The sequence below is a fragment of the Zosterops lateralis genome (assembly GCF_965231275.1).
Source record: "Zosterops lateralis genome assembly, chromosome: 3".
Lineage (NCBI taxonomy): Eukaryota > Metazoa > Chordata > Aves > Passeriformes > Zosteropidae > Zosterops > Zosterops lateralis.
This window is the reverse complement of record NC_139764.1, coordinates 75,907,975-75,980,063: the sequence shown is the minus strand read 5'-3', so window position 1 is coordinate 75,980,063 and position 72,089 is coordinate 75,907,975.

Below are 72,089 nucleotides of genomic sequence, written 5' to 3'. Positions count from 1 at the left end.
CAGAAAATTAAAAATCCATATTATTGTTTTCTTAAACAATCTTTTGATGTCCAGTATTGTTGTTATTTTATTTAAACATACTATACAATACCAGGGAAATTTTGCAAGTTTTGACATCATTAGCACCAAAGTTGATTTTAGGAGAGAATAATCTAAAACTAAAGGTAAGAATCCTTTTTATAAGCCTGCTTCATTAAATACAGTTCCTTCATTAATAATATTTCTGCTTTTCCAGGTAACCCATGATAGTTTTTCTTTTTTTTTTTTTCTAGGATTCAAAAACTGGGTCACTATGACATCAGGAAAGTGTATCATTTCTAGTGATCAAAACATTTGAATCTTTTCCTCACTGTAGGTTCAGAGATCCATGAAATTCACTTTATTTTCTTTCATTTGATGATGAATCTTTAAGCAGAAAAAAAAAGGCAGTGAGAGGAGAAGGAAGAGAGGTATTAAAAATATACTGATATAACCACATCTACAGTTCAAAGCATCTAGAAGACAGATGCAGTTCTTATAATTTTCCTCTCTATTAATAAGAGTACAAAATATCCAGTTAGCTATTTTAATTGGTTTTTCTGCATGGAGAGAACTGAGAGTTTGAATTTTTTATTCAATTCCTTATTAACTTAGAAGCAAATTTGGTCCATGGACAACTTGCAGAAAGAAAATTACACTTCTAGAGGCTCTGTAGTGAAGCTCTGTAGTAAAGATCTGAAGTGTATCATAAGTCAGCACTTGCTCATTCAAAATCAGAAACTCTGAGGCAGGTATACTCAAAAATACTATCCCTACAACCATTTTGTCTGATTTACCTCCTGATTTATGAATTAAATATCTTCAGCCTTAAGGAAATTTTTTTGTATGTACACAATCTGTATGTATAGTGTATAAGACAAACAGTTAAGTACACTAGACCTATTCAACCAGTAAAAGAGAAGTGTAAGGGTTCTGATGGTTCTGGTCTTTAAAATCAAAATTGCATCAGATAATGGAGGTAAGCAACAATCATTCATTGCCTGATTGGAGTGAATATATAGTATGAATGGAAGGGGAACAAAATGAAATAAAAAGTAGTCTGATTTAAAATAAATAGAAAAGAAAGAAAGCATCTCCACAAGACATGAATATTAGTAAGCTTACATTAGTACAAAAATCTTAGACAAATGTATAGAACAGAAAAAGGCATTGCTATTTGTAAGAGACTGAGGACTTTATCTCTCAAATTCAGTGAGACTCTGCATGCAGAGGCCTAAACAATTCTCAAGATCAAGTATAGACTGTGATTTCAGTCTAAGCCTTTCAATGAAACCAATTTAGATGAAAAAAAGATTTTTGAACTTTCATGAAAAGCCCACAAAGTGGTTTTATTCAGGTAAAAATTGTCTCCTTAAAATATTACCAAACATTTGCCCTAAACACTTCATGACAGCAATTCATTATAGAGGTGGTAAATTGAAATTGTCTGAGATAAATGTCACAAAATACTCTTTATCAATGTCATTATTTTTTCTTACCCCAAAAACTCGTAACCGCATCCAACTATTGGAAATCATCTCTGAGACATAATAGTGCTTCATCTGTGCCCAGGAAATGGTAGTGTTAGTTGGTCAAGGCCAAAACTCTGCTGAGGACGGCTCTTTACTATTCAGAAATAGAGAGAATAGCATTGTTAAATATGTGTTTCAGTGGCTATGATTCTCTCTTTTTTACAAGAGATGCAGCCAGGGAACAAAGGCATGTGGAAATATTGAAAGCCAAGGAAATGTTGGATATCTAGTGATCTTACACAAAAATTGTGGCCATAAAGAGTTCTTCTTTGAACATGGACTAACAAGCAGAATCTGCACGATGTGCTGCTGACTTTTGGAGATGACATTTGGAAGAGTCAAAACATCTGAAGTTTTGTGTTTTACTAAACAGCTGCATTAAAGGAAAACACTATTAAGAGTATTACTATTAATATTTTTATTAGTTCTAGGTTTTTACGAGCATCAGTTTTAAAAAGAAAGGAAAAAGTAAGAATTTTTTCAAGTCCATAATATAGTTTAATGAGAAATTTAACTTAATTTTTTAATTTAAAAAAAAAAATCTACTTTTTAAACAATCAGTTCTTGAAATGGGAGTGCTGCTCTGATTTTCCAGTTCTGGTTAATTTCAGAAAAACCCAAATGTATAACCTTTTTTGAAGATGTGACCATGGCTCAAGCTGGGCATATATCTCAGTAGCAATTTTTCAGTATACTGAGGAGATATTTTACTTAGTAGGATGGCTGCAGAGAAGTGATCTGAATTTTCCACTAAATAAACAGAGATGCTTTCATTTTCTTTCAGATGGTAAAATGTTAATTCACAGAATGACATCTGTGTTATAGATATTGTCCAGGTCCTTCAGGAAGTATAACCTGATGGAATTTCATGGTTAATAAATTAGGTAGCAGTAGCTTGAAGCCAGGAAGGAAATATAGACTCCCATCAAATTTCTGCTAACAAGCAAAACATCCATTGAATTAATCTGGAGTTATTTACATACTCCCAAAGAAATTGGCAAGAAATATTAAGAAGTGAAATTACCTTTCCCACATGTTAATGAGTATAAAGAAAAATCATGACTTTTTCTTGCATTATGCCTCAAGGTGAGAAACATGAGTCCTTAAGTTATCCCATCTTTAGTAGAAGAAACATGTCCTATAAATATCATAGTTCCTATGTTACATGATTTAATTTCATATTTGGGGTAAGAAATTGTGATTTTGTTGCACTTTGAAATACTTTAGCTAAGAAGTATATACCTGTTCCTAATTCAGTGAATATTGTTTAGTGTGGTGGGATGAAGAGTCTTCTTAATGATTACATTAGGAGTAAAAGGTGTGTTCAGTCCAGCAAACATGATAATAACTAGAAAATTAAGGCTGTCACTGAAATTCACTTTCATTTTGACTCACCCAGGTGTGACAACATCACTAGTAAAAGAAGGGAAATTCCACTCCACCAGTAGATTCTTTACTCCTTGATCTGCTATTAGTTCTCTTGGGGCTCTTTTGACAATTTCATTTTGATTTGGGGAACAGAAAACATATCCTCCAATGTTTCTCCAGCAGTTGCTGTTTATCTTCCCAACTGCAAGCCTTTAGAGAACAGGGGAAAGACAGAGTTTCTGTTTCATAAAAATTTCAAAGTATAAAATTGGAATGAAAAGTCAAAATAGCTTTTATTCATCCAATTCATCCAAAATAGAGAAAAATGTTCAGCTCAAATGAGTGAATACAATTTTATTTCAAAGATTCAGAACACTTCACAGGTATTTTGACTACTTTAAATTATGCATACTGAGTTAACATTCAAAATTAAAAAATATTTTGAAGACAAAAAGCACTTATATATATAAATATATAAATTATACATAAATATAAATATATTATATATAAATTTATATATATATTGACATCAGACATATGCATAAAATGCATAAAATGCATAAAATGCATAAGATGGGTTTTTTGAATAATTTATTTAATCAATGAAATCCTCAAAAATACCTCTTTTAGAAAACAAGTGTGAACTACACTTTTTAAAAAATCCTTTTTAATGTTTGAAGAAAGATTTGCAAATTTAGTTGTAATATCACCTTCAATTTTCTATTGAATTTTAATCATAATGAACTACACTCAGTATTCCTGTACTTACTCATACTTTCTTCTCTCCCACTCTTTGAGTATAGCTTCTGAAAGGCAGAAAATAAGGGGACTGAGAGTAATTACAGGAGAAACTGTGAAAGATGATGTTACAATAAAATGGAAGAGCATGGATGCAAACAAGAGATCTTTGTCTCTCTGTATGTCTTTCCCTACAGTCCCCATCAGTCATTAATACTCAGGAAGGAGTTTAATTAACTGTTCGGAGACCTTCAGTTAAAGAAGCAGAAAGAGAGGGCACTTCAAACTTTTATTACAAAAATGACTGCTAGTTAATTTCACCAATCTTCATTTGATCTGTATGTAAAAGAGTTGTGTTTGATTAAAGAAAAATGGTAGAAGTGGAACAAAGGTGTAACTCTTGGAAGAAAGCAAAAGTGAATCATTTTAAAGACTAGCTTAACTGAAGTATTAACTTTCGTTCAACAGAAGCATTCTGGAGGTATTAATAACTACAGCATTTCTATGACACCTCATTTTTTCTGTGATTTTCCATCTCAGATAGAAAAACTATATATTTAGTTCCAGTAATATATCCAGTAGGGAGGTGACCTAGCAATGTGGGATTTTAGACATTGCAATGTAGGTGAATGAAACAGTTAAGCACTGGAAACCTAGCTGAATAGTGCTGAGAAGCAATTTTGATAAATTTAGAGAGGTATGCCAAAACTAATAAATATTAATAACAGGTAGCTAAAGAGGTATAGTGCATCTATGGACATGCATACACATTTCCTCATCAATCATCATTTTTGTGGAGGCGGCTATTAACAGCCCTAAAACTGAGTTGTACCTTTGACTGTCTTGCACTAATAAAACATTACCTAGGCTTGACTTGAAGGCTGTGAAGTCAAATAATGGTTTATAACAGGCCTCTCTAAACAAGATGGTACCAGAAGCCTTGAAACTGCAAGTACAGGATGAAAACAGATGTTCCAGAGCTATAAACTCTATTTAGAAATGGTCAATTATTATTTACTAAAGGAATACAGCCTTGGGAACAGAATAGAACTACCTTTTCTAAATAGCAGAGAGAGCAATTAAAATTATCTAGCATGTGTAAAATGTAGATGTAACATAGCATGCTGAGAAAAACATGAAAAAAAATCGTGAGCAAAGGAAGCTGGCTGTTTAAAATTGTACTGAATAATCTCAACAACACCTTGTAACAAGGTGAAAAAAACCACACTAGAAAAATTAGTTTAAAAATAGGTTGGGATGCTTATGACTTTCCAAACAATCCACTGAAAATATGAAGCATAACCTCAGAAAAACTGATAGATATTACAATGCTTGTGTGTGTCAGCTTTAACTATTGCTTAATTTGGGATATTCTGTAACTGAAGATTTTGGACTGTAAGTGCTAGTATAATTCTAAACAGATTTATATTCACTCTTTGATTAGCTCACAAAGACTTAAGTTAGACTTTCATTAACTTCTTGTTTTCAAATACGAGGTGTGCTTCCCCAGCTCACAAACATACACCAGGTCTTTCATAATGTTCCTCACTGTTGCATATGATTAGAATTTGAATGTGAGAATAATCTAGGGGGATGAAAAAGTAATATCATATTGTTCAATATTTGATCTTATTTTTTTCTTTGCATGGTCTCAAAAACACTAAATAAAAGTCTAGTTTTTATACTTCATGTCAAGAATCTGTTTCATGCTTTAAGAATTGGAATTTATTTAAGATATTACAGAGACAAATGTTTTCAGTCAGTAATGTTCAGGGTGTTTAACTGTACATCTTTTCCTTCAGCCACAGATTTTGGCTTACTCTCCTCATTCTTTACATGAATAGTTGTCAGAATTTATATTAAAACCCTGCAAGAAATAACCAAAAACAGGATACATGGAAAAAAGTTGGATGAAATTTCACATGATCTTTATAAAGACTGGCAGTACCGATAGCTGCCTTTGAGAAATTACTGTATTTAGACACCAAGTTAAGGTGTTAGGACTAATCTGAATATCATTAAATAAATTTTTTTCAGTTGGTGAGTTGTTACAACAAAGTTAAATTTAACAGAAGTTAAGCTTTTTTGAGTCAAAAAGTCCATTTGCTTTGAAAAACTAGATTATATTGCAACAGAACTGTGTACTGAGCTGCCTATGATTTAAGCCTCAGTTCTTTATAATTATTCTCAAACATTGAAAATGTTATTTTAAAATTTTTAAGAAAATTAGGTTTGAGAATATGGTTAGATAGAAAACAGGCTTTTTATTGCTCTTCTCAATTATTGGTACAAATATTATGTAAAAAATATAAAATAGGAAAGATAATTAAAAAATGAAAGAGTAAGATCCAGATTTTAAAGCTAAACATGGATGGCAACAGAAGCAGTTCTTCAAAAAGAAATGTTCATTATCTTTTATCTTTAACTGGATATAGTATAGAAGAAATATGGCTTTTAAACAAAGAGATCTGAAGAGATTTCCCCCCCTCACACACACCTTATTTTGATCCAATGCCTCCATCAGGATTTTTCATATAGTCCACCAAAAATTATTAAAACCTCATTCATGAGTTAAAAAACTAAGCCTTACTTTTCCTTTCTGAATAATGAAATATACATTGAATGCAACTTCTTTCTTATACTTATTTTTCATTAAAAATCTTTTTAATGTATAAAACTGCCTTTTTTTTTCCTCCCTAGAAAATACCAAACTTTGTTGGATGAAAAAAAAAAATCAATGGAACTTACAAAATTCTATTTCAGTTATTAAACTTGATATCATGGGAATTAAACAAGGTTTGATACTTTCCTAAATAATAGTTTTTATTAGAACTGCCATCAATTTTAGCTGCCTTTGGAATTTTTAACTACAGATCTTCATGGCAAGAGGCAAGAATCAGAATATTCAAAGATTCATTCATACACTAATAAGATCATGCTATGTAACTTCCTCCCATTTTCATTCTGTTTTCTCAAAAAGTGAGGATCCAGATGCACAACATAGTTAAATGTAATAATACTGTGCTTGATTGTAATGACATCTGGAAAAATCCTTGTATTTGAAAATAATTTTTGCCTGCATTGTGCAAACTTTCTCGGGAACTGGGACCTTAACTGAGATATGCACAGTGTGATGTTTGAGTAGCACATTAAAAACCACAGATGATGAAACTATAGCATTCTATGACAGATAGATTTTCTGCCTCAGTCAACACTGAATATTTACAAATGATGGAAAATAAAACACACAAAGGAGAAGTTAAAATTAATCTCTAATATTTTACAACATTTCTCTCCAATATTTCATGCTGTTGAAGACACAATTACTATGAGCAGTAGGATAGGTCTCTACCATTGTTAGTTTTCATGCATAATAAATAAGCTTTCAATATATAATTAATGTAAACAATGAAACTGAAAACAAGACACTTTCCCCCAGCCAAAAGGTTATTTAAAAATGCTATATTATATAACATCTCTGTATCTGAATTCTGTATCTGAAACTCATGTGACTTTTTAGTTTACTTTATTATAAACACAGCCTTTTCTCATAAATTTCCATCTACAACTCAGAACATCCTTGGTCTTATTAAGATCTTAACACAAATGTTGTTTATTTGGGGCTTGACTGTCTGCCAGCAGAGCACTAAATTTAGATAGGTTTTTTTGTTTTGTTTATTAACTGATAAGCAAGATTGTTTACTATGTTAATCAGTGCATCCTTACTCCTGCCTTGAAGGCTATTTATACTGAGGCTGAATATTTCAGCTAATTGGAAGAAGAAGTCATGTTGGATCCATAAATCTTGCATATAAGGTTAATTTTACTGTTGTACTTACTCCTGCTATAACCATATATCAATGGTTTAACTGTGCCTTCTGAATTTGTTTAGTCTTTGCAAAGATTCCTGAGAGCTACAGAGGCATTCTGCAATATATCTTATAAGACTCTACAAAATATAAGTAGCTGAATGAAAATTGTATGATGATGTCAATCATTTAATGTCTACTATCCTTCACAGAAGGCAGCCATGGAGTGTAGTACCCAGGCAATGCTATTTTGAACACTTTGCAGCTAAAGAAAACACAGGGAACCTCAGAACACTGAATGTAGAAGAAAAATATTACTATTATTAAAACACTACCAAGTTTCCTTTAAAGAAAATAAAAGGGCTGGTAGTTTCAAGACACTTGTTTAGTTTTTTCATGATCAAACAATTTTCTCTAAACACTAATACTGACAGATGCTGATTTTCTATCTCCATTTTTGTTGAGATAGACTAAGAAAATGGGACTTCCATAGCCAAGGAAAACAGTGAAAAAGCTTTCTGGAAACACTTTAAAAAAAGAACCCAAACAAACATTGGCAACTGCATGTTTAGAAATATGGCATTAATGATTCAGCATATGTAGTAAGAGATTAAAAATGAATATTGATTCTGCTAAGCACCTACCCACATGTGTAAAAATAGGCTGTCTCCCTTGGAATATTCTTTAATGGTATCTTACATTACATATTAGACTTAGCAAAACAAAAGGTAGTATGAATAAATCATGTTTTCAAAGGTTACAAGTACACAGAAATGTGGAAAAAGAACACATCATTGAGAAAACCACTTGCTATTTTATAGGATCCTGTAGGTATTATGTAATAGCAAGAATCTAATAAGAGGTATAGATAAATATGTGCACAACCTGAAACAAAGCAAAATCTGTAAAAGAAAAAGATTCAGCAACTTCGTTCTTACTGAACTGTGACTCCTGACCTCAGAAGAGCATGGAAAGCAGGCAACTAAGTAAAAAATTAAAAAAATTAATTTCTGTTAATATGACAGTTTTTGGAAATTATAACTTCAAGATACTTTAATATAACTTCAAGATTTGGTGTTGGAAAATTTTTTAATACAAGTTATCATGAACTGTCTTAAGAAAGGACCTAAACAAAGGACAAGGTTTTTAACTGGAAAGAAGCTTTTTTTAATTAAAAAAAATTAGTTTAAAAGATTTAGTTAAACCAAAAGAGCAAAATTATAATTCATAAATTTAAACCTACTTTTAAAAAATCCATTATTGAGCAATACACTATGGAAACACAAAAAAATAATAAAATATATTAAGCCTATAAAATGTCAATTATTTGAACAGAAAAGCAACTTTTATACAAGAAAATAGTATTAAAAATTAATTGTGAGATTGAAGGCTTAAAAGTCAGCAAACACTTGCAACATTTGGGTAGGTCTAACAGTTATGAGTTACTCAACGATTTTTTCTCCTTATGACTAGAGAAATCAGCCTGTAGGTAGCCAGCAGTAGAGCAATAGTGCTGTTCTCAGAGTATACTTTGAATTTTTGTCAATACTGTTTTTCTCCAGGTCTTTCTTTTAATTTCTTAGCAGTGTTTTGGCATGGTACTGAGTTGCAGAGTTTGCCTTCTGCTTTTCCTTTCTCTTCTCCAGTTTGTCCTTTGGCTCCCCTGTTGTTCTCTTGGCCATGATTTCAGTCCCCTGGTCTCTCTGATCCACTTTCTGAGCCTCTTCATATCTTTTCTACATTGTTGGCTCTCTCTCTTTTTCTTTTTATACATTTTTTAATCTCTCCCATTTATAATGTTGCACAGTTCCCACATGGCTTTGATTAATGCACTCTTCCCCTGCTTTTGCATAAGTAGGACTAAGCTAAAGAATTCCATGAACTGTTTATAGAAGCAGCTTAAAATGTTTTATCTTCTCCAGGACTCTCTCATTTTTGTTGGGTTTGGTTTAAATATGTTGGTTCAGATTCACAGTGAAAGTGGATGGAAAAGATGGAACAAACTCCATGAACCTGCTCACAGGGAGCCTGTGTCCTATTTAAAACACCAGAGGGATTTACTACAAGAAAATAGAATATAGTGGTTTATTTCTCTCCTTCTATGCAATCTCCTTTCCTAATGCTATGGATGGAATCTGCTTTAGTCTGTGGTCTGGCCACTTGCAGGCTTCTACCATCTGAAGACTATGGTATCCTGACGTTAATAACTTCCCTGCCAAGGCAGGGGATGTGCTTTCCTTCTCACTGTGCTACTTAGCTTTTGGCTGTTAGAAACTTTTATCACCTCAGCCAAGGAGGAGCATTTTTCTTTAACATGATTTTGCAACTATTTCTGCCTCCAGGACCATTTTTGCTTTTATGACTCAATCTCCTAGTGCAGATTAGGTAAAATCAGCATTAACCTTCTAGGTAATTTTTTTCTTTCCATGGAGGAAAGAGGCAAGAGAGCTATAAGGAAGTTGTCTGAGTGTGTGCTCTTCTTTCTGAAAGCAGCAATGTTATGTTACTTACCTGTAGTAAATTTATTTATTTTCCAGGATCATAGTTAGAAAAGCGGGATCAGACCATGACATCTGCTCAGGACTGAATTTTCAGGCCTTTGTGAGAAGTGGAGAAGAGTCATGGGGGGGAAGAGATCATAGGCAATAACTCACAAATTCATCCTACCCAATTTGAGGCACCTAACTGAAATACTTGGGAGTGTAGTCAACCTTGTAAAGTCAAAAGAGAGAGCTACTTGAAGGAGCGACCTAGATACTCTCAGAGGAAAGTTCAGCCCTTAGACTGAAAAGCCTTCTGGAGGTCTGTATCTCTCCCTTTGATCAAGGAAAGTGGAAGTGCTACGAATCTACCCTAAGGGTCTTCATCATTTTAAGGTTAAGTGGAATGAATACAGTTCAAAAAGCATATTCTAAAATAATCTGGGGTATGTGAACTAGGGAATAGGTGCCTAATAGGAGGTTACAATGAACAAAGTGCTTAACTCCTAACATGAAATATTTCTGTCAGGGCCCTGGGGCCACCCGAAGCCTTGCCTACCCCTGCCCACCCCTCTGGGCCTCCCTCTTTGTCCAGGAACTCATTTCACACTCCTTGGCCATCAGCCCCTGCCCCAGCATTATCATTTGACCCAGCTCTGCCTCCCAACATCCCTGCCTTGCCTGTCTGGGGGTCCATCCCCCAAATCTATGTCTTGGGCCAGCCTCATCTATCCCAACCCCAGGAACACGTCTTGTACCTAGGGCTGGGGTTGCCCCAGTTCCCTCCGGATTTCCTGATCCTGACTGGAGTGGTGGGATGTGCCTGCTTGTCTGGACCCCACCCTGATGGACCTGCAGCAACCCTGCCACTCTCCCTGCAGGTTTACTGCTCCTGCTGAGTCCTGGTATTTTTTCTTTTCCACATGTTTTTTTCCACTTTTCTTTGCTCCATTTCTCCTTTAGGTGCATCTCTGCTTTCAGAGAATATTTTTGTCTTATATCTCTTAAAGCAGGATCTTTGGGAGCATTTAGGTGCCTAATGAAGCAGATTTGGACTAATGGTATTTTTCACACTGTGTAGGCACTTCAATTCTATTGAAAAATCAGCACAAGAACATTCTTTCCTCTTCACTTTCATCTGTATTATCATTTGTATCCCTATTACTCTAACTCTGGGCAGAAGGGTGGATAGCAAATTTGAGGCACGATTCCAGGTATCAGTGGGAATCTCAAGGAGATGGGAAACAGTCTAGAGCAATGTATAACCAAGTGGAAAGAGGATAACAGATCAAGTTAATATCTAATGATCTAATTAATTGCTCTACAGAGCTCCCATTACTCAGGAGAACCAGGCAAGCAGGCACCATCACACCTGTGGTGGTTGTGCAGTCGCCTGGCCCACATGTAGTGGATTTCCTTCTTGCATGCTCATGAGCCATTCAGTCAGAAACTTGATAAATCCCCATTTAAATAAAAAAGACCAACAATTCACCATTGAAAGCAGTATGCTTACTTCCAGAAACATTAAAAGAAGGAGTCCGGTTCAGTGTTTGGTGGAGAAGGAAAAGCGTGAATGCCTTACACATGAGAAAATGCTTGCACATATTGCACAATATGCAAGTGTGGGATGGGAATCTAGGGTTTTTAACTACAAGAAGAGAGCATTAGAAATCTTTCAAGGTTTGCCATTTGTTTCTAGTATTGAGAGATGATTCAAAATTCAAGCTATGTTGCGGACTAAATCTTCCCAAATCATTTTAAGGTGTATGGGACACAATTCAAAAATTTGTCCAAGGTCTTTTGAAATCTGGCTGCTGCCCAGGCTTTTGAGGTGTTTTACAGACAGTGATGTATATTGTCAGACTCTTTATATGGCTGTCTGGAGGTGATTGCTGTGCTGAGAATAGATAAGGTAATTGGCACCATGCGGAGGTAAGATTAGGAAAGGCAGACTTATAATTCCCTGGGTGATGTTCTGAGGGCAATAATTCTGAAAGAATTTAAAAAAATTAAAATTCAATGTCAAATAAACACAAGCTCTTTATCATTTGGGGTTGGGAGCTGGGAGGAAAAGTCAAGTAAAAACCTCCAAGGGAGCAAACATGTCACAGAGATATTGCAAATGTAGTGACAGGTGCTCCACACAGCAGAAGTAAAAGGCATCATTTTCTAACCACCAAATGACTGCTTCTTCAGAGAAGACAGTAACACAGCTCCTTTATAAGCAAGATTTCCTCTGACAATAATTATTCCTCACAAGGCTTTCAGAGCCCTTTATAATTTCTTCATTTCAGTCTAACAACAGTTCCAAATCAATTGCCGAATAGCCAGAATTAACCAGTATTTTAACCGAGATATGAATATGGACATTCTTTATAAAATGAAAAAAATTGTGATTGGCTGTGAAGATCAGCCATTCTTATGGTGTCAGTTGTCCTACTCTTGACTGGGCTGAGGCCTGGAGTCTGTTTCCTGGAATGAGCTTCAATCTGCAGACTTAATGCATGCAGTCAGTTTCTGATTAAGAACAATAGGGGAGGACTGGAGCACTCCAGACCATGGGAAAACTTACATAATGCTGCTGCTTGTAAACTAGAGATAGCTCTTGAAAAACAGGTTGAGATGGCACTTATATTCATTAATAATGAATGCCTTCCAGGAAAGCCATTATGTATGAAAGCGTGTCACTGGCTTAGGCCCAAAATTAGAGTGGCTGTGTGCATTTAGGTCTCTGCCTGTACTAAAAAACCTGATAGTCATGAACTTGCTTTGGGAATCCTGTTTTGGTATCAAGGCATTGCTGACATAATTTTCATAGGATTTATAATAGATACAGCTTATCCATGCACAGCAGAACTCATTGTCTGAAGATGTTAGGAAAATTGAGTTAACAGGCAAACAGTTAGTTAAAGATGGAAAAGATGGAACTTAAATCTATTAAGTAGACAGGAATTATGGTCTTGCTATGGGATAAAATATATGTTACAAATTCTACCAAATGATTTTATTTCATCTATAGATCTTAGTTGTCAGGGAGAGGACAAACTCTGTTGTTTTTTTTTTTTCTTTCTGACATTTTAAGTAATGCATATACACTTGACTTTAACAGCAGAATTATACCTATGTGATTTTACAGTCTCCTCATACTCCTCATACATCTGTAACCTTGCCACTCTATTGTAATGGTGAGTTATTCTTAACCTAGGAAGTTCTTTCTTAGTGACCCTACCAATCTGAGGAAACTAGGGATGTACTAAATAAAAGAAGGTATACCTCATGAAGTACTTGTATGGAGACATTTGCCACCTTGAAACTCTTTTGTCATGTTGGAGTTTTTAAGCTGGTTTTGAGAGTGATAAATTTGCAGATGAGAACATTGTCTTTATTTAAAAGCATTTTGGTTTAAGTAATGTGGTCATCTGTTAGTACCAATCAAAAAAATTATCCAGTTTATCCTCATGTTGAGTGTCTACTCCATCTGTGGAAAAAAGGCAGTACGTAGAAACACAGAAGGTTCCGGATTGGAAAGGGTGTTAAAAATCACCTGGTTCCAACCCCCCTGTCAGGTATGTTCCAGTAAACCAGCTTTCTCAGAATCCCATCCAGTCCAGCCTTGAACGCTTCCAGCACTACATGCCCTTGAAGGTATCTATCCTTCTACAGCTTTCTTGTAGGCCCCCTTTAGACATTGGAAGGATGCTAGAATGTCTCTCTGGTGCCTTGTCTTCTCAGGCTGCACAACCAGAACTCTCTCAGCCTGTCTACTCTCAGAGTGCTCCAGCCCTCTGATCCATCCTCATAAGCCTCCTCTGGACTCATGCCAACAGCTCCATCTCATTATGCTGAGGATTCCAGAGCTGGATCCAATACTTTAGGTGGGGTCTCATGAAACAGAGTAGAGGGGGAGAATCACCTCCCTCAACCTCCTGGTGACATCCTAAAGGTGATTTAGAAAGTTATAGATCATTACCAAAATTTATTTGACAAGACATGGTGCACAAAGGGATGAGACAGGCCACATGTCCCTCTTCAGAGCAAGACTTAGTCTATAAATCAGATATCTCATTTCTTGGGATCTGGACCTTGAATTTTTTTAGTAGAATCACAAGAAATTTTGAGCCATTCTTCTTAAACCACAGGTACTTAATTATTCTTAAACTGAGATTATTTCTTCTGATGACCAAATAGGGTTATATAAAAAAATAATTTAATCAACACTGTATTTTGTGAGACTGTTCCCATAAATATAATAGTTTACTAGATCAAGACCTTTACCAGATTTAAAAAATAAAATGGCTTTCCTCTATTTGAGTTAAAAATTACCAAACATTTAAATTCTATCCAAAGAGAAGAACTTTATACTCAAACTGAGGAAGATTTCTGGAAAAAAAAGATGAAAGCCCTTAAGAGATAAGTTGCATTAACTTTTAGAAATTATCTGAATATGAATTTTAAGGATAACATATTTAGATCTGAGCTCCTAAATTAAACTGAAACCTCACATTAGAAGGTCAAATACTTTTTGCTTCTCTTCCCTTCAATCCAATACTCAGTGATTAGCAATGAGAAAGCAAGTTCTTCTCTCTAAAAATACCATAAATATTAAAGCTTAAGTAATCATTGAAAAATAAACTTTTACATGACAGGAAATAATGAACATATGCTAAACCTAGTAGCTAACAAATGTGTGTTTAAACAAGAATTTATTCTCTGTGATACAAACATGGCTATATAAGACTTATCCTAACAGAAAGGAGTTTAATGTCTTTTTTCTTTTAATAACTGAGCTGTTAACATGGAGAGATTCCAGAAAATGCCTCTTTAATTAAAATAGAATGATGAAATTAGACTGCTGTTTAATTCCATTGTCTTACAAGTCAAAACACCGAAGCCATCTCTAAAACTTGAATCAACTATACCTTTGACAACAGAGAAATGGAGAAGAAAGGGAAGGAGCTTCTGAACATGTTTTCTTCTGAAAGACAAGGATAGAATTATTTGATGTGGATAATTAAAACAAATGATGTTCACATCCCAATGTTTACTGTACTTGTGCTTGATATTACAAACCTCACAGGCAGCCTAAAGCAGTAACTTAAATTAATGAAGGAAAATGAGATGAAAGACTGCATGTAATGTTGAAGGTTGAAGAAATTATTAGAAATGTTATCACTGTAGGAATTTTTTAGTTTAAAAAGATAACTACATCAGAGGAACTTAAAACCAATATGCTTCTGAAACAAAGAGAGTCCTTAAATTGTTTTCTATACATCAGCTGAGATTATGTAAGAAAAGAAAACATCAATAAGGAGCAAAAACCAATGAAAGGATCCAGTTGGGCCACAAAGCAACAAGTAAAGAAAACTGTGGATAGATCATGTTCATCTATCTGAAAGCCAAAATTTTTCAGTTTTCAAATCTATGTGTGGATTTTTGGTTTATAAGTTTATCTTAAAAACTGGGAATTTTCTCATAAAGGAAAACCCCTACCTTTTTAAACTCAGTAATAGTGGTAATATTTAATTGCAGAAAATATTATTTGTCAATTATTTGAGTTGTTATATTCAATAATATAACTTCAAACTCCCTAGCTTGATGAAAGAATAAAAGAGGGGAAATAATTTCTTAGTTACATCAGCCTTTGAATTTGATAATACTAATCCAAATTATTTCAAAATTTTATAATATTTTTAAAAATTATTTACTGAAACATAGGAAATTGACACTTACAAAATGAGGAATGAACACTAATTTAAAAATGGGGAAACTAGACCATGTGACAGTGTTCTTAAGACAGTCGAGAAATTTTTACTAGAGAAAAGAACAAAGTTAATTTTCTTCATTCTATGATACTATTTTAAAAACTTTTAAGTCTAAATGCTTTAGGTAAAAAAATCTTTAACAAAAATTAATTTGTAGAAGGAAAATTAACAGAATTTAAACCCCACAAATAATAAAAATATTAATAAATTAATAACTGGATAGAAATGGTAATAAATAAACACTAACTCTAAGGAAAGATTTTTAAAAATATAGGCCATATATGTGTTAGAGGATTTCAGAATTTAGTCCATATTTCAATAAATAAAGAGTTTGTCATTTCAAGGCTAGGTTTTCTGACTGATTTTTTTTACAAATTCAATCCACAGTGTTTTCAATGAGCTGGCACCCAAAACACCTGGATGTATAAGTTCCTGCTAAAATCCATCTTTGAAGCATTAGCTGCAAACCAGAGGGAAAAGATAGAATAACGTGTTTTCATCCATACTCATCAAACTTGTCGTTATGTAGAACTCTTCAACAATAGCATAATGCTTACAGAATCAGCGAAAATTTTGGAGTGGGAAATTTGAATTTACAGGAGTGTCTCACTCAAAGTCTTCTTCTAACTGCTCTTTGACATTATAAAACTCTTTAATTATCAGTGGCAAAAACTTGGATTAAATATTTGACTAAAGCTGCACCATCAATGTTATTTATATAGACACAGAGAGACTCACCGTTTTATAACTATAAAGCACAGTATTTTTGTGGAACAGGTTCAGATACACATTTTTGAGTGTATCTTTAAACCCATGCTTGTAAGATAATGAACAATATAAGTAAAACTCCTAATATCAAACCAGAAACAGGAATACTTGAATTTCTGCCTCTAGGATTTTGTCTGGATACATTTATTACTAGACTATTAAGTGTTCGTTCAAAAAATAAGAAGACCTGGCATATTTACCTCCAACACTGTATTCATAACAGTGAGAATATAGCAGAAAGAACAGTTCTAGCCTCAAGGTGGATGCTTATTTCATTGAGAGTGGTAAGCAGTTTCATTTCCCATCTAAATTTTCTGTGGAGTAAAATTCTTCATACTCTTCAAGTTGTGCTTTGTAAATCTTTCTAAAGGATTATAAATTTTCCTCAATATTGTTCTGCTCGCGTCCATCAATTAGCAATGCAGATCTCACAGAATAGCAGAGTACATAATAAAGGGATCTTGTCACTGAGTCTCAGACACCTTTGTGGTTTTAGTTCTTAAATCTTTAGAGTTTTTATATTATGGTTCAAGGAAATGTAGCAAGCATGGCTAATGCCTAAGTGAATATAGTTGTAGGGTGTAGGTGCTGACTTTCTTCTTGGGGATGCAATGACTGCATCTAGAAAGATAAAGAAATAATTGATGGACATAAACCACCCAGGGTAGTAGTATACAAAGACATTAAAAATGAAAAAAAACCCCACAAACCTATAATTAGTAAGAGGGCTTTCCTAAATACAGTCTTTCCAGAGTCACTTTAAAAAAAAGCAGGTCAAAATATGGAATTAAGTAACAAAAGGAATAATATGGAAAGAGCTAGAAATCAGTCTTGAGATAAAAAAAGAGGAAGAACTATGAACTAACTTTCAGAAAAGCATAAAATGCAATATTGCATAGATTAATGGGATCAAAATGACAAGATAAAACTTCATCTATATTTGCTTGAGGTAATTATAATGTATTCTCTAGAGTGATTCAGTTTTCCTCTCATCATTAAGCATTTTAATGTGTTTGTGTGTCATACTGGTATTTGAGCTTCACAGATTGAAGCTTTCAGCCTTTTATTTCTATAGATAATAAAAAAAGAATATACCTTACTGAAACCTGACCTAGTAACTTTTCTAACAAAGTAATACAGGGTATCTGTCTGGTCATATCAAAAAGGAATTGAACAATATGTAAGAAAAAATTTTCAAAAGGTTAATGTTGGGGTTTTGCTTGTTTGGTGGTTTGGTTTTGGTTTGCATTATGGTTTTGGTTCTTTTTTAAAAAGTAATTATAAAGAAAAGGCAGGCTTCTTGAATTCACTATCACCTTAAAAATCTAACCACTCCCCCATCTTCTAAGTATTAGTTGTGAACCAGAAGAAGCAGATAGAATAATAACATTAACTTAATACTAGTAAATAATCTCTGCAATTCAGGAAAATGAGTAAATCCCGATATGCATTCATCACTGACTACACTCTCTTTTGCTTTATGCCAATCAGGTTAATTTTTTCTCCCCTTGGGAAGATTATTTAAAATCAATTATTTTTATTGACCATTTCTGATGCTTAGAAAGCCATCTGCTCCTTTTGCTTCATATCTCTAGAGAATTGCTCTTCTTTATGGTACTCCTTGTCCTAGAGTGAAATGGGGATATTAGCCTATAATTCTCAGGACTGAATCTTTGTTAAATTTATGGCAGTGGTTTTCTGCTTGGAAATAGAAGACCGGATCTCTCTCCCATAATATTAATGTCTATTTCTTAAAAGTCCAAAAGCACTAAAAAAGATGAAAACATAAGCATATCTTATATATTTTCAAAGTTTTTATGTATTTCCTAAGTAAAGAGAACAAAATTCCAGTGATGATAAATGATAGAGAAATCTTAATATTCCGTCATCAGTAATTCTCTCACTTGCATTCCAGGCATTTTTTACTTGTCTCTTGCCTAGATGAAAGTCTATATGCACTGTCTTTGCCACTCTCACTGGCCTGCTGGCAATTCTCTTCCTAACATAGCCCAGGATGCTCTTTCATGCAAGGGCACACTGGGGAAGCATGTTCAATTTGTTCACCAGGACATCCAGGTCCTGCTCTGCAAAGCTGTTGTCCAGGCAGACAACCTGTGCAGGACTTTACTTTTCTTTTTGCTGAAATTTACAAGATTCCAGTTGTCTTATTTCTCCAGCCCATAGAGGTCCTTCTGAATGACAGCACAACCTGCTGATGTGTTGGCTCCTAATTTGGAATCATCTGAAACTTCCAAAGTGCACTCTGGGCACATAAACTTGCATTCAACTTTTTAGTCCAATCTGTCACCTTCTTATTTGATTACTATTCATTATCTCCCTCTCTGTTTGTTCCTACTTTAAAGCTCTCTACAACCCATTGATCACCCTGTCGGCAAGTACTATTCCCTTTGATTTGGCCCCTAAGAAATGGCTATTGTCAGTGACTTATCTAAAACATTATCTAAAACTCTGTGTGGTATGTTAGATAGTACAGAGGCAACCTTTCTCTAGAGTTCCTTTTTTCTTAGTAGCCCCACACCTTTAGCTTCCCAGAGGTATCATAATCTTTAAAAATAACATTCCACCTGATTAGGCTGTGGCTCACTTTCCCTTCTCCCATATCACACTTACACTCTCCTACTTGCTGTGGTAGTTCTTCAGCCTTAAATGAGTTCCTTCCTGACATTACCAAAAAAATCTATTTCTCTTTTTTCACTGAACAGGGAAAAGTAATCAGTTGCAATTTTCGATTGCATGCATAGGTAGATTAGATAGATAGATAGATAGATAGATAGATAGATAGATAGACAGACAGACAGACGGCCAATTTACTCTTGGAAAGTCAAATCAGTAAAATTTTTAAAATTAACTCTGAATGTTTTTGGCTTCAGTAGTGATTATTCTTCAATAACTACTAATAACTGAGGATATACTTTTATTATTACTGAGTCTGAACCCTATTAATGAGAAAAGTTTTAATTCACTGTTGATGGGGTTTTTAAAGTTTATTTATTTGTCTTTACATAATTCAGCTTTCTGTTTTTTTCCTCAGATGGGAATTTCTCAAGTATCCAATGTCAATCCCATTGAAGGAATATTCTTTATATTCAGTGGTAAATTGGAATAGAGATAAAAACATGCAGGAGATTGTTCACAGCAATCTGTGCCTCTAAGTTTATCTACTGGATCTTACACCAACAAGAATTTTTTCAGGCTGCCCTTTTATTTTCATCCTGGAGGTCATAAGACTGCAAGGCATTACATTGACGTGCAAGATCTATCCTTCATAAAACTAAGTATCACTGCTACTCACAGAGTGAGTTAGATTTTTCCCACAGTGCAATTTGCCACTGGTAACACTGGAGCCAAGGCTAATAATCTACATTATAATCACTTGTTGAGAAGTTCCTCATAAATGGGAATTATGAAAGAGATTTTTCAGAAACTTTCATATGTTTGCCAGCAAACCTATAGCCTTGTCTGTGTTTGACTTACTTCACATGAAAATATCAAAAGCTATAAATAGACTAGCTCTGCCTTATTCATTCTTTGCTAGAGAGACATAAAGACAGTCTGTTTGACATCAAAGTCAAGGTAGGGAATCTCAGCCTGCTCCAAGTTTAGAGTTGCACCAGCTGTGGTTTTTCTGTACATGCGAACTGTAACATAAACAAAGTGATTTTGCATCCCCATTTTAAATGTAACTTAGTTTCAGCATCATCAACATCCTGAATGCAATTTCTCCTGTCTCTTGTAAACAGGGATTTTTGCAAATGTTCTGACACTGTTCAAGGCGAATTAGGGAATAGGTGTCTAATTCTGAAAAAACAGTTACTGTATTTCCTGTATAAGAAACTGCTATATGAGGAAGTATGAAAGTACTGAGATGTCTCCATAAAAGCAACCACATGTGGGGCTTAACTTCCTGACTAAAAAAAGGAGACATAATTTGGAAATAGAGCACGATAGCCTTTAAAATATAAAAGAGTTAATTTATGACAATGTAAAAATCTGTTCACATCACTTGGAATGAGAAAATGTTTGAGAAGTTTGGGTTAAGGAATAATGATAAACTGAAAATTAAGATGCTAGTCAGTCAAGAGTTGGATAATATATGCATCTAAGAAAGGATTTCTTAGCAGAAACTTTTAAAATAAAAAAACCACAAACACAAATACAAATACAAATGCATAGTCATTTAAATATAATAGTTATACTGACATACATTTTAATAAGTCAGGCAATTTTTTTTTTAAGGAACAGCTATATAGATTACTAGTTGTAAAGGAGTTATCATACTTTGGTAGTGGATGTTTAACTATTGCTCAGAAAATAAAAAAGTGTGTGTTATTGACAGTGTTTTAGTGATAAATCCAGAACATAGCAACATAACTGCAGAAGAGAGGGCCTGCAGCAGCCATTCTGGCCTTAAGAGAGTCTTGAGTAGAAGAGCAACTTGTTACACTTATCTTAACTTTGATAAACACTCTCTGTTATCCTGGGAAAGGTGCATACCAGAGGAATGACTACAGCCATAAACACCAGGTGTGGATGCCTCCTTTTTTTGTCTCCCAGGATGATAGGGATGGCTTGTTTGAGAGGGCACTGATAAGGGCAGAATCGTTTGCTCTAAGGAGTGCTTGGAGGGGTCGGCTGTTTTGTCCTTCCTCCTGCTCCTTCCCAAGACTTTCTTTAAACTTTCCCATAGTAAAATGTATGAGCACTGAAGTGTGTGTAATAAGGATGGATCCTGCTGGAAGAAGCAGTTTGTTTGGTTTTTTCCAAGCTGCTTGCAATAATATTAACTACAGTGGAGAAAATTAAATCTACCCCAGACAAAAAAAAAAAAAGAAAAAAAAAAAGTGTTAGGGATGCTACACAGCTCTTTCTAATTCAAATATATGTCTTTGTATGAAAATCTGATTGTAATATAGTCCATACCAAGCTTTAGGAAAGCAAAAATCTATTTTGCATCAAAATTTATGTTAGAAATACTTGATTGCTCTGAGAGACAGGTTTTGTGACGCCATCTCTAGTTTCTATATTTGACCAAACTTATGAATACACAGTCATTATTTTGTCATATTAAAAGTGTGGTAGCCATTATCTCTAATGTAGAGTTTATGCATTTAAATAAAGTTTTTATATTTCTGTTTTCTAATGTTAAAACCAATGGTAGTTGTAATCAAATGAATATTAAGCATTTTTATTTGCACAATGCAAATATTAGGTACTAACTAGACATTTAGCGTACTGAATACTGTAACAATGATATTTTATTTTTACTGTAGAAACAACAAATATACCGAATAAAAAGCAGGGAGCAGTATTGAATGGAAAACAATGAAGATAGCTTTACATTGACTGACTAAACCTATTTCTGTATTAAAGATAACATTTTGTGTTTGCTACTCTAAAAGTTGAGAGTTATAACTATAGTTTCCAAGCCTGTCATATGATTAATGAGTTCTACCCTCTGCTGTATTAAAGAATGGAATGAAAACTTAATGGCCAAAGAGTGCATATATATCTTCAAAAATAACAAACAAACAAAGTGATAAAAGATGTCTATGTTGTTCACAATTCCCTTGATGCTGATATTTTTAGAAACACAGGCACACATTCACAATCAATAGTACATCCTGTAAGCCATTCAACCAGTTCTCATTCCTAATGGCTCACGTACTTAAGTAAAATTTGGAATACACATAGTCCTTGCATCACTAAGTTAAAATAATTTAGTAAACTAAGGAGAAATAATTTGAAACCCCAAAGAGGATGGTGAAAATAAGAAGCTAAATGAGAATTTGCTCAGAATGGCTCTGTAGTGAAAAGAGCAATAGAAAAATCATATTGCTAACTTGAGATATTTATCTTAGAGGTAAGCTCTCCACAGTCCTTTGTTGTATCTAAACATTTATATATATGTCTATGTGTATACCTATCTATATCTATAGATCTATATATCTAGGTATCACATATACATAAATATGTGAATTAGGCAATTGCAGATTGCTGTGATGAGAATGCGTAGGAAACTTATGCAACCAGCAGGGTACTAACTTGGGGATAAAGATTTCATTAAATCTATCAACATCATGAATCATGGTAATGATAAACTCTTACTATTACAAAACTCCTAGTTTTATGTCTTAAGATGGTTGTGGGTATGCAATATTATGCAAAATTTTATATAGTTGATACAGATGAGAAGTGCCCTTGATAATCTTCAGTTGCTGAGGTTGAGGCTCTTCTGTCAGAACTGTAGTAGGCTGTCATCTTTTTTGGTTTATTTTTCTTGGTTATACACGTTGTTGTTATGATATTGCCTCCCTCCCAAAAGGGTAGGTCTCATTTGATCCTGATCTGTTTTTTTATTTTTTCTGTCTCCTGTGAATTTGGCAGAAGGTCCTGTCAGTTTGCACTCTTTTACTCATATCTTGTTCTTTGCCAGCTTGTGTGTCTCCTAGGTTGAGCTACATCTGTTCATCTTTACCCCTTTAGTGGTCGTGTATCCCACATGTGTATGAAAAATACTTAGAGCTTGTTTTGTTTGGCTGTTTCAGCCCAGATTTGAAAAAATGTTTAGCTACTGCTTTTACTTACATATTTTAATGTACAAGATATCATCTGAGCAAAATATTATTGATAAAATGATCAATACAAAGTGAAACTATTTATATAGTGATTGATACACATGATTTCTTGATGTACAGACATCTGCTTTGGCTACATATTTTACAGAGTGTTAGTGCTGCCTCTGCACCAGATCAACACCTGTTAGAATGGGATAGGCCCACTGAGCTGCTTCCATTGAGCTGAGTCTGACTGACTCATGATTTCACAGCAAATTGAGATTATTAAAGTGATAGAAAAATAATGCAGTGAGAATAAATTTCATTAAAATGGCTTATTTTGTGACCTTGTGAAAGCTGGAGGCCTCATGCTAGAGGCATCATGCTGGGGAAAGGTGCCATTTAAATGGAATTGTGGCCAGACAGGGAAGAATAAGGAAACAGAGGAAGTGTAAGAAATCCACATCAAGGGAAGAACATATCAAAAGAGAAGTTTCCTTCATTCTTCAAATGTGAATCATTCATCTTCCCCATAAAAGTGTTTTTAGCCCACTCTAAGGCTTCTGTTCTGAAGCACCATCTTCTACTGCCTTCCTATGGTCCTTCCTCAGTTGCTGTCAATTATGACTAGAAAGCACCTCATGTAGAATTCTAATTTAGAACTTATGAGTAAATAGTAACTAAAAAAATCAAGCATACCAAGTAACACAGTAAAACCTACTGGAAAGTTGCTTTCTTTCTCTCTCTCTTTTTCTCTCCCCCCTCCTCCCCATCTGTTGCAGTGTACATTTTGGGTTTTCAATAATTCTGTATGGTTTTGTTATTTGTTTATAACGGTTTGTTCTGACACCCCCATCCCCAAACTCCCCAGTGGTCTTTCCCTGGTGATAGACCTTGTCAGTCACCTTATAAAGATCTGGAAGATTCTAGTGAAAATGCCCTGTGATTTGGCAAGGTACTCAGGTACCACCTTTCTTCATTGTTCTGCTAAATTTCCCTGTTCTGGGTCACAGCTCCCCTCCCCTTTGATTGGTTCTGGGTTCTCCCCTACTCAGGGTATGCCAGAGGGCCAGAGCTCACTTTTTCTCCTGGGCAGCTCCCTGGATGGAATAAAGCCTAGTGAAACCCACGTGAAAGTCCACTCTTTTCATCCACGCCATTGATCTGCTCCAGCCTGAGGTTCAAACCCACCAAATCTTCCTTATATGCTGGTCAAAGAGCAAGCTAGCCAGTAAAACAGCTCAGGACACCAACATACCCATCCTTTGTTTCCCTTGGCCAAATCTTTGTGTCTTCATGTCTATGCAGGACTCTAGCTTGATACAAGCCTAAAAAAACCCATGGATCAGACCTTTACAGATGCTGTATGTTCAAAGGGAAAAACATATCTTTTCTTGCGTGAATGACAGTCATTTATGATATTTATGGCCCATGACAAATAACAATAGTCTTGAATGCTGAGTGAAATACAGTGTAGTGCTTGAAGTAAGCAAAAAGGAAGGAAAGGGGCCTAACACCAGCCAGAAAGAAGTAAAATTGTGAATGGAGTAGGAGACAACTCATAGATAAGGAGATTCTTCACATTGGTATCCTGGGTTGGCTGGGATTTTTGTATATTTTTCCACTTTTGCTCTTTGTTCAAACCTTTGCTCAGTGACACAGACTGGTTGCCAAGGGCCATGATGTCAAGGATGGAAAAAGAGCCCAAGCATCCCCCAGTGCTCATGGTAATCTTCACAGTATTTCTGGAAAGCGTAAAGGTAGAACTCACAATCGTGTTTCATTTTCATCCACTTTTTCTGAAAATTTACAATAGAAATAATATTATGACTACATGAGAATTTAATGTTGTATGATTCCAATAATAAATAAAGTTTTGAGCTGATTTGTTATTCTAAACCAAACCAAATTGTTTGTAAAGATCAAAAAAAGATTATAAATAATTTTCAGAGGTATAAATCCAAGTTAAGTAGCCTAAAATCACTTACAGAGCTGGAATTTGAAATAAGAACTCATTGGGACAGGTCAGTGAGCAACTGTGGTGGAACCAGCCTCTACTTTATTATGGTAATCAAGATGATATGATTCTCTTAAGAGTTCTATTTTAATTTGTCCTGCATGGATAAAAAGCAATTTAAATTGAGAAAGAACAAATGTCTTATTCTATATAAATAAAAATGAAGTAGAAAAAAAGAAGGTCAGAGGAATTACTCAAGCAAAGAAATAAAATTTTCGCTAAAGCAGCACTGAGTTTTTAATCCAGAAAATGTTGCTATTCTCATATTGATTTAACATGAAAAAGCATGCATGAATGCTGAAAGGTAAAAGTCACCCCTTTAAGTTTACAAAGAAGTTTAAAAAAGTCACTAATCCTCTGGTCTTAAAATAAACGCACCATTTAATAACAGTTATCATGTCATTTAAATAGCAGTCTCCTGAGCATATCTGAGTTAAAAAAAATGCTCTCCTAAAATATGCCAAACACTAAATTTCATTTTATAAGTTCCAAAGAACAATTAGGTGGACTAAAATTATACTTATATCAAGTGTATATAGAGTTCCAATCTATTGCTTCGTGCCTAAAAAAACCCCACCACCATCATCTATAGGAGAAAGCAAAATGTAAAAGACTGAACAAGAGGGAAGAAGTACTTAGACTTGAAAATGTTATCAGGATTAATGGAAAGGACAGACCACAGAGGATAAGGAATGGGATAGTTAGGAAAAAAAAATAGAGAATATTGGGATGTGAAGGGGAGATTTGTAGGGTGTACTGGAATAAGTCTTTAGTCTTTTACCAAAATTCAGAAAAAGATACACTTCTAAAGGTATCACAGGTGTATAAAAAGCCTAAGGGTTCTCAGCAATAGGCACTTAGAAACTAAAATAAGTCAAAAGACATCATTATTTTATCGTGTTTTTTCTCTGAAATAATCGTTCAAATATAGTAGAAAAAATTAAAGTGTCTCAGAATGTACCTCAGATGTCATAAAGGTAAAAGAATTGCTGTTTTGATGGAAATTATAAAAAACCCCAACAAAACACACAGAGCAAATCAACACCAAAACAACACGTATCTTGTCATTTTGCTTCTGCTTTGTTATCACATTAGTACCAGATAATTTCATGAGAAAAATTAATGAGATTTACCATTCCCTAATAGCTACTCATCAGCCAGTGAATACTTGAGCTCGTTCTTTGTTATGATGATTCACCGGACAGTAAGTACAAATTGAATTATTCATACTGAATACCTGGGACTTGCATGTATTCAGTAATTTCAGAGATCAGAATGTCAAAATATAGAATGTGGTGTTTATTTTTGGTCACAAAAACTAAGTATTTGTTCCAGGTTGTATAATTCAAGAAATATTTCTTTAGAAGTTAATCATAAATCAAGCAAGAAAGTTAGAAAGTGAGCAAACAAAACAGCAATCTGTTTATTGGGGTCTCTTTTGTTCTCGATAAACACATTTTAAGACTGAATTTCAAGATTAATTTTGCTTACAAGCAGGAATAAAAAAAAATCCAGAGCTAAAGTTACTTAAATACTGTAAAGTCAGTATTTAACATGGCTTATTATATAATATAGAAGATCTCACTCAGTCATGAAGATAGTCTGGTACTATCCTTTTTGCCTGTGAGTATCAGGCTACTTCAAGTATTCCAGAGATTTTAGTGCACTTCATATTTCACAGAATCAGGAAGAGGGAACATCAGGACATGAGGGAACAGGAAAGAAATGTTTTTTTATGACAGACTCTTACACCAGGTTCTGCAAATTTGACTTCTTTTGGATTACCATATTTAACTTTCTTATGGGGGAGAAATTCTTTCCCTTTTAAGTTAACACTTATCATAAGCTCTAGCACTAATGTATTTGTTATAGTAGCAGCATATTAAGGTGGCTTATGCTGTGTTTATTTTACAGCATTAAGTTGACATCTATATTTGTTTAACTGGAAAATTAAATGTACTGATATCCTGAAGGAAGAGATAAGGTGTCATTTTTTATTCTGTTATGTGTAGTGGGGGTATAAAATAGTTTGTGTGAGGCTCTTCTCTGCCTTGATCTCTGCTGGAATGGAACATGTTTGAAACCTTCGTATGACCTCCCATCTTTCAGGGAGATAAATCAGTTTCTCCATGTTTCTGAGCTAGTCTAAGATAATCTTTGGATTTACCTCTTTGCAGAGCCAAAGGGCTCACAGAAAAAAATAGCTAATGCCTTTCTTGGCAGTTTTGTCACACATAGCCATATCAATCCAGCAGTGGATGACATGTGGCAAGAAAAGTCAATGAAAATTTTATAATAATGAAGTCAAAAGAAAAAAACCTTGTATGGTTAATTGTCTTCATGCTTTTTAGTATCATTTAAATGATTCAGTTTTTTAAAAATTTCCCTCTAGCAGAGGAAATCATTGAGATAAATGCTCATTGAGTCATCCAAGCCACTTAGAAAGATAGCATCATAGATCCTATTTTTTTTCCAGTTTCATATTTTATACTATGACAATCTATAGAAGCTATGAAGCTCACCAGAAGCAAAAACAATCCAATGTAAGATGTAAGATATTAAATAAAAAGCACTTAATTTAACTAATGTTCAGTGTAACAGGAGTCACATACACAGCCAAGTAATAAAAGTAATACTGTTATTGAAATTGATTCTACTGCAAGAGTTATAAAGTGAGGGATAGTATGAAAATCTCACGGAGGACTTATTTAGATGGATAATGGCCACGATGCTTCACTTGCACTTAAGCAAATTAAGAACAATCTAACCAATAAATACAGCCTCTTAATCATGACCAGTAATATTTTCGGAAATGATTGATTTGGGATATGGTATATTGGAATTTTTCCACTTTGTCTCTTGCTTTGTCATCACATTTCCTTTCCACATGTACACTTACAGCCTTCTGTGTTTGCTATCTTTTCACTAAATATTAATTGATTATAAAAACAGCTAAATTGTAGGATAACTACCACTGTCCTACACATATATATGTCCAACATCATGGCCCACTTCAATCTGCTCTTTATCTCACATATACATTGAAATGAAAGCAAGACCCTTTCTTTGAACTGCTTCACAAGGAAAACTTTAATCTTCCAAATGGCCTGAGGAAACTGAAAAGGTAAGTATATTTAGTGAAATGTAGCCCTTCAAATTAGAAACCAGTGGTCTTAGCCCAGCTAAACAACTCTTGAAGACAAGAAGAGTGGAGCGAAAAAAGGATAGATGAAATCACTACTGTACATTCTTGTACTGCCAGGCCTCCCTTTCTGTCAGTGTTGATGCGTCTTTTTCCATTTTCTCAGTATTAATTCATGTTAATGTTTGATGGCAAGATATTATTCTAGAGTGTTAAAATGCCCTTGAAGCATACTAAATTCTGCTCACTTCTCAAGACTGAAATACAGGAATGTAAGTATATGTGTGTCTCTGTTTTTACATGTAGCACATGTATGTAGAACCCAGTAAATCAGTATGTTACTGGTAGATAAACATATGGATCTGAGTTCCACAGCTGGGTCCTTCTGCCTAATGAAGTTTGGACCATGCAAAGGAGACAAGGCATTACAACTGCATATCATCTTCCCAGCTGAGAAGAAAGAAGACTGAACACAATAGCAAAATAATTCTTCAACTACTTCTTTGATATTCTTTGTTTTGTAAGTCATCCCCATGTCACTGTGAGTCTCTTTTAAGTTTCTAAAATATTCATACAGACTAAACATTACATGGCAACATATTGTGCTAAATTAAATTAGTATCAAACTCTGTACTTGTGTGAGGAAATGAATCATAAAAAAGGTGAAAAATGCACAACTTCAAAGAAGTCTGAGGTTCCTGCTTTTCAAATAATGAGGGCAGTCTGCATGAACAATGTTATCATGTACCAAACAATGCACAACAGAAAATTCAGCAGCTATGATTTATCACCAAAGACCATGAGGAGAAAAGGGAATATGTCATTAAAATTTAGTCACCAAGTCATCTGCAACAGAATCCAAATAGAGAACTATCTCTTTCTACTACAAAATAATGCAGAAACTTGGGGATGTCCTTGAAGCTGAGAGAGGTGAATTTAACTGGGCTCTATGAAATGTTTTTCACCTGTTTTGCAATACAGACTGTGATATGTCCTGTAGTCAAGGATAAAAACATTACTGAAAATGTTCCAATATGTATCTCAATTGTATTTTAAAATGTAACCTTCAAAGAACAAACATTTTATAGCACACTGAATTATTTCTGAATATTCTATTTCTAAATGATTGCTCTTCAGTATATTCTATCTAGTATATTCTATATATTTTTAATATAACATGTTAACATCAGGCATATAAAATTAAAGATAAAATATAGATACATTTTCAAATTTGTACCAATGTGTTCCTTAGATGAATGTTCTTACTTCCTTTTTGGAATCAGGTCAGTACCCAAATCTTAGGACAAAATCTGATATCACTCAGTCTTTATTATGTGGGTTTTTTGTTATGTTTTCAGTGGAACAGACAGAGAAAATCTGTGGCATATGGGCACCCCAGGGTCCATGTTTTTCTGTTACAAAGAACTCAGACAAGGCTGCACTCCCCCTACTTTCCCACCCCAAAATGCATCCATTATATGACAGATGACATTAGGGAAGCATCCTGGAGATGGAGACAAGAACACACCCAGCTGGCTTCATATCCCTTCAAATCATGATCTAGACAGCTCTGCACTGAAACTGACTGTAATGGCCTAGTTTGAAATCCTTCAGATAATGAATGAATTCACAAGGAGACAACACTTAACAAGTTTCTATGCAAGTAAATTTTCACTTTTTGTCTTCAGAATATTTCAGAATATGTATGTGTATGTTTTAGCTGGAGGAAGGCACTGGGACCTATCTGTAAAAAAACTGATGTAGTGGCATAAACTTGGTAGTAGAATTGTGCAGTTGACAACGTCTATAAAAAAGCTACGTAACTGAAAGGAATGTATTTATCCTGACCATTTCTGAAAGTTTGATAGTAATTTTAAGCATTTGCATTAAATTCTAAGTGTTCTTTCACCAAATGTTTATGTAGGATTTTACTCAGTGCAGGAGAAGGACACAGGGAGCCCCTCCTGGGGCAGAAGGTAGAAATAGAAACAGTCAGTACAAATTCAACTAAATTTACTCACTATTACTCAAAATAAGCTTTGTCTATTACTTTCTAACTATTTTCTAAAAACTTGGGTGTGTAAAGAAACCGTATAACTCTTTTAGCTATAGGATATTAAATGTATTTCACTAGGAATATTCAAAAGGAAAAAAATGGAAATAAAATTTCAGAATAAACTCAGTTCAGATGAATGTGAATTGATTAATGTACCTTTATATCGATGCACACAGAAACACAGCACACAACTATGTAGAAGAGAAATCAAAATTTGGAAAAAATTGCCTCTGCATTGAACTACTCTTTATCAGAAACAGGATCTTGGTCTCAGAATATTTTCTGTAAAGCTCAAAGTTTGGCATCATGCAGAAAAGTTAACCAGATGTGACTACAGGCAAAAATCCACTTTTTCTCTCAATAAATATATGATTCAGCCACATGTTGAGTAATGTCTTTAGTTTTAGGTCTGTCCTCTCAAAAATATTGCACCAGCATTAAAAAAAATTGGTAACAAGGAAGTTTGAGCATATGGAGTCACACCCACATGAAGAATACAAATAGCCCAAAACTTGAATGTGGAATGTGGCAACTGAAGAAAGATATAATTGAGCCCTACAAATTTATGAAAGGTGTCAGGATTGTGCACACAGCTATTAACTGCATCTTATGGCACAGGTAGTAGAAAGCTCAGAATACCAAGTCAGTCAGATCCCAACTGAAAACGAGAAGAAGGAGGCAGGTATTCAGAAGCTGGAGCAGACAAGTGCAATTCTGTTACATGAATGGGGACGTTTTCACAGACTCAGGAATAGAAAGGAAGATGAGTCCATGTAAAAGAAATACAGAATCAGGTGTTTCCTTTTAAAAAACATTTTGGGATTGAGAGAGAATTAGGTAGAACATAACTTCCCAAGCATTATTCTTATGTAGGAAAAGAATCAACTGCTGATGCTGACAAAATACTGGGTCAGACAATCTATCAATCTGGGCCTGTATGTTCTAACTTCTCCCTGAAAAAGGACAGTTAAGGTGGAGACAAAAAAAAAAAAAAATATTTTTTTCCTTTTTCGTGTATTTTTTTTTTATTTGTGGCATAAATAACTGTATTTTTCGGTGGCAATCATCAAGAGCAATGTCCTTATAGAGCTTGATTACTGAAAGAGAAAAAATGGGGGAAAAAAAGGAAATGCATGAAAATATTCAGAAAAGAATATATTCAGAGGTTATGAATCTTCAAAGCGCTTCAAGTGAAGAACTGGTGACTATCAGGAAGTTTGGTGCTATGTTGGCTCAACAAATACCAAATTAATACTTGACTGATGTGTCAGACCAGTAAAGGTCTCATTTTAAACCATGGAATGAAATGCTTGAGAGACTGGAATGGCACTGTGCCTGACTTGAGTGACCAGGAGTAGAAGGAACCAACTTATAAAGATTAAAAAATTTCCATCTACATGCCTATCTTGGCTGTAACAAATTTGTGCGCTTATATTGTGCTTCCTTCAGCATTGTGCTAAACTGATTAGCAAACTGCACTGATGTATAAAGATAAAGATGTATAGCAGTGTATGAGCTTTAATATGTTGAAGATTTGAAACTAACACAATCAGTTATGTTTCCTTGAAAAATGTTCATACCTATCACATCACTTTATATGCAAAATATACTATTTAATTAATTAAAATTTGTGGAATCTTTCTCTTTTTCACCTCAAACTTTTAGAGCTTCAGATGAATCTTTTCAATAGGGTTCTAATTTTCAATTTAATCTCAATATTGATTACTTCAGTTATTTATGCCTGAGTGAAATGAAAGAATCATTAACTACTTCTATTAATGAACTGAAAAAGAAAAGCAAACAATGCATTAATTACATTTTCCATTTATACTACATAAAGAGCTGATGGAAAAAATGAGAAATACAAAAACATCTAAAAAACTATGAACTTAATTGTAGACTGGAAATAATTAAAAGATCTTCAGCCTGCAAACCTGCATACAGGCACCTGGGGGGGTTAATAAACCAAATCATAGATATTCGCAAATATAAAGTACTTGGAACACAGTATAACACTGAGTGGGAATTTCTGCCCTAAATTGACGGTATTAGAAATAAAGAAGCTTTTAGCTGCTTATATTATGGAAGAAAATATTAAAACACAGACAGTTTTATTTTCTATAGTATGTAAACCAATCAAATCAGAAACAAAAGGAATGAAAACCTCTTTCCACATAGCTGTATGTGACCATTTGTGCAGAATATTATTCATCCAGTTTTGGGCACTTCATTGTTCCAGATGACATCAGGAGCTCAGGAATTCAAAGAAGGACACTTTGATTTGACATATGAACAGAGAAATTTATGGGGAAAAATTAAAACTTATAATAGGCATTCACTAGCTAAATTGGAACTAAAATATTAGGTATGCAATTCATGCGGCCAATACAGACATTAAAGGTTTTGTGAATTATATGTTGCTTAAATTCTGTTTATTCAATTTTCACATTGCATTTCCTTTTGTTCTCTTGTAGACACCAAGGCAGGAGACTCTCTCTCTTCTCAAGAATTTGCAAAGAAGCAATACTTTAAAATATTTGAAAGAAAATAAAGTGAGAATTTCTGCAATATAAATGAACATGTAATTGCTTGGAAGACAGCTTTAAAACATTCCAAAATAATTCCTTGTAAAATACAAATGCTTGGGTTTATTGGTGAAGAGGAAAAAATTTTTATATTTCTAACTTCATGGGGACTAAAAAAACAAAGAAAAGATACCATATGTAACTACCAATTAATTGCATTGTGGTAGTGGCAAGAAATAAGAAAGCGAAAGGTAGTGTACTAAAGTGACCATTAAAACAAAAATATTCAAAATATCTATCAAAATATTATCAGTATCAATAAAGTCTCATTTTGTAAGTTCTCTAAGCAGATTTTGAATTACAAACCTGTGATCCAATCCTGTAGAAGCTGTGGGAATATATTCACTCACTGCAGTCAAAAGGGTCACATCAAACAATCACTAAACTTGTGGACAGAACTTGTGGCGTTCACACAGATGTGCTCAATATTCTTCTGGAGACTTCTAATGGTCATGTTTTCCTAGTCAATGTATATTTCAGCACTTGTTTGAACATCTAAAATTTAGACTGCAATTAGTTCTTTGTGTTAAACAGACAAGAGGTCTTTGGCTCCTATGTTTTTTGCATCAAGTTTATTTCTAATTCTTTGGCCACGTGCATCTTTGTAACTGTTCTTTTTTCTGCTCATATCTGTATGCTGGCTTTTGTTTTTACCTGGTATGACAACTAAGGAGGTTTAATTTTTACAATTCCTTTTTATTTTATCTGATTTTGTATACTGACATGAGAATCAAACTATCCTTAGTTAAACAAAGTTTTCCAGACTCTATTGTATATATACTTGTGAAAATGGACAAATGTGTTCATTCAGATTCATGTTTCCTGAGTGTTCAAGATATTTTGTTTAAAGAGAGGTTTCATTCTCCTTCTCAGTGTCATGAGGACGTCGTAATATTGTTATTTATTTCCACATCATATTAGCAAAATATATTGGCATAATGTCTGCTTCAAATATATAGACACACACACACGCACATTAGAAGGGAAGAGTAACAGCTTTTCAGCAAGATCAAGAAGATAGAGAATCATGATATGAGAGAATAATGATAATGGTAAGGTCTTACTCAAATCCTAGTATCTGGAACAATATAAAAAAGATTACTGAAAAAGACAGGCCAATAAAAGGAGGGGTTTAACTATTTTGAATTTCCCTTTGCTTACAATTGCCTTTTTTAGATATAAATTTAAGACCTATTGGGTTTCAGTGGAGTATTTATCATCTATGGAAATGTACAGAGATGATAGAAGTTGCACGCATGTTGAATTTGTTCCCTTGGATTTTATCTGATTTTATCTGAACAGTAAATCTGTAAAATGGATTAGCCTTCAATTTTAAGGTAATATTGTAAAGTAAGATAAGATAGCTTGCCATGATAAGGTACTATAAAGGCTTAAGTAGCCGTTTTCAGGATAACTCTGTGGTAAGTGACCAACAGCTACATGCCAGTACCTAATTTGTTACACAGTTTTTCTTCTAACAAGTGGTTTATGGCTTCAGCAAGTATAAACAGTGGTGAATAGAATGGGAGAAGCTTTATACTTTTCAGATGTTTTAGATATCTACGGTGTTCATAATACATTTTGTTCATCTTTCATCACAGATAACTGTGAATGTTCACTTTTTCCATTAGGAATTAGTTTACTTAAGCTGAAATAAAGCAGAGAACTTTCCTGTACTGAAATACCAAGACATGATAAAGCCCCTGAAACATCACCAACTCCTCCGATATTATTAGACATACCAGCAAACTAAGAGGAATTTGGATACTATGAAAATGTCACATCATTTCATTTCGCTTTTATATTCAAAGTTATTTTTGAACTATCAGAATACTAAAAGCCAAAGACTTATTTAACTCATACAAAGCTTATCTTACTTTTTTTGGAGTACTTAAATAAGTGTGTACAATATGGTTTTAGTTTTTTTATAAAATGCCTCCTATACTTCTAGCAGCAGAAACTACACATATATTTTATGGTTTATACTTGAAATGTGTTTTCTTCTATTAAGAATTTTCAGAATCAATGTTCATTTACTAATAATATTTTGTGTCACCTTCTAGTCATGAGCCTCTGTACTAATCGTAGGTCTTAATGTTCCTAATTTTTAATGTGCGCATACAGTAAACATCATCTTGTTCTACAAAACAAATTATTTCTTTATATACATGTTTTATTAATCATTATATAAGCAAAAAATCTGTTAATGAAATTACTTCTTATGGTGCTGAACTTAATTTTCATCATCAATAGTTTCTTACAACCTTATGGTTTCTGTACAGTCCCATGAGAATGATGTTATAGTTTTAATATTATCCAAGAGCCAAAGAAGTTGTTCCTATAAAGGACTTGGATTGTTGAAATGAGTTTAGCAAGAAGTTTGGGTTCCTTGAATGTCATCTCTACATAACCTTGAACATGACAAATGAGGATTTGAAGAGCATTAATAATGTATGGGAAATGCAATCTATTTTCCGGCTCCACAGTCATAATTAGGTTCTGATGGAGCCGTCTGTACCAATTTACTGAGAACCTTTTATTTCAAAAAAACCTCCACTTTTCAGAGTGTTTATCAGTGATAGTGAGAAGGCATCAAGGCCAAGTTTAGAAGTAAAAAAGATTAGGAATTTTGTGTAAGTTACTTGCCCTTATAGCAGTCATTGTCACCAGTAGACAGGTGAGCCTCATCTGCTGCTGACTAAAGCAAGTTACCCTGCAATTTATGCAGAAAGGAACAGGTTCTACAACACATATGAGGCCCCCATGAAAATATATATGTTTTGGTCTACATGACCCAAATAATTAGAAACAGCAAACAGGTAGAAATAGGTTCTGTGTTAATATTTTGCATTTAGTTAGTAGGCCAAAATCCCCTAGTCATGAAGATGTTTTATTATGATGACTGTGCTATTCTCTAGAGTTGTGCCCTTTAATTTTATATTAAAATTACTTAAGCCAATTTTATGCACTTATGAAAATATTTTCTGGAAAGAATAACTACATATTGATTTTTTCCCTCCCTATATTCCTTATGTAATTTTTCGTGGTTAAGAGAAGTATCAATATAACAGTACTGAATCCTAAGAGGGATGGAATCTGCAAAAGTGACAGGACAAAACCTGGAAGTTTGAATGCAACCTCTGCAGTTGTGATTACGTATTATAATCTCTCATAAGAACTCTTTAATGTTTTCTTTAAAAAAATGATTCCTATAAATCATTCCATACACACATGCCATAATTTTAGGTGGAACACAAAAGCATCTAGTAATAATTTTTTTTCCTCATTTGCCGATAACAATATTTTACAGATGATAAAGCAAGCACTAAAAAATGTAGTGCATTGAGCTGCACTCTTGGCTTGTCTAGGAGAAGCTGTGACCCACTGGAATCCTTGCACTGAATAATTGTGTTTTATCTGAGCAGGAATTGGCACCAATCATAATTTTCAACAGAAATATTCCACTACAACATTAAAATATTATTTCAGTACCCCATTATGCTGGGGTCAGTGCTAACACATGATAGGATGTGAACAAAATAGGGCAATCTCTTTAAATGAGATTTAAAAAATATTATTTTAAATTTCTGTTGTCACAAAAAATTATCAATTATTAAAAGACATCTTGGTTATTTTAGTATGGGCAGGTAAATATTGGAGCAGGTTCTTAGTATCTGAGAAAAGTTACAATTATCAAATGCCAAAAATTTAAAAATGCAGACTTTAGAGGCTATGGTAGAAGGAATGTCTGTTAGCAATATATTATTTATAGGAGGTATCTAAGTAGGAAAAAATTTCTTTAAAATTCTGCATTGATTGCAGCTGGTGAGGTGCTTTCAGTGGGAGACTGAAGGGGAAGATGTTATGTGAGGGCAAATTCTCTTCAAAGGCAGAGCAAAAGGAAGTAAAAAGAGTAAGAAAGGGTAGAGGGAATAGCAAGGCCAAGGCCAGAGGAGAAGCAGCAGGTGCTCTGTGGAGGAGAAGGTAATTCCTGGCAGCCCTTGCAAGGACCCACTCAATGGAGCAGATATACATTGCAGGCTGTGGAGGGCACACATTGGAGCACAGGAAAAATGTGATGAAAAAGTGGGAGCAGAGAGAAAGGAACATCTACTGACTGCAACCTCCTCACTTTTTTCCCTCTTACCTGAATCAATAATTAAGTATTTATTTTATTTGTCAGTTTTCCTCAAACCAAGTCTCCTTTGCCCATGGCAGTAATTTGTAAACTATTCTTTTTTCCTTCATCTATTTTTATCTCAACCCATGAACTTTTTTTATTTGTTTTTCCTACTTATTGTCTTTTGTCCTGCCAAAGAGGGAAGAAGAATCAGTGAACAGCTGAGTGGCTGTATTGCTGCTCGCCAAGGATAGCCTAGTGGAAATGTAAGCAAAATATAAATTTGACTCTGGTTCTGTTCATGTCTATATTTCTGCAAAAACAGGTTTAGCCACTAGCCCCTGGAATTTGACCCCATCATTGAGTCATGGTATCAGTATTTGTATTTTCTTTATTACCCCTTCTTCTATCAATGTGCCTGGGAATTAAAATTCTGTCTGTTATTAACATTAGGATGTATCACAGCTTTGCTGCAATTTTGCCATGCACTAAATGATGTCATTTCCTCTCTAGTGATTGCTAATATTAACTTGGAGGCTTAAAAATCATTAGTCATCTACTTTTCCTTTTCTTAGTCATTTGGACCATTTGATTAAAATATTCTAACTTTAAAAAAAAGTTGACTGTTTTTCTGGCTTTAAATTGTTTGGGTTTTTTTACAAATGTCTTCTGTGTGATACAATATCTGAAATATTAGGGTGCACAATTTAACGCTTTTATTTTCAACAGTGTGAAAGATATAATTTTTCTCATTACAATAAAAACTGAGATCTCAGGCAGTTGCTAATGGTTTTAATTAAAGCTTTGAGTACTTCATGATCAAATACTAAATTAATTTTGTATGTTTTTATATCCATAGTTACTTGCTGCTTTTTAAACATCCAACTATGCTTGGATGTATACTGAGAGGCATGAGTATGTAAGTATACACGCGTGCATGCAGACTTTAGATAGTTGTGTGTACACAAAGGAAATTTGGACCTCAACAGACAAAATGTGTATTCCCTTCACAGCTGAAAATCCCCTTTGCAGAAGTTAATGAATTAAAATGGAAACATCTATACCACCCCAAAAAGTACCTCAGTCCCTCCCATGCGGGGTAAAACTTATCAGTTTTACATATCTCCCCTAGATACAAGTTCAGGTCATTTTACAGCAACCATAAACTGATGTTGTACACAAGGATCTGAAAATTTGACAATGGTTTTCAGTGTAAGGATTGAGAGATTACAAAGCATTGCTGGGTGGGGAATAATTGCTAAACACATGTGCAGTAAGTGTTTTGGCCTACCCAATGTATACAATGCTAGAAAGGATGCAGTACTGAACAAAGAATTGTCAGGTAATAACCACAATGAGTCTCTGAGGTCTCAAAGAAATACTGTTATCAGACTCTTTTAATGGAGAAGTTGAATGCTGCTCCAATCCTTCAGGAAGATTTTTTGGTTTTATGTAATTTAGTTAAAATTCACAGGAAAATAAAAATGCATCTGCAGTGCTACCTTGTAAGTCTGATTTTGCAGGAATAGTTGCACAGGTGAAGTCTTCTATTTATCTACTTTGCCACAGATGGGAGTAAAGGGCTACTTCCCAGTTACGAGCATAAAAAAGACTGAATACCTGTGGACATCTGTACTTTTCTGTGCTGGCAGATGGAAGCCAGGTGACATACCTTAGTCCCTTTTAAATGGCCAGAGGCACAAATTTAGGCAACTGAACTGGCCTAAGTGACAGTATTGACGAGAGACTTGGCTCAGCACCTTGCATATGGATAGATGCTCTGTGACCTTTGATAGGCTCTGGGTTTACTGCATGGCCTCCAGCTGCTGCTCCAGGTGGAAACATTCCCATATGATTCCTGTGTCATATTTGTTAAGTGTGGAGGGTGTCTGTGCTAACTGCCCAACTGGCAGCTCAAACAGAATTAAAAACCTATGCACAAGCCCCTCAGCTCAGGTAAAGTGTAATATTAAGACATCCATCTATATTTAGAGCTCTAGATGCATGTTGGAGGTTTAGGTTTCCTAGTCGGTGCTTCAGTGACACTGAAGGTGCAAATCAGCTGGTAAACCACAATATCCAGATGGACTTGAGATGCAGGAAAGGATTGGTCAGATGAATGAATGAATGAATGAATACATCACAAAATAAGAGAAAAATACAAAACAAGAAGTGTTAATCTGCTTAAGAAGAAGAAGAATTAATGGGAAGTGCAGGAGGGAGAATTATTGATAACAGAAGTGTTTTGTTTTCCTTTGTCCTGGCAAAGAACACTGAAGAAAAATCATCATTTTTTTCAAATAGAATAATACATTTTTAATGTGATTATTTTATAGATGACAATTTTATGACCTTTAAAAGAAGCGATTTAACAAAAATATTAGGAAACCAAGCTTTCAATATGTTCTCATAAAAATTGAGTTCAAAATGAGATCATAGATAGTTTTGTATTTCTGGATTTGTATATTATGAAATATTTGAGGGAAAAAAAAACTTATTATAAACTTTTGCAATGTAAGACCATATTAGGAATTGGAAAGGAAGTCTGTTGAAATGCCACAGACAAAAGAAGTAGTGAAAGTATAGTGACAGGTAAATCAAAAAAGTCTTTTAAGATGATAATAAACAGATAAAGAGTTAAAAGAGAAGGAGAAAAAGGAAAAGAAAAAGAAAAAGAAAAGGAAAAGAATGAAAAAGAAAGAAAAAGAAAGAAAAAGAACACTAAGAATGGAAAAAGAAAACAAAAATAAAAATGAAAATGAAAAAGAAAAAGAGGAAAAGGAAAATGAGATAACATTTTATATTTGAAAATATCAATCTTTAAACAGGCACCAGCAGTGGAAACAGGAGAAGCATGGATTTAAAGGTAGCTCATAACCCTTTTTGCTTTAGGAAACTAAAAGGAAAACTGCAGCAGAATTTGGGAATAGTTCCTAGAACTGAAATTCTGAGATGTCTCTTCCCTGCATACTGAGGAATGTGAATGGAAAGTGAGGAGCTTTGGATTGGGTTTCACTACACCCAGCAGACTGAGCAGGAAAAAAATAAATTGAAAATAACGGACAGTGTTTTTCTTCCACATTAAAAAAAAAAAAAAAAAAAAAAAAAAAAATCTGAGACCATAGTGCCTCTGAAAGCTGCACTCACAAACAAGCTTAATTCCTTCGTTTTCAGGTTTCTGTCACCTTGAATCACTACTAAGGTGAACTTAACCCTCTCCTAAGAGGTGATATCAGTTTATGTGCCCAGGAAGGTGAGGATCAGGAGCATTGATTTGGGGAAGGCTATGAAACAGACAGGGGAAGAAAGAGACAGAAAACAAAACTGCAGCAATTGAGGAAACCTTTAGAAGTCTTATTTGGTTGGTTTCTCACATCATACTGGTTTGTTATAGATGACATTTCAGTAAATTTAATTATGAAACCATTTGTCACTACCAGCTGAGGAGGGATAAAAGTCAGTGACCACAAAGGGGATCGCATTAGTCCCCTCTATTATTAAAGCTACCATTTAAATCCCATTGAAATGAATGAAAAAAATCAAGTGATTTAAAAGGAAATGAGACCATGGCATAACTACACCTAATAAATAACCTACTCTGCTGTTTTATAAACTGCTGTGGGTCTTTAAATAACCAGCGAGGAAGATAATGTGGAACATGTTTGCTATTACAAAAGCTAGTTGATCTATTCCATAATTGCTGTTATGTGTTTCACATGCAATCGTAGAATGCTATTTCTGTGTGAACCTTTCATTAATCTCCAGGTAGGCTGCCAAAAGTATGATGGATTTTTTTTTTAGAACCAAGTACTCATGGGATCCAGCCAGCTTACATCTTATACTAATCAGTAATTTTATAATTATTGACAAATCAGCTAAAGTGCAAGCTTCATTTGGAGCTATATTTGACCAGCTACTCTGTTATAATAAATCTATTTTCCTGTCAAACAGATTGAAACTGAATTTATTTATTGCTTTAAAAATGATAGCTGGCATAAGAATGCATCTGGCACCAGAAGCTTATACAGCTCAATTTAGGTGCTGCAGAGACCTTTAGTGACTTGCTTATATGTTGTATGTGTACATTTTGGTTTTTATTTTTCTTTTTAGATGGGTTTATACATCACTATCAAGTTTTGACTTGATTGACAACTTGCAATAGACCAAAGACAATTTTTTTTCTATTTATCTGCTTTCTATCTTTTGCAAAAAAAGTAAACTGAGCATCTTAGAGGTTTTCTGAATTCTATGTGAGTAGAGTGCCCTAAAATTAATAAGTAATAACAGAATTTATATCTATGTTTCTCACAGGCTCATATGAACACATATTTGTTGGGTTTTTTCCTAGTTCTGGGAAGCCAAGATTTTAACTCTAAGAATAAAAGTATATCTTTCAGGTATACTAAACTTAGCTTCCATTTCACTGCCTTGTGTTAACAACTGTTGGTGATGTTACCTGTACAGTAGTAAGTTATAAAAAGCATTTCACTAACATAAGTCTAAGACATCTGGGCCCTGTCCAACCACAGTGTTAGGAATATTAGGATTGCCTATTAAATATACAGGTGGAGTTAGGGACTGGAGTCACAAAAGCCAGCAAATGGGCCAGTTATCCAAAGGCTTAAGTGAACCAAAAAGCAGCATGAGAAAAAAGTGTGAACTTGTATTGGAAAAAAGAACATTCACAAAACCAGTTTTGAAGTATATCTAATTCTCCTACCCCCTCATCTACACTCTCAACAATCCAGAGGTTATTAATAAGACTGTCTATTGGAGTCATTTGACATGAAGGCACATTTTCTCTATTACAGAAGCTGTCTCATTTTGGATATGTTACAAGCAATCATTGTATTCCAGCTACTTGACAAATGCACTACTGGTATGATCAGGACTCAACACTGACCACTTTCCTTTGAAAAGATGTTCAGTACTTCTCTGGCGATGTAAATGATTCAGACACTTCATCCCTCTTCCACTGAGTTTTGAGCTGAGATAGTACAGACTGTGTTAGCTTTGCCATGGAGGAAACTTTCTGCACCTATGGAGCAGTTCTGCAGCTCCAGAACCAGCAGTGTCAGTGTGGGAGTGGATAATCATCTCCTCCACTATAAAAAACTGAAACACTGAAAGGTAATGGAAAAATCAGGAGTGGAATTTGTGGCAATTGAAGCCTAAGCTTATTCTCTAACTTCTGAACCATGCTTCCTTTATGGTAATGATGCTATTGTAAGAGAATATTCTCTGTTCATCTGCAGAGATAAGCTCATATCCAGTCTGAAGGATGCAAAAACCAATGAAAAGACTCTCAGGGGGTTCATTGGCTTCTAGTTCCACTTTAATGCACATTTCAATGGACATCACAATTTAAAGTTGTGTTTCAGGCAGCACAAATCATGCTATAGTATTAGAAACTGTTTCAGCTCATGATGAGGCAGTTAATAAGCCTTGAAGGATATAAGATGCACTCAGGAGAATCAAAGCAATGATACTTAGCTGAGTCATCAGAGAAGACTTCTTCCCTCATCTATTCTGGCATCTGTTAAAATGAAGATATTTCAATCTTTTCCATTAATGACTGATTAATGATCTATGGAATTTCATTACCTGCTGAAAATATGCCTACAGAGTCACAAAGCTTTTCATGACTGCTTGTTCTATATTATTATGGTGTCCCAAAAGGCTGCTCTATGTTGCATATATAAAATATCTACCTCAAAAATGTTTGTAGCATCTAACAGAATCAGCAATGTCTTTGTCATTCTGTCTCATATTAGTCACATACTATTTTATTTTTGGTTTCATATTTTTTTATATTCCTATAATTGCACAGATTTTTTTTACTTTGATCTCTGATTACTTTTTTAAGCTAATTCCTATCCATTATTCTTTCTGAGCAATCAGTGTAAACGGTAAGTAACATAGAAAATACCATAGTTATTCAAATAACTTTTACTACACACTAGATACTTTTAATTTTTCAATAAAATACTTCTACTTTTCCATGTATATTAGAAAAAAATATTTCTCCACCTAAAATGACAAATCTAATATTATATTAACTGAATAAACACAGAAGGACAGGAACATGTAAAATTCCCTTTATGTTCCTTAAAAAGTTGCTTGTTTTTTTTTAATGAACAAAATAAACAGTTGTGATATTTCTAAAAGGAAAGTCTAAACCAAAAAAAGTTGTTTTTTACCTTTATTTTTCATGAGAAAATTAAACTTAAGAGAGAGAGTAGGTAAGAATTCTGATACACTGAGCATTTCTGGTTTGGTCACCTGTTTTCCTCACAGTGAAGAAGAAGAGAATATTATTTTAGGCCTCTTTTGAAACAAAAAAATAATATCCTAAATCTACTTTTTTAACTTAAATGGTTAAATCAAGCCGGGATTTAACAGGATGAGGCCTTTTGAAGATCCAGGAGCAATTGAATTACAGTATAACAAATAAGGTATTTAATGATAGGGCAATCTCAATTAGGTTTCACATTTGTCAGCTCAAAAGTTTTGTCACTACAGTATTAATCATGAATCCACATTTACTTACTCTGTCACTGGCATTAATCCAGTATTTATCATAACATAGCCATTTATTCTTTATTTATACATATTGATGGAAGGAGAGAGATACACTTTGTAGGTAGGTAATTTCCACACTTCAGAATTTCTTTTCAGTCAGCTGGACACTGTTAAGTGCTGTGAAGAAAAGACCTTGAATCCCCAGTTTGATGAGTTTTTCAACTTAGTATAGACCAAGAGCTGTAATTGTAGATTTAAATGGATTAGTCTATTAACAAAGAAGTCTGGAGATGGCAAATCATGTAAACTAAGCTTCAAGAAATGTTTTCAGAAACGCCTCTGCAACAACAAGGCATTAAAGCATCTTTGAAAGAGTATAATCACATAAAAATGTTTTGGAACATATATAAATTGTGAATGCATTAGAACTGCATGGAGGTTATCTCAAATTATTGTGAAAATGGAATATTTGTCTGTAAATCACAGCAAAATAAATCATAGTTCACTCTAGGTGGTTTTCATTAGGCATGCACAAATCTTCATCTATTATAAGGTATATATAAAGTCAGAAGCCATATTGTCTATACTATCACTCCTTCAAAATACTGTAGGAATAAATTAGCAAATTACAAGCTAAATTGGCTCCAAATACACAAAGAATCATTATATAAGCATATTTCTTTAGTAAAATTTAAGGGTTAGAAAACTTCATCTGAATTATATCTAAAAAGAATCTGTAAGTATTGTAGTTCCTGTGATGAAATGGAGTCAAACTGATAATCAGGAAGCTGCAGCTTCGAGGAGAAAAAAAGGAGGAACTGTCTGGGTGGTCTGATGTGAGTTGATTGCAAGAGCTCCATTATCCTAAAATGGATACCAGGTATCCAAGCAGTGAAGAATGTATAAACATCAAGTGTGAGTAGAGTGCAGTAGACAGAGAATCCTTTGGGAAACAAGAAGAAACAAAAGAAAAACATTCATAATGATTGCATTGTATCACAGAAAGACAGAGACCAATTGCTTCAGCGTAGTCTGAGGAATATCTGTTACATTATCTGCAATGAAACCTTAGTCCTCTGTTCAGAAGTGACTGAAATCATGATGAGATCAGTCCTCCTAGAAACAAAATTCAGCTCAATAATTTCTGCAGTAAGCCTCTGGCTGTAACCAAGGTGTAATTTTTATTATTCTTGAATTTTTGAGTGAATAAGTGAGTCATCATATTGGTGAGCAAAAAGATTTTTAAAAAGATAAAGCCAATTGTTGGATTTAGGCTTCACATACTTTCTGGAAGAAATTATCTGAATTTAATACTTTAATGGTTCATATGTCATTCCTCATAAATAAGCAGGAGATGGAGGGAAGTGGAAAGGAAGGATCCTTCAGAACTGCATCTGTTTTCTGCTTTAAGAACAACCCTTATTTTCTTTGATGCTCATTCTCACTCCACTGCTTCTGCTAAGTGCCAGATCAGATGCTCCTATGACATCACTAAACTGAATGAATCAAAGGAGAGGAGGGAAAAAAAAAAAAAAAAAAAAAAAAAAAAAAAACAACAACAAACTTTTCAAAAGAAAAAAAGATTTTTCAGAACACCCCAAAAGTGAATGTTTATGCCAATTATGAAAAACAGTAAGTCTTATGAAAAAAAAATATGTTTACTCATCTAGATTTAAGAGATTCAGAATGTGTTTCTTGCCTTGGTAAACTTGGTAACCTCCAGTGGTCTGCACTGAAAACAGAGATCTTGAAGCTCAGCCATATCTCTTGTTGGCTACCTGCATTTGTCTGGTGAGTTAAAGGGCTCTCTAGAAATCAATTGTTTCATTAGAAAGCTTTTATATGATAACAAGGATGAAAACAAGAAAATGCAACCCTATCTATTCCATAGATTAATTATTTCTTTTGAATATGACTGGGTCTAGGGAAATAAAACATTTGGGAAGAATAATTTCTCACCAACCAAAAAGGACACAATTCTGAGAAAGAAAGCAAGAATTTTTATCAAGATGCCCTTGCAACAGAATCTTTCAATTTTGCTTATTGTGCTTTTGCTCTTTTGAAAATATCCTGGTCATCCTGGCCTTTCACTTTGTACAAAACCTGCAAATTGTTCTCTTGCCAAAAATAGATCTCTCCCTTTCCCCAAAACACATGAAAATATTTCATGTCATTTTAAGCCAAAAGAATCCAATGTAGTTGAAAGAAAATGCTTCAGTCATTTGAGAATTCTATGGGGATATTTTGATATACTAAATTCAGGTGAACAGGAAATTCAAGCAGCTTCATGTTTCTTCCTCCATTAAAAAAAGTAAGCCAATGAACTAAAAAAAATAAATTCAGAAGTTTTAAAATGGTATGGATCTTAATGTTTCATAAATCAAAATGAATAAATTACATGAGGCTAAGATTCTAAATGTGAAATTGATTTCTATTTGTTGAACTGTTAGGACTTTTTAAACTACACCAGTTATTCCCTTTTGCTCTCTGTACAGCATGGAGTTTTGACCAATTTATTTGCTTCGATTTGCTCTATATCATAGTTCTACGGTACTTATGGATATATGGAGGTTAAATTGTGGAACTGATCTGTTCACTGACCAGCAGAACTGAATTTTATTCTTTCTGCATCTGAAAAGCCTTTTTATTAATATATTTGCAACTTCACTTTTAGATCACTATGTGTGAAAACATATTTTTATGTGGTAGGGTTTACATACAAGATTCCAATCATCCATTGTGGAGGAAAGGAATAAATTCATAGCAGTTTAGGACCTGAACTACAATGATGAGGATTTTTCTTTTCCTCTCTCTTCAATATAACATTTCTATCTTGGCAAAGGAATATTACATGAATGAGTTTCAAGTCTTCCTTGCAGTATGATGATGCCATCTAGTCAGGTTAGAGCACTACAGCTTGAAGGCATGAAAACCAGGCTCCACTTTATTGCCTAATGACAGCTGCTGTAAAACTTTGTCATGTCTTTTTTCTGCTTAAAGTGTAACAGAGTCTATTGCAGCCAGCCAACTCCCTAATACTTACTCTTTTAACTTAACCTCATTTTTTGCGTTAGATTAGGTATTTTGCTTCCCTTCTTGCTAAAAGTCCTGACTGACATTTCCTGTGTGATTCCAGTATCTTTTTTTTTTTTTCCCTTTACAGTATTTCTAATTCTCTTCCTTTATCCCCATTTAATCTGTCAGAGGTTTTGTTCTCTGGCTTGGTTGAATAAAAATGAAAAAAAAAGAAAAAAAAACCCTTGTCTTCTTCTATTAGATATTAGAGCTTTCCCAAATACATTTTACTCCTCTCATATGGATCCTTACTTAGCACTTTTCTGATTTAGCCAAAATTAAATCCCACCATTTCTTTGTGTTTTATAGTAGATCTGATTAAATACTGTAATGGAAAATTATAATCATCTTGCTGGGTGAAGTTGAAACAGTTATTCTGTGATTTTTATTCTGTCTATTCTAGCATTAAAACTGGAAAAATTCAAACTATATGAAAAAAATTAACATTTTTGTTATATTCCATTTGTACATGCTAGAAATTTTTTGGTGATTTTGTTTTCTATTATCCTAGACTAAAAGAATCACAGACATTAGTGGTCAAAGTCACAGAGCAAGATATCTGATCTATTTTTATTCCAGCACTGCTTTTTTTGACAATACTTTATCAGAATAAATTGTCTAGTCTACATTTCCATGTCCCTTTTCCAGTTTTTCTAAAGACTTTCAGAAATATTTCTGCTGATATTCATCCAGCATTATTCAGTTTCACAGAATACACAGTTTCATCCAAGTACTTCTTGCTAATTTGCCCCTAGATTATGTTAAAAAATTTTTTTTTGTTCCTCAAGAAAATTCTCGACCGCTGGAATGTGTAGGCAACTTGCATTGATGCCAACAGGATACATGTGGTAGAAAATGAATCTGGCTCTTAGAATTTGAAGTAATGGTAATTATTTTGTCCTCTTTATAATTCTTGAATTAATAGATGTGATATGGGAAATTTCCAATTATATCAGATATGTATTTTGGTGTCCATAATGCAATAATTATAATACTTGTAGCAATTGTCCCCAAAAGAATATTTGTAATTTTGAGAAAATACCCAAGACTTAATGTATAAGGCATGGAGGGAAGAAAGCACTACAGAAAGACATGCAAAAGAATCTGCGTTGTCTTAGAGTTAATAAATTATTCATCATTGAATCTATGGCTTCTCAGCTCCTGGCAACTGCTTCTAGCCACTTGACATATAGCATCCCAAATATATTCTTTGAGAAAACAAGAGTTATTTTTCCATTTTAAAATATAACCCCTTTTAAAAAGTGCCAACAATTAAAAACAAAACATAAAGAAACGAATAAAAAACAAACAAACAAACAAACAAACAAACAAATGCCCCCCCAAAAACCAGAAAACCCAAACCAAACCACTAAAAAAAACCCCAAACCAAAGAAAAACTCTGATCACCTGATAAAAATGCTTATTCTGAGGAGCTGAAAATACGAGTAGTTCTCACATTCAAGAAGAAAGTTCTAAGCACTGTTCAAAAGTTTTCCTCCTTTGGAAGCACTCCTGGGTGTGTACAGTGTTGAATTTTTTGGACCAATAGGAAAGCAATACCAAAGAAGAGTTTCTAGTGAACTATAGAAATTATTTCTGATGTGTTTTCTACATAGAAACAATATGTTTTTTATGAAAAATTATGCTTTCAAATAATCCCTTGACTCTAATAACTAAAACAAAGGGAAGAACAACCACTGATAATTGTAATTTTAAAAAATAAGGTTGGTAGTACTCACATGAAGTAGTTTTCATCCAAGGACTTAAAAGGATTTGACAAAATTAAATTAGTCCTCTCAATACTGATGAGGATCAGATAGTCTGTTCTTACAGAATGGAAAAGAGAGATTTGGGAAGGCTAAAAATATTTCAGCAAAGTTCACAAAACAGACTTAGATTTAAAGCTGAAATAGGAATACATTAGCTCTCATTCTATTTCTCTGCCTACTATGTGCCCTCTCACATTTCTATTATTTATATTCAACATTAACTCAAAAAACCTCTATACTGTTCTAAACTTTAATGAATGCCTCTGTCCTTTGTATGCATTCTCTCACTGTTCTCTTTTTGTGTTGGATATGCAGCATAGTTTACTACTTCCCTGTAAGTAAGATTTGCAATTGTATAACTCACCCTCACTTTTCTATCGTAAGTAGTTTTACAATTCTGAGAGCCATGTGTCTAATTTTAATTTCTTTCTTTCTAAATAGCTCAATTATAGACAGTTGTGTGTGATTGTCCTAGGGTGACTTTAAGATGCTTGTATCCCCAATGATCTCTTCTGTTTGTGTTGGATATTGTGTTCTGCATTTTTAAGTCTGGTTGCAAGAGCAAAGGCGGGGAAAAGAAGCACAGAGTTTGTTTTCAGAAACTACACTTCCTCCCCTGCACTCCTCATGGACTGTGCTGTCTGCAGCAAGGAGAGAGCAGGAGCGAGCTCTCCTTCACTTTTAGTCAGTTTTTTTAACTAACAGGCAAAAAAAGTTTCCTGAACTGTGGATTTTCTTTTTCTTTGAATTCTTCAAACCTACTCTAGACCAAAAACCCAAAGAACCACCAGAAGCTCACGCCTATAACCATCTGGAGCCTAAGGTGCACCATTTTCGAGGACAGAAAGGACTGATAAAAGACTTAGTGACCCGAGCTACACACCATGAAAAGGATTCTCTCTGAACTTACAACCTTTTCAAAACAATGAGAAGTTCCATTGTTGAATATTATTTATTTTCTCATGTTTGTGGATACTCTGCTGGTTAAATAATCAGTTTTCTCCTCTTCTCTCAAAGGAGAATTTCTCCTGAACCAGTAAATTTGCTATCTAGAGAAACCACTTCAAAAATTTCCTCCCAAAATTTGTCCTAAATCAGGACAAATACTGTTTGGTGCCCAACGTGGGTGTTTTGGTTTGTTTTTTTTGTTTTGTTTTAATATCTCTTTCAGCTTCAAGGTCTGACTCTGCTCCTGGGAAATCCATGTCAGCTCTCTGCACTGCAACTGGAGGTTCAATGTAATGCATTTGTTGGGTAAATGTATCTATATATTTATGATACACACAGAACTACTGAGTACAACAGTACTCTTGTACAAGTACATTAGTAACAATGTGGTAAGAAATGTGTCCCCTCTGCTCTTTGCTTCTTAGTGAGTGATGAAAAGCCTTGGGAAAAGACTTTTTTTTCATCTCCTTTTCTTTTATATTTAATAAATATATGGAAAGAATCCATTTGGATCAGGCATTTTGTCAACATTTCAGTTATTCTTCTTTTCTAGGCATACCATGATCATAAAACCATTGAACAAAACTCTGTTCCTCACTCAGGTTGTTTCCTAGATTTGATCTTCATGTGAAGGAATCAATTCATGGTCATGGTAATGTCAAATGAGAGTACCACTTGTTTTTGGTTTTTTATAGGTCCATAACTTCACTTTTTCCTATAGTCAAGAAAGCATTTCATTGTTTTTAGCTTATTTTAATTTAGAAGGTTTTAAAAGGATATGTCCACAAACAACCCCAAATTTATGTCCTGTAATCATTGTGTTCTGTGTTTCATATTTTCTCTAGGGATGAAAACTTGTCACAAATTTTGGATTTTACCAAAAGATTCACTACTAAATCACAGTGCAATTTTACAAGGTAGATCAACTAAGAGGTCCAAATTAGTATCATGAAACATACACCATAACATCCATGTGTTACTGTCACCAAGATAAAAACACCCATGGAAAAAACATAGTTCTGGTGTAGTTGGGTAAATTTACAGCTTATTCTACTCAGGTTTAGTTTTCGAGTGTCTCTGTTAAAGGAAAGTTTAATAATATATTGTTTTAAAGAATAAAATTTCTGTTAATAAATACTGAAGGCTGTGTAGGGTAGATCTCACGCTTAGTTACATTTTTCAGGAGAAGTGATCATGCAGGTAGCTCTTTAGTTTGGGGTGAGATATATCACAGCAAGCTTAAGACATCTAAAATTAGAGATCTGGCTGAATTCTGTCATGGATACTTGCAGGTGACATTTCATCATGAAGGAAGTTAATTGAAGGTATCATGACTTGTGAGAGTATTTCTCTGTCTCAGGTAATGAAAACTACCTAGATCTTTATTTCAAACAGAATGTCTTATATTCATTCACTCATTTCTTCAATATATATCTCTTATCTTGATTCTACTTGATGAAATGTACTGTTTCCTTATACAGGAATTAAACTACAGAAAATTCCATTTCAGAGAAGCACATTTTTCAACTTTCCTTACACTTGCTTAATAGAAATATTGGGGTATAACCAGACAATTTTTGGAGGGATTAAGGATAATCTTGCTATTTTATGTCAAATCTCTTGATAATTTCTCAGGTGTTTAAGAAAGATAGAGATAAGTATCTCAAGCACAAAAATGTAGTCCAATCGAAAGGCGTTTCAAAGATATAACATAGGCATTATTCATACTGAGATTATTCTTTGCATGAGTATTAGAGTAATGATAGTGTTCACGGTACCTGTATGTGTTTTCTTGTTGTTTTTAATTTTTTTTTTCAGTGATATGTACTAAATAATCAGAAAAGCCTTTAAAAGCCAGGGGGGTTTTTTGTTTTTCTTTTTTTTTTTTTTTGGTTACTTTTTTGTTTGTTTGGGGTCTTTTAATTGTTTTGTTTTGGTGGGAGTTTTTTGTTGGGTTTTGTTTTATTATTATTGTTGGGCTTTTTTGTTTGGTTGGGTTTTTTTTCTTTTTTTTTGTATTTGCAAGATTATGGAATAGGTAATATTTTCAATTTCAGATGCTTAATGAGGAAATAAATGCACAAGTCTGCCTGATGTGAAATTCCTCCCATGCCTTGTGCAACACTTAAAGCACATATCAAAATTTTAATTCTCTCTTCTTTTTCTGCGGGAAGGAACACAGTTTTGGGTAATCCTAAATGATGACAAACTTCCAAAAGGGAAAGACCAACAATCATTTTCAGTAACACATCAGGCTTCTGTCCAACAAAACTATTTGATTCAGAGCATGGAAAGGAAGTACTTTAATGTCCTACTCACTGTCCCCTTAAAAAACAGGTTATAAATTACCTCAGGAATTACCTCTGGCCAAATTTTGTTTCACCTTTCTCTTTTTAGTTGCCTTCTTGCTGTCAAAGTAATTGGGTATGAGGACCTGTTCAACAACCATACAAAACACTTGTGCTTAAGCAAAAAGTTATCAAGCTGGAAATATGGAGCTATGTAGAAGAGCTCCATAAAGACGGGACTAAATAGTCTGACAAGAGCAACAAGGAGAGCTTGAGAGAGTCTCTTGATGTACCTTAAGCAGATCCTGAGACCTGAGTAACCAGGACAGCCAGGAACTGATCTTTCATAGATTCTTGTTTGCAGTATAGAGTACTTTTCTTCTTTTTGAAAAAAACGTGGATGAATTTCCAATTTTTCCCCCTTTCTTAGCTATTGGAATACTGTCATGCTCATTATAAGGAGTCAAAGTAGCACACAGATCATTCAAAACCAAAAAATTTCTTTAGACAGTAATTTCTATACACGTGTTTTACTGCATTCAGTGGAGAAGACTAAATCCTTCTAAACCTGTGGCTGTGTTAGCCTAAAAAAAGACATGATGATAACATGAGACTCTACTTAGAGAAGCTGTGTGCAAAATGCATGAATTTGCAGAAATTTGCTAGAATTCTCAGTCCAGAAGTACCTTGTTGCCACTCAGTTGAATTAAATTACTATTTCTTTGCTGTTTTCATGTCTAGTCAGAAAACTGTATTCTGTAGTACGTGATTCCCATGTTAATAATTTAACCTAAATTTTCTTTTTTTTTTTTTTTTTTCTATTTTCCTGGGATTTTAGCTAGCATGAGCAATTAAAATTAGATTCTTAATCTGCATTTAAGCAACATCATGCAGCTTTTGAGAGATGCATATTGTTGTGGTATGCTCTTTTACGTAAAATCCCTGGATAAAAGAAAAGAAAGAAAAAAAAGAGATAAATTCCTTTAGCTATTTACTAATATTCTCTCCACCAAAAAAAATAGACCCTACCAAAAAACCCAACAACAAATGAAACGCAAAAAACCCCTCTTCTAAACAACAACAACAACAAAAAAAAAACCCAAAATCAAAAAACACCCCAAAACCATTTACTCATGGTGTTTTGGGGCAGAATTTAACAGAAAAGCAATGCAATCATTGCCTCACCTTGTTTGCTCTGTGTTTTAGTCTCAAGTATTTGTAGAGTAGATACTGGTGCTATTTTAGTTACAGTAAGTAAGAAGGTTAAAACACTAGTTGTAACTCTTCTGATGTGTCAGACTATCCAATAAATGCTGTGTGTGTGCTGTAGGGTCCGTTAAGACAGCTAACATAGCCATGTAACTACTGCAGCTACTGCACTGCCTCTCCCTTGCAGAAGAGGTATTCCAATGCTTAGTCAGAATAATTTAGCACCTCCTCTGAGAAACCAGAACTGTTCAAAGAAATGTTATCAGGAGTGAGGATCTCATCTGATGTTTTTCACCTCTTCATAGATTTTTTTTTTCTTCAAGCTAGCTCATATTCTGCCTGATGTGCTGAAGTTCCTTGCCGCAAATTCAATTTGCCTTCAAATATTTGGCACTGCTTCAAGGAAAATGATCAAATGATCCAGTTCACCTTGATCCCTTAATTTTGAAATTGCTTGGCTTGCTCTTTCTCCCACAGTGTTAGGTCAAGATTTTCTTCCCAGGGTGAGTTTCAGTTCATATTCTCTATTTTCACTAGCTGAGTTGCCGATTTGTAGAATGTCTGTCAATTCAGTTTTTTTTTCATGCGTCAGACTGCTTGCCCTTGAATGTTTGCCAGTATAAGAGAAAGGGAAAACATCCAACCATCTAAAGGAAGAAGAAAATTCCAAGTGTGCAATAAGAAGATGAGTTCAAAAGTATACTTTTTTTTTTCCCCTCAGTTTTGGAGCTTAAACTTATGCCATACAGAAATTTGAACCTACAGCTGTGAGAAACGGCACCTTCAGGAGAAGCCCTTCTGTCACTGACATCTTACCTAACAGGACTCTAAGGAAAGCACAGTGGCCTGATGATTTTCTTTTCCTTTGTGTCACTACGTGAAAGAGCATATGGATCTTGGAGTGCTAATTATGGTTCTAGAACTGCATAAAGAAATTGTGCCCTCAGCACTGGACTCCACTGTGTGGATTAACTCAACCAACCATTGCACTGAAGGGAAAGCACTGCACTTTGGGTGTCCTCAGTTTGTACTAAAGAGCCAAGACCTGTCACTAGACAAGTCATATCTAATGCAGATCAAGCATAAAAGAAGATTAAAACCACTATTGCCAAAGGATATATGCTTACATTAGTACAGCCAAGGATCTGCATGGCTACAGTTGTTTCTCCACAACAAATGATTTTTCTTGTTTATCTGTTTCTCACAGCCATTATGAAGTGATGTATTGTTTTTTCATGGCAAAGGCAAATCTCACTTGCCAGATTTTTAATTCTAATAATCCTTGATTGGTGATATTGTAAATCTTATTATCATACTATAAATCATCATCCCACTAAGGCAATATTTTGGTGTAAAATATTTTCTTTTCATTACAGGTGGTCTTTCTCTTTAGTGTGTCTGGCTCTGAATTCCTTTGTAGAGGACATACGTTTTCTCTGCTGACTATAAAAAAATGTATTATCAAAAAGGAGTCTAATGAAAGTAACACAGAATTTCACCAGAGGAAGTTTAGACTATACAAATATTGTACAATAACCCTTCTTATCTCCTAGCAATAATAATTCTCTTTTTCATATGAAGAAAATTTTAACAAACCATTTTCTTTTCATAGAAAGGGAAAGAAGGTCAAATACACTTGCAGGAGTCCTTACCATTACGGGAAAAGGAGAAATACAGTGTCTACCAGAACGTATGGACAGCAGCCCACCTGTTAGAGGGTAAAAATGAGCTAAGACACAAACTTCTTATTCATTGCAGCATGAAATTGGTCCTGGTTAATTCCTCTTTGCAGCTCAGCCATCCTCACTCCAACTATTTGCTGACTCTGGCTACAGCAAGCTCCTACTGTAGGTTTCCCTTGCAGCCTCTCACTGCTGGTTATTTCCTGCTAAACCATGACTGCATGTATTGGTTTGCAGACACTGACTGCAGGCTTTTACCCAGCTAGACTATAACTGCAGGTTCCAACAACAGGCTCTGACTGCAGACTCAGACTAACCTCACAGCAGATACTTGCTCCCCAGAATCCTTCTTCTTCATGATTTCCCCCTCATCAGTTAACTCGCTTCCAGTTATCACACTTATCTTTATTGGCTATAGCTATGACTCATCAGGGGCGAGACTGTATTGGGTAATTAACAAAGGTGTTACTTATCAGGTCACCTGTAGTCCCTTCTACACTGGAATGGGACAAAAGGAATTTTTCATCACCCTTGTCTAGATTCCTCAGCAAGGATGAAATATTCAATCTGAATCATTCATTTTCATTCAATATATTAAATAACTTGAAACAATTAACTTTATTTTCTGATAAAATTGAATCTTGTCCTAAATGTATTTAGTGCAAGATTCTACATTATTTGTTGGATGACATATAAGAATACGAGTTTCTTTTTACAAATAAGCTGGTGTGGGTTGATAGATTTTGTTTCATTTTTGTTTGTGTTGTGTTTTGGATTCACTTCCTAAGCTTTACAAAAAATGCCCACAACCACACATAGCCTACAAGGGGAATCATTTAATCTAGTCTAAACACAATGTCATTCATAGAAAAAATTACTTCATATTTGAAAATAGCCTTCCTTCCTTCCTTCCTTCCTTCCTTCCTTCCTTCCTTCCTTCCTTCCTTCCTTCCTTCCTTCCTTCCTTCCTTCCTTCCTTCCTTCCTTCCTTCCTTCCTTCCTTCCTTCCTTCCTTCCTTCCTTCCTTCCTTCCTTCCTTCCTTCCTTCCTTCCTTCCTTCCTTCCTTCCTTCCTTCCTTTTTTCCATAGGGGCACTGCATTTTCAAAAAATTTTGTTTTGAAAGATGGGATAAAACAACATGCTAAAGTAGACTTAAAACTCATCCCATGCAATTTTTCTCATAATCCTTTAAAAATAACACTATATTGCATTTTATTTTCACTTATTTGTAACTGAGGATATTTTTGCAGATGAGCTGTGCTGCAAGATGAGATATTTCCAAAAGCACTTCGCTGACAGATAATTGACCATTTGACCACTGGTCCACACAGCTGTAGAGCTGTGAGTGTAACTTTCAACTTCCTTTTTTTACATATGTATTCTTCAGCTTGCAATTTCATAGTACTGTGGAATGTCTTTTCCTCACAGAATTGTCAAGAAAAAGCAGAGTAATAGAGGTCATCTGTGAATGTAATGAAAACTCTCATAGGAATCTCTCTGCTCATACAATGTCAGTGGTGGTGTGAGCTTTGCTGTGATTTTATTCCAAGCTTGCAGAGCTCTGATTCCTAGTGTATGATTCCTTTTTATGTTCTCTAGTTCAAGTAATGTAATTTGTTTTCACTAAGACACTCTTACTTTACTCTCTCAGTACATCTAAAATTAACTATCACATTTTAATTCTAAATTAGACTGCAAAAACTTAAAATGCTATTATACAGGTGTCTGGATATTATTTATTAAAATAGTCTTCTTTTCATAAAAGTCTTTTTTACAATAAAAAAATATTGTTTCCATTGAGATTTCCTATCTAATTTTGTAATTAATATTTTATTATAATAAGAAATCAGCAGTAAACTACAACAGCATATAAATATTAATTGCATTTTGCTTTATTTTTTATGAGTTTATGATCTCATTATAGTTCATGATACAGCAGTTCCAAGTAAATCATTATTATATCTTTCATATTATGATGTCACAAGGATGTGTAATAAGACTTATCAGGGTTTGATATAATCTGATTTTGACATAGATTATTGTATTTATTTTTCTTGTACCACTTTTAAAATATATTTAAGAGTATGAGGTATTCCTGATTTTAAAACATTTGTAGATCAAAATATCCAATATTATCTAAAAATATCCAAATATATGTGCTGATTAAACTTTGCTACAAACTGTCAAGAAGTTTCTCGGAAATATATCCACATTTCCTGGCTGTATATTCAGATCTTCAGAAAAAAAACGTGAATCTGGAGTTACACTTACCTTAAGCACAACTGTGATAAAGCATTAACCCACTAAAATATTACAGCTTGACAGCTTGCACTATCAGTTTAATTACAGAAAAAAAAAATAGTTCTGGATGTAAATCAGTTCCCCAACTGGAAATTTATTTCATCTACAGAATCAAACTTAATTTTTGTTGCAACTAGTAAATCAATTATCAAGAATGATAGGTTGCATGTGGGGGAAGGAAGGAGGAACGTCTTTTACACTTGTGGACACAATTTAAATATTACTTTTTTACTTGAGCAACTAACAGCAGAAACTGCTGAATCAGATCCCATGTCTGTAGTGTTTGTAAAAATCCACTCAAATTTGTCAAAAATTTTTGTGCTCCACAACAAAAATTAATGAGAAATGGAGCTCTTGTAGTTCTTTGTAATCCATGGAATATTTTCAGAAGTAAACCACAGGGTTTTCCTTCATATAGAAGTGACTCTACAAAGACAGAAGAGGGCAGATGGATGTGGCACGAATGAGAAAGAATAGTGGTCCTCAGAAACCAGAATGACCATGTTAATGTACCCAGTAAAGCCCTGAGTGCATTCAGCATGTACTATTTGCTTCAGAGGCCTGCCCAATCTGAATCATTGAGTAGTTGATGTGAACCCTCATACTTATTCAAGTCTCATATTCCTCAAACATAATGGTTCCACTGGTTCTATTAATGAGACTAGAATTACACAGACTCTTCTAGAACTTCACTCTGGTTCTCCAGGCAAATATTTCGGGCATTTTTGCTTATGTTTTCCTTCTTCCTGTATCTGTGTACATTGCCATTAAAGATAATCGAAGTTCTGTTTGCACAAAATCTATATCATGAAGGCTGTAAAAGTTTCCACCTGAGTAACCTACACAAAAGGTTATGTTGCCATTACAATAACTGTATCCAGATACAAAGCCTTTTCCCAATGAATAGGGTGTAAATAAAGGAGTATATTGCCGCCGAATGACCATTTCACAGTCATTCAAGTAAACTCAGTGCTTTTCTTCAATATTTGCCAGCTTAGTGCTCTACAGATTATGAGTTACCAAAAAATTAAATTTAATAATGAATTTCATAGGTCTATATTGATTATAAGAAGGATAGAATAAAAAATTGTTTGTCTGTGAATGTTCTAAAGACCCCTGATACTAATAACTCTTTTGTACTTTGATCTTTTTCAGTACTTCCCTCACAAGTTTTCATCTGCTAACCCACAGTGTCCTTACTCCTCAAGGTGTCCTTTAGAAAGTATAATTTTCTGTCTTTTCCGTGAGCAATAACAACAACTGTTATTGGCCTTTATTAATACATGCTGAGCTTTATGGCAGGAAGTCAGATATTCACTGTAACTTTCTCTGTTGGTCCAATTGAGCAAAGTTTTACTGCTGAAGCTAACACAGAAATGCAGTTATAAGTTTACTACAGTTTTCTCGTCTTTCCAACTTAAAAAATATTTGTTTCTCAAAATATCTAGCTGAAAAAAAATTAATTTCCTATGTCTAGGTATCAAAAACAAAAGCACAGAAACCAAACCAAACCAAACCAGAACAAAAAGAAGTAAAAAATTTTACAAATGCCACACATAGTAAATGAAAAGGCCTTTTTCAGACATAAACCACTCCTGTAGCAATTTAATTTACCAGTATAAAACCCCCATCCAAAATGAAATAGCAAGATACAGACATTTTAGAACATAATAATGGAAAAATAATTCTCTTTTCAGAAGTTTTCCTTAGAAGCTTGCTGCGTACAAAGAACACAAAACACAAATTAAATGTAGGTACAGTGAAACATGACTTCATACCAGAATTCATGAAGAAAATTTACACAATTTTTTTATAATTACCAGTCTTCCAGCTACATTTTCTTATGGCACCATTCCAGGCAGTTTTCAGTGTAGTGCTCTGTTTAATTCCATTATGTAGGAGTTTATTTGCTTGACAGACATAACAGTCAATTAATGCTAACACATGCTAAGTCCTGTAACATCTTCTACTTTGACACCCAACCAAAACTACCTTTGATAGTGTCAACGTTCTACATTCTAAATTTAGACAAAATAATTATCTGAAGAATGATTGGGTTTTATGCATATCAGCAGCCTTTCATACAGCAGAATCTGCTCTGGTCCATTGTGTTTGTAATCCATGGATTACACTCTAAGTATTCATTGACACGAGCAAGAGTAACAGCTCCATTATGGCCTATTCTCCCAAATAACCATGAATTTCAAAACATTCACTGCTATATTTCTGTGAGCTTCTTTTTTCTGTCCCGCCTTATAAATAAGTAAAAATGTTGTTAAAGAAAACAAGAAAAAAAAAAAAAAAAAAGCCAGGTGTGAATATCTGTGTTAATTATATTATTGAAGGTTCCAGTGCTGAAGTATCTTTTACTTCAGCCTAGCGTGAGGCCAATAAAATTTTTATGAAAAGAAAATAAATGGAAACTTGAGAGGGTTAAATGTTCTTTTTAACAGAAATTTTCTTTTAAAAGAAAATGTTCTTTTTGTGGTTGTAAAACTAGCAACAACAACTGAAACCAGCAAAGTGATCAAAGCTTTAATGAGGATTCAGTCTTATAGGGAGTGTTCATGGTGTACACAGATAGTGGGCTAATTGATGTAAAACTAGGAATATCTGACTATACCTACTAATTTGTAACACATTTTTCCCTGGGCCAAAACAGTTACATATTGAAACACCCCACACTTTATCCTAATGCTTAACACTCTCAAAGACTGTTGCTAACCATTCTACACTTAAAGTCATTATTGGAATATGGTTATTATCAATATTTTCTCTTGGCACAAGATGATTTTGAAGCTTCTGATAACAGTGAACAGTCTCAGTGAACAGCTTGAACAATAGTTTCTCCAGGGGCACTGTGTTCTGCAACAGTGATTGATGGCAAACCCCAAATTTGTGAACTTCTGGTCTAATTTATTGATGCAAAACGAGTGTAGAACCCTAAAAGATCATAAAGTTTGATGCCATTTTCTGGTCCAGTTGTTACCACATCAACCCCAGGAATGACCCAAGGGAAAGGAAAAATAATTTTTCTCATTTATTCTATTGAGTCAGCAAGCAGTACAGAATATTTATTTCTATAGTATTTCTAGTCAGTACAAGAAAGATAATATACAAAACAAGTATTACTACAACATTTATTGACAATTTATTTGTCTAAGAGATAGTTTGTCTCTGCTTTCTGCTTCAGTCAAGACTCTATCCAAATATTCCTTCCATTTCAGATCTTTAGAAGCATTTTTTTCCTGCTTCCATAAGCATGTAAGGAATCTAGAAACCAAAAAATAACTGATAAATTTTGTTGTAGTATTCAATTCAGGATCAATGGTAGCCTTTTAGTCATGTAATTTCCAGAAGAAATCATTGTCACTTTTTTTGTTTGTTTGGGGATTTTTTTTTTTTTTTTTTTTTAAGAGAGGTTCTTGTGGGTTTTTTTGGTGGGGTTTTTTGTTTGTTTTTGTTTTTTGGTTTTGTTTTGGGGTTTTTGGGTTTCTTTTTTGTTTGTTTGTTTCTTTTTGTTTTTGTTTTTGTGGGGTTTTTTTGTGTGTGTTTTTGTTTTTGTTGTTTGGTTTAGTTTGGTTTTGAGTTTGGTTTTTTTGTTTGTTTGTTTGTTTGTTTGGGGGTTTTGGGGCTTTTTTTGCAGTTTTTTGGAGTTTTTTGAGTTTTTTTATGTGAAGAAAGTTTACTTGATAAAGGGATTGCACAAATATATTCAAGCATCACTTCCAGAAAATTTCATCCATGGTTCTGGGAGTTGTACTATTTTCAACTAAAATATCTCTGTTTTGCCCTATCATCAAAGTCACATAGTACTATTGCTGCATGCTCATTAGAAGATTGCCATATTCAGACTGTCAAAATGATTACCTAAATTTGCCTGCATAGATTAATTTGCATGAGCATCGCTAATGCTTTTTTCCTGCAGATTTATTTTTTCTGTTGGGAATTTCATTCAAATATACATAGTTTTATAAATAAAATTAGCACCATTTAATATATTTTAAGACAAATATGTAATTTTTAATAAAAATAAATTGTGTCTTTATTTACTTCTTTGATGGCCTGTTCCAATAATCAAAGAGAAAATGTAGATTTAATATATTCCATATCTGACTGCTTTCTTTTCATTTATTTTGAATGGATCTGAAATATATACTTTAAGTTGGATTTACTTTCTTCTAAAACATAAAAAAAAAGCTTTAGAGATCATAACTATGTCTCTAATCAAGTATAATTTTGTAATCTAGATATTGGAGGTTGATTGCAGTCACAATGCAACTGAGTTTGAGGTCAAAGGCAAAATAATGAAGTATTAACCTGGAGGATATTTTTTCTATAGGTACACATATAAATTATTTTGTTGTCATCCTTTCCCAAGTGAGCTTGTGAATCTGTTAAACTTTTTTCCTACTGGAAAAAATAGATGGACTCTGAAATTGTTATGGTTTCTCACTAAAATTCATAGATCAAGAATTTCAATGCATTCATGTTATATGTAGTAATACAGAATTGAAAAGCCTTGACTTTAATATGTTGTTTTGCATCCTAAAACCTTTTGGATCTAGTAGGTTTTCCATCTATGAATAAGCATGTGTTTAATTTTGTTTATTTAATCTTTCAATCCTCTGACAATACATGTGTTAAGTGACGATACATGTAATACATTCCAAAACTTTTATGTCTTCTTTGCTTTAAGGGAAAAGCAACCTCGCAAGTTGATTGGAAAATAGATGTAGGATGAAAACATAATCACTCTACAACCAAGAGACTTGGGCAGGATGTATTTCTGTGAACTACTTCTAAATTCCAAATGTTTGTCCAGACCACTCATAAACTAATATTTCCCTCTAACTTTTATGTCGTGCCATTGCTACAGTGTAGGGATGCCTTTACTAGAGGAGCATTTTTTTGCTTGAAAATCTTGTGATCATCATCTTTCCATCTCAGAGATCATTTAAAAAAATTCCCTTGCAATAAATATATCAATAAATGTCGCAAGTGATCCATATGGATAAACTACTTCTCCTTTTTGAAATCTCCATTTTGCAATAAGTCTTGATTCTGTTTTTGCTAAGTGAAAGAAAACAAAATTTGTATCTGAAAAAAATCTAAAATCTTAGAAGGGCTATGAGTAATAAAGGTGTTAAAACGCACATAAGAATCAAAAATCCTTATGAAAACTTATACATCGTTTTCATTTTCTTATAATTTTGTGATCAATGATATCAAAATTCTGTTTACTGATCTGAAAATTTGAAATGGTTAATCAAAATGCATATTTTAAGTAAAATGCCTTGATATTTTTGTCTCTCTGCTAAAGTCAAATAACCTTTGATGCTTTTCTAAATCTGTAAACATAAGAACATAGCTTTCAAAGTTAGGATTTTGGGCTTTGCATGCAGTAGCTTTACAATACACAAAGACTTTTACTTTTAGGCTCTGGATTTCATTACCAATTTAAAATTGGAAAGATTTGCCCTGATTATGCTATAAAGTTTATCTGTATCTTTTTCTTTCATTCAGAGACTGTTTTGTGTGTGCACATACACAGAAAATGCTATATATACATACTACTAGATATATTTAAAGAGACTCAGAATACATAATTATATGTTTATCAGTCTTAAGGAATCAGGGCCGAGCTGAAAGACATCAATCTCTGCTTTGATTTGTTCCATCCTCTGCTCTTTAAGTAACTAATGTCACTTGGAAACATTTCATGTAAGATTTCTACTTGGAAATAAACATTTAAAAAAGAATTTCTTATAAACGTGATAAAAATCTTTAAAATCAAACCAAAGAAAGGAAAATATAAATAAATACTCCACTGCTCTGTTAACATGGTTGAATAACAAAATATCTTAGAAACAACATTCCAAACATGTTCTGTTTAATTATGTGGCCTTACATACCTATCCTGGTTTCAGCCAGGACAGGGTTAATTGATGCAGCAGCCAGGAGAGGCATGGCCAGGACCCTGAGGTCATTCTATATAGTATATATTATATCGTATATAGTATATAGTATATAGTATATAATATATACACACTTTCAGTGTGTGACTAGACATAGAGCTGAGCAACCTGTTCTAGTTGACCTGCTTTGAGTAGAGTGGTTGGATTGGTTTATCTGTACAAGTCCCCACCATCCCATCAGCTTCTGCTATTCTGTTATAAAAAAAAATTTCTTCCTTGCATATGTTTATGAAATTATCCATGATTTTAATTATTAGTGAAGTACAATAAGATTAAATCTGAGAATGGAGCAAAGTTGGTATTGGGCATCTTCTATTTTGTATTTTCTTCAGGAGTACTTTCCTGATCAGAAATAAAATATTGATGCTGGAGGTAGAGAGCTATTAGTTGCTTGCTATCCTATAACTTATAATTTAGATGTTGGCCTCAATATATGGAACAAAGATTGAGTGTAGACTATTTCTTTGTTAAAATGACATTGAGGCTCTACCCTACTGTTCATCAGATGAAGGAGCTGAGAATAAAACACAGATGAGATTCAGTATAGGTACAGCTGGTGTAGGAAGGACAGCATTAATGAACAGGTCTGTACAGTTCAGGTTTTTGTTTGGTAGGATATTTCATAAGTATCTGAGGTAATTGTCTTGCATGTCACAGGGTTATCAGTGCTATTTAATAATTCAGGTTATTCTGTGTCTTAACAATACCATAAAACTAAAGGGCCGAAGGAGACAGAACCTTTTCATATCTACTCTCCATCAGAAGAATTTGGGGCAAGATTACACAATATCTCTAGGACCCCAAGGGCTGATATATCAGTAGATTTTGTTAAGGTTAAGAAATAAAACTGGTGGCATAATATGTTTGCCCTAAAGAATTTCCATTCTAAAATCTCTTTCATGCAAAGCAGTTCTACGTATGAACAGTCATCAGATACCTATTGCAGTTTGTCAAAGTTTAACTGTCAAAAAGAAAAGGAATAAAACACTAAGAAGCCTAAAGAAAATGCTATTAACTCTCATTTGTAAAACATTCTTTTAAATTCCTGTTTCATTAAAATGTCTTCTTTTTCTGGTGGTTTTATATGGAAACATTGAATATATGAATTCAGTGTACTTGTATTTGAAACTAAGTACAATGTTAAAGTCATTTTCACACGAGGCTTGTCAAATTCTTTTAGAACCATAGAAAGTAAGAAGACTGTTTGACAACGTAAAGAGTAAAATTATTAAAAGCGCACACTTATACATTAGCTAAAAATGCTTTTATCTTAGTCAGAGCACCATGGTAGCTTCTATTAAATCTGAAGCGATCTGTTCCTTTTGTGTCAGGTGTGATAGATTTACACAGATAAAACTTTCCCCAGACTTTTCTTCAGTGACTATAAGAGGTGATTTGAGAAGGAATCGCTGTGTTTGTATTGGAAAGTAATTATTTTCCTTGCTATGGTCCCAGCAAGGGTTCTGATCCCCTGCAATGATGTATAATAGCTCCGTAATGTTGTCTACTAAGGGTAAAAAAGAAACTAGAAACTATCAAACGCTTTCCAAAACTATGAATTGGGTTTTAGCTAGGGGAGTAGCTCATGTAGGGCTTAATCCAGCACATCAAAGTAGTGTAGATGTAGGATCTTGGAAAAAGAAGACTGGAAGAAATCGGTGCCAAATATAAGCTTTTGTTTTGATGTTTAAATTTAAGATGTGCTAAACATCTTGAAAACAATTATTGGTGATTAGTTCAAACTGCTGGTTCCTGAAAGATGCAGATGGTACAGCACTAATGACAGTAATTACAGTTCAGATACTTTCAATCCACTTGCAATCTATGCACTTTAAAAACTTTTATGAATAAGCAAGATTAAAAGTGTTGGTGCAAAAATAAAACTCCTCTGTCCTGTACCCTGTTTAACAGAGAACTTAGTTGAATACGCTTAAAATTTAGGCACTTCAAATAAGATGTGTCTGAGAGGTTGGCCTGGTTTCACCTGGAATAAAGTTGGCGTGTGGTGAGCAATCACATTGTGCATCCCTTGATTTTTAAACAATAATAATGATGATGATGAGAATATCACTAGTTTTAAGGTTAATTTTAATGTTATTGAACTGTCTTCTTTTTCTGTCCTATTGAACTATCTATCCCAACCTACAAATTTTACTTTTTTTTTTCTCCTATTACATCTACCATCCCACTGAGAGGAGGGTGAGGAGTGTCTGTGGGGGTGTGTGTGTGTGAGTGGGCAGCTGTGTGGTGTTAAGCTGCCTGACAAGCTAAACCGAAACAGACACACAGAACATGCACATAGGAACTCATCCTCAGTATAGTTTTGGTTTTGCAGAGCATTTATAATGCCTATATACTCAGCAATAATGCAGGGCCTGAACACTTTTTATTGTGATTTATAACAATGTAGAAAATATTCTCCTCTGCTGCTGTGGTTGCTGTTATTTGAAGGAACAATTCAGACAACATCAGGAATAAGATGTGAGCTGAATAAGCATTTTGCAAAACCTCACATTAAAGAAGAATGCATTACATCTCTATTTTGGCAAGAATGAAATCGTCCCAAAGATTTTCTTTGAAAGACTTTTCATTCAAAACCTGAAAAAAAGGTCTAAGTATTTAGGTTTAAATATATTAGTGATCAGTTTCAATCACATAACAAGGTGATGCAATCTTAATAAAGACAGAAAGTCAAAGTTAACACAAATTAGATATACATAGATTTAGGATCACAGATGTACAAACAGAATTGCTGATTCAGCGCCTATTTTAGTTAAAGAGATCAAAAGAATGATTTAGAAGGCTTTATGTTTTCTTGTATTAGGATGTGACAATGAAGCATTTATAACAAGTAGGACAGGAAAATATTTTATAAATTTCTATCTATTAATATATAGACATTTATCAAAGAAAGTACCAATAAAATCCAGAATCAATCCAGAAAGACAAAAATCTTTGCTAAGAAACTCTCAAAGTAAACATAAGCTATTAACTGTAACAGTTTTTATTAATGAATAGATATGTGCTGCAACATATTTTATAAATACATCCTTCTGTCAAATATGTAAACATGCAGATGATTTCATTAAAAATGAAATATCAGTATTTCAAAGGCATTTTCTAAAGGCTATATGAAGTTTCTGCTTAATAACTTAAGTAAATGGGTCTCAAAATATTGTATTAATCAGTCCATTACAGTATTTATAAAGTATTCTTTCAATAGTAAACTCCTGCCATCTATATGATTTTTTTTTCATATTTTTTCACTTCTAAATGCTGATGAAAATTTAAGGAGGTCTACAACAATACAAATGACAGTATGTGTAGAGGAAGCAGTTTCACCTTGAGGCTTTTGTTGCTCACTTCACTCACTTCTCAGCTGGACACCTCATGGGTGGTTTACCTTACTGGTAATTTAGCTTCAACAGAAAAGGCCTATTTTTGCCTGCTGCACTTCAAGTTATACATTATCTCTGACCTCAGGCTGACTCAGAAGTTACCTTTTTTCTGCAGAACAGATGGTTCTAAATTGTTGAACATATACAACCTGGCTTTACATCATTGTGTGATAAAACATGAATGTTCCCAACACTGAAAATAGATATGGCATTCTTTGTCTATGAATGTAGCTTGATTTCAAGCATATGCAGTGACTCAGGTTCTGTGTTTCTCCATGTGTGTAAGCTATCCCTTTTGTTCACATTGAATTAGTGTATGTTCTGGGTTTCACTGCAGGAATGGAGTGTCTGGTTCACGTGGAGATTTACTGAGGTAAAAGAGAGCTCTATTGACCTGCCTGAGACCATATGAGGATGCAAGAGAACATTGCTAAAAGTACTTCTGAAAATTTTTATTATTTTTTTTATTAATTACCACTTTCAGGAGACAGAATCTCTCTAAGTGTTTTGCAGAATTTTTAATTACATACACTAAAGAGCGTGTGTGTGGGCATGTGTAAGGAGTGCAAATTTCTGTTTGCGTTTGTGTTCATGCTTCTTTTAAACTTACATCGGCTTTTTCTTTCACAGTACATTTTGTATTCCAGTTACATCTAAACTATGTGAAAAATGTGCTTTGACTTTTTAGTTAGGATTGTTCTTTCTTCAAGAAGAAGTTTAATAATCCCTCCCAAAAAAACCTCCAGGAACAAATCAACAAACAAAAAACTGACAACCAAACAACAACAAGATAATTAGAGAAGTGCATAGTGATAAAAGTGATTTTATTAAAATGTCAAGTAGGATCTATCTCTAAGTTTGCATAAATAAAATGCATTAGTACCTTATGCAAGATTATAGTAGTACTTAAAGTAGTACTGATAGCCTGTAAGGAATTAAACTTTGGGGAAGGTCTTATTGCCACAAATTTTCATGTGAATCTTGTGAGCTATAAGAACCCAGTCAGGACATGAACATAATATATGAATGTATCCAAGTGATGCTTGAAAAATTATAGGACATGTATACTTTTATTGTTTCACTTTTGAACACATGGGTGGCAGGCAAGTACAAATACCCTGTCTCCCAGCATACCTATGCACTAGAAATGTGTAGGTCAGCTGCAAGGGGAAGAATAAAAAGTAAATAAATTAGTTCTCCAATGTAGAACTCTGTTCCGCAGGGTCCAAGTGCACAAAGGAGATTTAGCAGTAGTGGGCAACAATAACAGGGTAGAACAGTTTATTAATGACAAGTTCATGATGAGTGTGAACAGAACTACACACCGAAGACATTGCTTGAGTAGTTTTGGTAGAGGGCGGGTAGAAGAAAGAGAAAGACAGCAAGAAAGAGGAACCCCATCCTTAAGGAATTCAGTTCAGTATAAACTGGAAAAAATGTAGAAAAATTAGAAGTGGTAAAAAAATCAGCAACAACAGCAAAAGATTAAGCACATAACAAGTGCAGTATAATCCAGCAGAACTCATCCAGCAACAAAATTATCCTTGGAAATTTTGCTTTCTGAAAAATAAAGACACTAAATTAGATCTTCTGTGCCAACTTATTCGTTCTTTAATAAAAATGACCTTTCACGGTAACATCAGTTTGGGAAAATCCTCAGGTGGAGGAAGAATCTACTTCCAGAAGCTCTTTCCAGTCTTCAGGGTAAGTGGTAATACAACACTGAAAAAAAAAATTAAAAATTGAATTTTTCTATATAATTTTCTTATCATATACAAAAAACCCACAACTTCTTCTGAAATATAATAGAGAATACTCTGTCCAAATATAATTTTTTAAAAGGTGAACCTTGTTTTGCAGCTATTTGAAAAACTCTCTGCAGCACAGGAATTTCAAAGGTACTGAAAAAACCGAACAAACAAGCTTTAAACCCTCTGAAATTAGGTATTACTCGCTCTGCATTACAATTTCTTAAGGTGCAAAATAATGGATTTTTTTCCCTATAATTTCTTCTTAGTTATGATTTTATCATTTTACTTTTGGTACAATATTGAACACCTATCTTTTACTGGACCATCACTAAATTAATAAAAATTAAGTGAACGTGGCAGTTTATTGATCTCAAAAAACTTCACCCTGATATTTTAGCTTTTAGTAAACATGGAGAAAAAGAAAGATATTTCTTAATTTTTTTAATACTTTTTTACTCATTTTCTACCATTGTTGTTTTTTTTTTCTTTCTCCGCCATAGCCTGCTCATTTTTTTCCAATTTAGCTTCAAAATAGAGACTTTTAAGTAGTCTATTTGGATTCACAATGCTTGGAAATCAAGCAAAGTATTGTCTATTTTTGCATTGTAATTGCTTCATTCATTTGGACATAGCGCTATATATCTACCTTTTTAACATTAAGTTGGAGCGTTGCTTTTTTTTTTTTTTTTTTTTTTTTTTTTTTTTTTTTTCACACCAAGAAATTGCTTTGGCTTTAATATACACTTCTCACTTCTGCAGTATCTCTTATTATTCCAGTCAGGCTCTCTTCAATTTTCTTTCTCCCGTCTAATCAGCATGATAGAGTTCAACCTCTAGCCCGCTTAGAAAGCACCTATAAAGACCACGTGAAAACTACAAGTAGGAAAGTATCTTAAAAAAATACTCATGCCCTGAATACTGCCAGTCACTTCAACTCAACTGGTTTGAATAACCAAATACAGCATAAATTTCCCACTGGTTCTGTGCAATTGTCAGTGTTTTATGTTCAGTCCTCAGTATGGGCCTAAGGGAATGCATCCAGGTTTGCAGCAAAGGGTCCCATAGTGGTAACTAAAGATTAGAAGTTCTGAGAAGGTTCTTTATCAGTGTTTGTAATAATGGTGAAAACATGGACTGCTGTTCTAATTAAAAAAAAAGAAACAAAACCAAACCCATGGGAGAATTTGTTTTGTTTGGTGTGACATTTGTTAGGTATCTGCTTCATAGTGCAATATTTTTGGTGGCTTTATTTTAGTATTTCAGCTATATCTTCCAATGTAAATACACAATTTACGCATTTAATGAAGAAAGATCTATACAGGTTGCTAAGAAAAGACATAAAGTAATTGAATAGCTTTTTTCATCCCCAAAAATCTGACTTGTTTGTTCAACTCATCCATCATCTTTTTGATATCTTTTTCTTTAATATTCCATTCGTACAAAATTTTAAGATGTTGAAAAGTAGTCAAAGTGGTGACTAAAAGTTCAATCACATTTACTTCAATTGCTTTTCTTGAGAAACCATCCAAGACATAGTCTCATTGATAAGATTTTCATGGCACTGATTTAAAGTATTTCTTTCAAAAATTCATTCTCATATATAGCCCCTTTGTCATTGTATTAGAAAGTATACATAAATTAAAAAAAATATGACTAGCTTTCAAATATTTATATGTGCTTATGTAGTTGATTTAAGTATTTTTCTTGAAAGCATTTGTTCATGCCTGTAGCTTTTCCTTTGAGACTGAACTAAGAATCAGAAAGATTACATGGTGCAAGCTTTCCTTGTATAAGTAAGATGCGTGCTCCCCAAAAAGGAATCCTGCATGAATTTAGCCAACTTTTTCACCTCTCTCTGCCACTTCTGCTTAACCAATGTCTAGTGCAGGGGTTGCCATTTTATACACCTACCTAAACCTTCCAGGAATAATTCTGACATTTCTAAAGGCTTACATAAGGCAATTAATAATTTAGAATGAAGGCTAAGTGACAACATACCTAGTTTTATCATTTGTTTAACTAATTCCAACATAAGAAGAATTGCTTAGGCTGACTAAAAACAGAAGTCATGTGATCTCTTTTCCTAAGAGAATATTCAGATTGACTTACTAATTGTATTCATTTTTTTGAATATCCTTCATGTGCCTTTCTATTCCTCTCTTTAAATAAAAACATTTCAAATTTTTTGTTGCTTTTTTAACTAATAACTTAAATTATAGAATATTTTTATATATTTTTAGAAGAAAGATGCACAATAAATGTATATAAGAGATAGAAATGCATCCAGACATCCAGACTGTTTGCTGTGTTTTAATTTTTTTTTCTTTTTATTTTATGGGTGCTTTGGGATTTTTTTTCCAGTTAGCTGAGTACTATGAAGTTCTCTTAAAGTTCACCTAAGGAGATACTAAGAGAGAGAAAAAGAATTTATATGGGTTTTTTTGTTGTTATTAATCTTTTATTACTAAGATTTCTCTATGTTTAATACACCATGGAGTAGAATCCTCTATCACATTGTGGAGAAGAGTCTGAAAACAAAGATGCTAGGTTATCTAGAAATGTACATATTTTTCTAACATAAACTACGTCTTTCGCTCTGTCTTTACTAATTACCCACCTACGTGCAAAGCAGGACTGACCAGGATCAGATTTTATACCACTAGAAATAACAATTTCTGCAGAATTCAAAAGTAAATTTAGTTTGTATCAGGGATTTCTTTTCAAGCGACTATATGGAATTTATATCTGTCCTAGGCACTAGGAGCTCCTGATGATATTTTCTGTGTGGCTAGATAGGTTCAATAAATCTACCCTGCAGTTCTGTGCCCATTGAGGGCAGTGCTGGAAATGAAAGCTCTTCCAGGCATTTGCTGCTCTCCAGATTACTCCTGCCTTCTTCATACTTTTTAGTAGATGATGAGTTGAAGGGTTTTTTAAAGTTTTAGCCTTATGATAGAGCTTCTACATTCTTCTTTTTTAACATCACATTCCACTTCAAAAATGGCCAGGTTCAAAACTTACTTTTTCATCCTCTTGATTTGCATTATTATACAGTAATTACATAGTAAAAATCTTTTACATACCATACTCCAATAAATGCTAATCCTTTAAATCCTCTTTTTTGCCCACCCACCCACTTAGGGCCCAATTTGCTCTGGCTTTATGCATCATTTGTTCTTAAAATCTGCAGAAGTTCCACAAAACTGCTTAATGCAGCAAAATCTGCAAAGCTGTAAAAGGAGTCATACTTATTTCCTATATGTGATTGTTTTATCTTTAATTAAGCAACACCAAAAAAGCAAACTTTTTTATGCTCCAAAGCAAAATAAGTAGGGATTAAAAATCTTAATTAAATAAAATGTCCTAGTTAGGAAGCAATCTAACATTTTAGGAGAGGTAAATGTCACATAAATTTTGTTACATGTGGATTATATATTTCAAAATATGTTTTTTGTGTCAAAAATAGTGTGGGCAGCAAGACTAGGACAGTGAGGCACTTGTCACTTTGACACAGCTCCTGTGGTAGTTCATGTTGATTGAATGATAGAATTTAATGGCACTACAATCAAAATTTAATACATTAAAATATAAGTTCTATTTAATGGAAATGCAATTTTTTTTTTCAAAAATAAATGAGAGTACCCAAAAATTACATATGGATTAAATGACATTTTTAATATTAGAGCCTTTGTCTTGCAAAAATAGTCATTTTGCAGAAGAAAATACATTGCAGACTGATGGGGCAAGTGCCAAAATTTTGAAATACCTACACAGTGTCCTCTGTGTTCCTGGCTATACTTTGCCAAATTACATTCCTCACTTCTTCTCTCATTCTCTCACACTAAGACAGGTGTCTGCCTTTACAAAGAATACAGAACTTAGAATAACTGTTCTTTGAATTTTCCAATGCAATCACATAAAAAGAGTCATTAATACAAAAAAAAAAAAAAAAAAAAAAAAAAAAAAAAAACAACAAAAAAAACTTTCTTTTCATTATTAGCACCTAATTGAAATGATTCTCCAGTGCATTCTATTAAAGGCAATTTGGGTCAGAATGGCATTTACCAATATAGATTGTACTTTCAGCATTGTACCATACCCATGCTGAAATTCCTACTTTGTTCTCTGGTTTTTCATTATTTGAATAAAATAGCCCTTTTCATTTGTACAGTTTAATTTAATGATAGCGTGCCCATT